The sequence below is a fragment of the Oryctolagus cuniculus genome, chromosome 19, assembly GCF_051225735.1.
Source record: "Oryctolagus cuniculus isolate XC-2025 breed Fujian yellow rabbit chromosome 19, ASM5122573v1, whole genome shotgun sequence".
Taxonomy (NCBI): Eukaryota; Metazoa; Chordata; class Mammalia; order Lagomorpha; family Leporidae; genus Oryctolagus; species Oryctolagus cuniculus.
In genome coordinates, this window is record NC_142885.1 from 40,188,447 (window position 1) to 40,260,535 (window position 72,089).

The window sequence follows — 72,089 nt, forward strand, 5'->3', positions numbered from 1 at the left end:
TAGGGCAACCTCTCAGCCACAGCATCATTGGGCCCCAGCACAGTCACCAGCCACTGCTGCCTGGTAACTCGGCACTCCTGCTGCCACCGCCTCATCTGGCACACCAAGGGTTCACCAGCAGCCGCCACCGTGTCATTGCCCTCCCCCACCACACGTCGCGCCGCCGCCACCGCCACTGCCGCCACCACCACTGCCACCGCCGTTTTCTCCTTCCGCAGGCACCTGGCTGCTGCCGCGTCTTTGGGCCCTAGCAAGGCCCAGAGCAGGCACCGCCTCCTCCTTTGGGCACACAGGAAGCTGACTTCTCTTTGGCTCCCCTTCGCGGCCCACAGCAGCCAAGGCATCCTTCCTCTGGCCCCCACGCCACCGCCGCGTTTTTGGGGCGAACCCCGCCCAAGGCTGCTGTCTCTGAGTCTTTGGGCCCCCCGCGCGTTCCCCAGCAGCCAACGCCTCCTTCCTCTGGCACCCCACTGCCGCCGCATTATTGGGCCCCTGCAAAGGCCTCAGCCGCCGCTGCCTTGTTCCTCAGGCACCCCCGTGGCCACCGCATCTCTGGGCCCGCTGTGCAGCCCAGAGCAGCCCTTTCCCTCTTCCTCAGGCACACCCGAAGTCGCGGCATCTTTGGCTCCCAAGCGGCCCACAGCAGCCGCCGGTCCTCCTTTGTGCACCTTCGTGGCACAAGTCTATGAGATCCCCTGTGCGGCCCACAGCAGCTGCGTCATTGCCCCCCCCCCCCCAACTCCATGCCCAGCCGCTGCCTCCTTCTCCTCCCTTGGGCCCCCCGCTGCTTCCGCATCTTTGGGCCCCAGTGTCCGACACAGCAGCTGCGGCCTCCTTCATAGGGCACCCCTGCTCTCGCAGCTTCTTTGGGGCCCCTGCGCTGCCCACAGCAGCAGCTGCCACCTCCTAATTCGGGCACCTCTGTGGACACCACAGAGACACCACGTCTTTGGGCCAGCCGCAAGGCCCCATCAGCCACCATGTCCTTGGGCCCCTGTGCAGCCCACAGCAGCTGCTGTCTCACTCCCTCCTCAGGCACCTCCACTGTCACTGCGCCTTTGGGCACACTGCGCGGCCCACAGCCGCCACTTCCTTACTTGGGCACACCCGTTGGCACCGCGTTATTGTGCCCCCGACCCCAGCCTCTGCCACCTCCTTCCTTGGGTACTCTCGCTGCTACCATCTTTGGGCCCCTTCGCGGCCCACAGCAGCAGCCACCGCCCTCCTCGGGCACCGCTGCTGCCACCAAGTCTTTGGGCCTCCCACATGGTCCTTCATCGGCCACCACCGCTGAGGCCACATCATTGGGCATCCCAAGCAGGGCCCAGCAGCCGCCTTGTCATTGCTGCCACCGGTGGCGGCTGCTTTTTTCTCCTTTCTGGGGCGCCCATGCTGACACCGAGTCTTTGGGTCCCTCGTGCTGTCCCCAGCACCACCACCTCCTTCCTTGGACACACCCATAGCCTCCGTGTCTTGGGCTCCCCTGCGCAGCCCAAGCAGCCGCTGATTCCTTCCTCCGGGATCTGTACTCTTGCTGCATCTCTGGGCGCCCTGCGGGGGTCCACAACCACAGCCGCTGCCTCCTTATGCAGGGCCCCAGCTGCCCTTCACATCGTCGGGACATCGCGTGGCCCCCAGCAGCCGCTGCCTCTTTCCTCGGGCACCTCTGCTGCCGCCACGTCTGTGGGACACCGCGAGGCCCACAACAGCAGCACATCCTTCCTTGGGCACCGCCGCTGCCACCGAATCTTCGGGGCCCCTTCGTGTCTCGAAAAGCCGCTCCGTGGCCACCTCTGTGTCCCTGTGGGGCCCACAGCAGCCGCCGGGTCCTTCATCAGCCACCCCCATTGGCGCCGCGTCATTGGGCACTCGGGCGCAGGCCCCAGAAGTCTCCAGTCATTGCTCCCACCCCTGGCCGCTTCCACCTTCCCGGGGAACCCACGCTGCCACCCCGTCTTTCGGCCTCTCCTGCTGTCCCCACCCGCGCCACCTCCTTCCTCGGGAACCCCAGTAGCCGCACGTCATTGGGCCCCCGCATAGTCCCCAGCAGCAGTCGACCCCTTCTCTGGCACCCCTGCTGCCTCTGCATTATTGGTCCCCTGAGCAGCGCACAGTAGCCACCGCTCTTTGGGTCCCCTGCGCAGCCCCCAGCCGCTGCCGCCTCTTTCCTGGGGCACCCCCGCTTCCGACGTGTCATTGCCCCCGCCCCCCCGCTGACCCCTTCTCCTTCCTCGGGCATCCCCTCTGCTGCCCCCTCTTCCGGTCACCTGCGCGGTCCCCAGCAGCCGCCAGCCACTTTCTCGGGCACGCCCGCTGCCCTGCATCATTGGGCGTCCCACAGGGTCCCCAGCCGCTGTAGCATCATTGCCGCCCCACCCCATGAGGTCGCCGCTGCCGCCTTGTATTCTTCCCGCACCCCCGCTGTGGCTCCGGTTTTGGGCCCCCACGCAGACCCCAGCATTCCCCGCCTCCTTCCTAGGGCTCCGCCGCGTGGCTCCCAGCAGCCGCTTTCTCCTTACCGCCTCCCGTCCCCGCTGCCGCCGCGTCATTGGACCCTGCATGGCCCCCAGCAGCCGCAGCTTCATTGCGTCCGCCCCGCCGCCTCCTCCTCAGGCACCTCCACTGCCCCGCGGCCTCCCACAGCTGCAGCGTTTTTGGGCCTGCCACCTCCTTCCTCTGGCGCCCCCCTGCTGCCGCTTCGTTGGGACCCCTTCCTGACCCCCAGCAGCCGCGGCTTCATTGCCCGCCGCCGCCGTCACCTCCTTCTTACTCGGGCACTCTCGCTGCCACCGCGTTTTTGGGCCCCCGCGCAACCCCCAGCCGCCGCCGCCTCCTTCCACGGGCACCTCCGCGGCCGCAGCGTCCTTGGTCCCCCGCGCGGGCCCCCTCAGTTGCCGCATCTTTGGGTCCCCTGCCTGGCCCACAGCAGCGGCCGCTTCCTTCCTTGGGCGCCCTAGCAGCCGCCGTGTCTTTGGGCAGTTTTCACACTTTTCAGTGTTCCTGTGATTTTCCACACCATGTCTCACTATGTATTGTCAGTTTTCAATGAATTCTGACTGCAATATTTTGGGATACGTCCTTCTGTGACCGTCATACATCTTGCACAAGATCAGATACTTGCATCCTACATCTTAAAGCGACTGATGCCCCTCTTTCCATTTAACTCAAAACTTATCACAAGCAAATTATTGTACTCATTGCTTCCGTGTCTGACCATCATCCTTTGCACAGAAACGTTTCTCCGAACGTGCTGTATGAACTTTGTCAATGAACAAGAATGAATTTGCATAAAAGTTAAGCTGCTTCTGACTTTCCATCCAAAGCAGAATTTTTCAATCTTCTGAACCCTGGCAGCAGCAGCATCTTCTATTAAGCAAAATCTCTTTGGAAAATTTGAAGACTCACAAATAAATATATCAGGATTATAATCCAATTGTAGATAAAATCCTTCAACTGTTGCTCTACCCCATCCCTTACAATTAATTGAATAATTAATTACATTAAAAGAATTCCAATCAGACACAGAAGCTTGGACCTCAATTTTTGGTGAACACTAATTTTTGATCTTATTAGAAAGCATTTAAACGGAACTAATATAAAAATGAAAAAAAATTTAAAGATTTTATTTATTTATTTAACAGGTAGAGTTACAGAAAGTGAGAGAGAGATAGAGAGAGATCTTGCTTCTGTTGGTTCACTCCCCAAATGGCCGCTACAGCCGGCACTGCACTGATCCGAAGCCAGGAGCCAGGTGCCTCTCCCTGGTCTCCCACGCGGGTGCAGGCACCCAAGCACTTGGGCCATCCTCCACTGGAGGGCCACAGCAGAGAGCTGGGCTGGAAGAGGAGCAACCGGGACTAGAACCCGGTGCCTATATGGGATGCCAGCGCCGCAACCGGAGGATTAACCAAGTGAGCCATAGCGTCGGCCCTGAAATATTCTTATTGTACAAAAAAGAAATTTATTACAGGTCAATTGTTGGTTCATTTTCCCCTTCATATTCTCATAAATTGTGGTTGCAAGATTAGCTCCATTTGCTATTGGAAAGGATTTTAAAATAAATTCACTTATTTGTCCAGATCATGTACAAAAGCTTATCTAAAACCCAGAAAAAAATGGTGACCATTTTGATGATGTCAAATGTCCATGAACAAGCTGTAAACCATAATTCTACTAATTTTTATTTGAATTCAATAGCAATGATTACATTACTCTTTTCACAAAAGTGAGTTTAGATTGCACACTAGAAGTTCTTCAGGCTGGATATTGTTTTAATTTCAGACTTAGCACAGGTTGTTATTTGTCAAATTATATAGCTTCTCTAAAATCATGCCTATCTTATCACAATAGACAATTTATAGGTACATGAAATTTGATTTCTGCTTTTAAAAATTGTTTTCCCCAATTTGGCACAGAAATTGTTCAAACTAAATTCAGATAGGATCAAATTTTCAGCTTTGAAAGTATTTTTAAATAACCAATAAAATCATAATTCTGCTGTTGAGTAAATGCTGTTGAGTGGAATAAAAATAATCAGAATTACTTTGTTAGCTATCCAATGGTAAAGCATTTTTCAATCTTTTTATTTTTATTTTTTGACAAGAAGAGTGGACAGTGAGAGAGAGAGAGAGAGAGACAGAGAGAAAGGTCTTCCTTTTGCCATTGGTTCACCCTCCAATGGCCGCCGCGGCCGGTGCGCCACGCTGATCCGATGGTAGGAGCCAGGTACTTATCCTGGTCTCCCATGGGGTGCAGGGCCCAAGTACTTTGGGTCATCCTCCACTGTACTCCCTGGCTACAGCAGAGAGCTGGCCTGGAAGAGGGGCAACGGGACAGAATTCGGCATGCCCGGACCGGGACTAGAACCCTGTGTCGGCGCTGCAAGACGGAGGATTAGCCTAGTAAGCCGCGGCGCCAACCAGCATTTTTCAATTTTTAACATCGTTTGTAGTTTTATTAAGCTTCTTCCATACCACTGCTTTGTTTTTCATAGCTATCAAAATGAATGTGATACCCTTGTCACAAAAAGAAGTTACTATTAAAAAAACTAATTCTCATTATCATGAAGAATTTATCCCAGCAACACAGATTGATTAAATATGATATATATTCACAGAGTTCATTTAAATATATGCTAGAAGAAAAATGCATAGTCATATTCATTAATGCTGAAAGGCACTTAACAAATTAATGTCCACTATTTTCTATAATATAGATACATGATTTATTATATCATATTAAATTGATGAATATTTCCAGCCTCATGAAATTGTTCAACTCAGTCAACCAAAAATTGGCCCCATGTTTAAAGGAGAAATAAGAAGCATAATTCTAAAATATAAGAGAATTTCATAAAAAGTGTTCTACCACAATTGCTATTATTATTATTATCATTTGATATTGTTCTGGCATTACCAACAAATGCAAAATAGGCAAGAAATTAGAGGTGTACTCATTGGGGTAGGCTAAGAAAAGCGTTATAGATAGTGCTTGCATCCTGGAAAACACAGAAATAAACATAAACAGTAAAAATGTGAAATGATGGCTGCGTACAAATTAGACAGCAGGAGAGTTAATAGATAAATGACAAGGTAGAAAACATAACGGGCTGCAGTTCCCTGGCCAGGGAGAAGGAGCGCGGCTGGGGGCCCGTGGGGACAGAGTCGGTGGCACCTGGAGCCAGATTTCCCCGCCTCGCCCCTCTGCCCCGCTCTGGGACCTATCCCCGGATCCCCCAGTGGCCTGGGCCTAAGGCAGCAGGGGCCCCGCCCAGCCCCCAGTACTCCCCGCCCTGCGCCACCACGGAGTCTGCAGCTCCGCGCCAGCGCCTTGCTCACCTGGCAGCGCCGCCCCCCCCCCCCCCCCCCCCCCGCCGCCCTGGCCACCGCCACAGTGACTGCGACAGGGGCGGGAAGGTGCTGAATGGAAAAGAGACAGCCTGGCCACCGGACCTACTACTCACCTTGTTGATTCTCTGTTTTTATAAGAGTTTACAACTTTTCCAAGAACTTTTGTACACTAAGAAACATTTTTAAAACAAGACACCTTCAATTTATATTTAATCGAAAGCAACAGCATCTCGGGCAATTCCGGGGTTTTGGATTTGTCTTTGTTTCTAAGGCCCCCCCTTCCCTGCCTTTGCGGTTCGGGTAGCCTCACTGCTTCGGGCTCCCGGGTACTGTCTGGGCCCCCACGTTACTGAGGCAGCCACCCAGGCGCCCGGCAGGCCTGACGTAGCTGTCAGCGATGCACTGCTCCGCTCCTTCTCCACGTTCGCGTCTGGCCCGGCAGGAAGGGAGGAGACACTGCGGCCAGCAAGTGTCCCGAATAACCGCTGGCGGCAGAAGGTCTCTCACATGAAGGGACTTCCTCTAGTGCTTCCAGGCCGCCCCTACGACCTGCCGGCGGCGACTGTGGCCACAGACCTGGAGAGCAGCAGAGCCATTGTGGCTTGTGGCAGCCTGGCGCTCTTACCGCGGAGGGAGACCGAGTAGTTCAGCGACCTCCTGGATCTAGACTTTATTTTGTCCACCTCGCTGTCCCATCAGGAGTCGGTGCCCACCACCATCGCTTCGTCCTCGTCCTCCCGTCTAGCACCGGGCCCGCCAGCGCGCCCTCCACCTGCAGTTTCAGCTACTGGATCCGCGCCGGGGACGACCCGGGCATGGTGCCGGTCGGCATGGGCGATGGCCTGCTCTGTGGCCAGGAGTCTGCATCCCCTCCCACGGCTCCTTTCAACCTGGCGGACATCAACCACCTGAGGCCCTCAGGTGGTTTCCTGGCGGAGCTCCTGCAGCCCGAATTGGACCCCGTGCACATCCTGCCCCAGCCGCCAGGTGGCGGGCTGATGAACAAGTTTGTGTTGAAGGCTCCCAGAGCATGCCTGGCTAGTAATGCAGCCTGTTGGCTATCAGTGTTAGCAAAGGCACCCATGACAGCAGCCACCCAGTGGTGGTTGTGCCCTACAGCAGTGGGCCATGGAGCCTGTGCCCCAAGATTAAACAGGAGGCCTCTCCTTGTGCACCCTAGGATGGTCCCTGGAGGCCAGTTGGCTACTGGACCCTTCCTCTCAGCAAAGGCCACCTGCCTACTGCAGACGACTTCCTCTTGGGGCAGCAGCTCCCCAGCAGGACTACCTGGGCCCTAGGTGCTAAGGAAGTGCAGAGCTGCTGGGACTGTCACCCTGCCCTGTCACTCCCCAGGGGCCTCCATCCTGTCCTACTGGACCAGATGCAGCCATCGGTGCTGCCTCTCCAATACCAAGAGCTCACACCACCTGGTTCCTGCTTGCCAGAAGAGCCCAAGCCAAACGCGGAGAAGGTGGTAGCCCTGAAATAGGACAGCCACCTACACTTGGCGATTACTTGGACTGTGGCAAAACCTACACAAAGAGTTCTCATCCCAAGGCACACCTGGGAACCCACACAGGTGAGAAGCCCTGTCACTGAGAATGGGATGGCTGTGGGTGGAAGTCTGCCCGCTCTGAGGAACTGACTAGGCACTACCGCAAACACACCAGGCACCGCCCATTCTAATGCAAGAAGTGCAACCAGGCATTCCCCAGGTCAGACCACCTCGCCTTACACATGAAGAGGCACTTTTAAACGCCTGACAGTGGACAGGACCCACACTGCCAGAAGAGGGTTCAGTATTTTTTGCTTTCACGCTGTCTTCCTAAGGAGGGGGTAGCGTAAGCAGAAAGCCCTACAATCATGATCAAGTTCCCAATGAGTCAACTTGTGAACGGATAATCAGGAGACAGGAGGAATCCTGAAGGCAAAAATCCAAGAGCATTTGGGGTCTGTGACTGGATCTTCTACCATTCCAATTCCAAATCCAACTTGAATATTCCTGGATTTAACAAGGGACGCCCACGGTGGTAACTGGAAGTTGTGGATATCAGGGAATCAATTAGATCCATGAGTTGGGGGTGAGACCAGAATTCCCTTGACTTATGATTTGATGCAATATAAGTGTAAAAATCATCTTGTATTCTATTTGCCTTCTAAAAGCCTAATGGCTTTAACATGTTACAAGAAGAAAGACATTCAGGTTCAGAAAATATGCATTTATAGCCTAAATGATGCGGCTTGGTGAGTGTTATTATTGTAAAGGTAACAAATGAGGAAGCCAAAGTTCTCGAACTGCCGCATACATTGACAAGGAAAATCTATTTTTGTCTTTTGATCTATATGTATGACTTAAGTCGGGTAAATAGACCTGGTTTAAGTTCCTTAACATTTTGATGTAGTCTGCTATGCACTGTGGTTTCAGATGTGCAATAATTTGTACAATGGGGTTATTCCCAAAAATGCCTTAAGCAGAACAAATGTTTTTTTATATAGTTCCTTGTCTTAAAGCGAACTTCTATTTTGTATATTTGTAAATACAAAGTAAAAAAAGAACATTTTGTGGAATTTGTACTTTGCATACTTAAGGTGAGAAAGGTTTTAAAAAAAACCTGTTTCATTTGAAAAAAAAAAACAGAATGGAAGAAAATATCCCATTAGCAAATGCAAAGAAAAATGTAATTGAAACACAGAAAGACAATAAAAAGCACCTGTTTATATGTAGCTTTTTAAACTGATCTTTTGTACTCTTACAATGCATCAAGGCAGCTTTCCAAATCTGTAGCAACATCCAAGGGTCCAGGGAGTTGGGAAAAAATATGTTTTACATATGTATTGAAATCTGAAATCTTAAGTTTGAATTTCAGCAGTGTTTTCAAGTGCACTGCCATTAGCTCCCTGTTTTGGTTGCAATTTTCAATATGGCTTCCAATCCAGTGACTAGGAGGCTCTGTAAGAACAGTAGGAGAAGGTAGATCACTACATTTCACACCAGCATAATTTTCCTTTTGTCCCACTTCAGTTAGAAATGCTGATTTCTTCAAATGCATAATTTTACTGTCCTTTGTATTTTAAAAGGCCTTTTATTTCCTGCTTCTGAATTCTATAAAGATGAAACATACTCTTGCCAAAAGTTACCTTCGTTTCTTTTTGTAGGAGTGATCTTGGTTACTGGAACTTATATTTGCTTTTCTGTCTTTATTTTTCGTTGTTCACGCAAGTGTATACCATTAACAAGCTGACTGGTGGAAAGGGTAACTTTCTCTGATTTTCCTATCTTTGATTTTAAAACCTCTTTTCTGAGCGGGTGTGGTCCAGGTGCTGGGAGTTGCAGTTGGCTTGTGGTTCCAGGAGCTGGGCCCTAGAAGGTGGCCTGGCCTGGGACCTCCTGAGCCCTGCTCTGGCCTGCCACCGGTCTCCAGTCACCCTCCAGACTCGTCCAGTGTGGCTGATGCTAGTGGAAGCAGTTGGGCAGCTGATCCACCAGACTGGCTCATACCTTCTTTCTCCACTTCTTCGGCGCTGCCCTATGGGTGCCTCCAGCCATCCAGAGGCTGCAATTGGGCAGAGCTGCTGGAGCTCGAGGCTGGGGGATCACGCAGGAGCCTTTCCCCCCTAGAAATGAGGAAGGAAAAGGGTGGGGGCAGCGCCTGGGGATCTGGGGTCCGAGGTAAAGGTGGTAGAGCTGCAGTCACCATCAGGAGTAGCACGAAGTAAATCTGAGCAGAAGAGCCAAGCGGCACAACCTGGACGCCCAGTATGAATGGCTCCTGCTGCAGGACCGAGATAATGGTTATAGCTCTAGGGAGCAAGTGGCTCAGCAAAAAGAGGAGGAGGAAGTGAAGCCAGTGACCGCTGGGCAGTGGAGGCAACTAGATTTGCAGAAGAAAATTTTTCAAATAAACAATCTAATAAAGCATCTCAAAATCCTGAAAAAGTATAACACCACAAAACAAAAGTTAGTAAAAGACTAGAAATATCACTGATAGAAAAATAACGAATGAAATAGAGTCTAAAAATACAAATATTCAATGAAATGAAGAATTGTTTTCTTGAAAGTATCAGAAACTCAACAAACTTGTGGCTGGACTGATCAAGATAAAAAGAGAAGAATGCAAATTAATAATAATAAAGATACAAAGGAATCTTGCAAAACTGATACCAGAGAAATATGAAGGATTATTAGAGACTATCATAAACAACTATATACCAAGAATGTGGAAAACCTAAGATAAATGAATACATTTCTTCACACATATAATATATCAAAATTGTACCATGAACAAATGGAAAACTTGAGTGCACCAATGACTAATAATGAAGTTGAATCAGTTAATGAAATTCCCCAATGAATAAAAACCTAGGACTTGATGGTTTTGCTGCTGAATTCCACTAAAATTTTAGGGAATAATCTTTTCAAGCTTTTCCAGAAAGCAGGAATCCCTCTAAATCCATCTGAAGAGGTAACTTTCCCTGATACCAAAACCAGATAGGAACATAACAACCAAAAAAGAAACTGTAAACATGCAGAAATTCTGAACAAGATATTAGAATAATAGATATTAGAATAATAGAATACAACAGCACATTAAATTATCATTCACCATGAACATGGGAAATTTTTCCAAGGATTATTCAACATATAAAAATCAGTACATGTAATGCATCACAAAAGAATGAAAGATTCAAATCTTTTACAGTCATCTCAATGGATGCAGCAAAAAGCATATGATGGTATTCTACTTCCAAAATCTCAAAGAAATTAAGTATGATAGTTTCATAGATCAATATAATAAATGCTAAATAAGTATTGACATACCAGAGTAGATATGTTAAATTGGGAAACACTGAAGATTTTTCTTTTACTATCTAGCACAAAAAAAGAATATCTACTCTTATTTCTCTCATAAATGTAGCATAAATCTTAGCCAAAGGAATAAGGAAAAAAATAAAAAAGAATTAAAAGATCATATAAGTAGGAAAGAAAGAAATCAAAATTTCCCTGTTTGCAAATTATATGTTTCTGTATATAGAAACACCTACAGATTCTACCAAGAGACTATAAGACTTGATAAAGAAATACAGTAAAGTTACAGGACACAAATTCCACACACAAAAAATAGTAGCAGTTTTATATGTCAATAACAAACTCATTGATAAAGAAATCACAGAAGTAGTATCTTACATGATAGCTACTACAAAACAAAATATCTAGTAGTCAATTTATTTTTTTAAGATTTAATTATTTATTTGAAAGTCATAGTTACACACAGAGAGAGGGAGAGACAGAAAGAGAGATGTCTTGCATCTGCTGGTTCACACCCCAATTGGCCACAATAGCCAGAGCTGCGCTGATCTGAAGCCAGAAACTTCTTCCGGGTCTCCCAAGTGAGTGTAGGGGCCCAAGATCTTGGGCCATCTTCTACTGCTTTCCCAGGCCATAGCAGAGAGCTGGATAGGAAGTGGAGCAGCTGGGACTGGCCAGTGCCCATGTGGGATCTTGGCACTGCAGGTGGAAGTTTTACCTGCTATGCCACAGCACAAACCCCTAGTAGTCAACTTAACCAAGGTTATGAATGACCTCTACAGGGAAAATTTCAAAATGTTGATGAAAAATTAAAGAAAAAAAGAAATGCCTTTAATGTTCAAGAACTGGAGAGTTTATATTATTAAAAGTTAACATGGCCGGCGCCACAGCTCACTTGGCTAACCCTCCGCCTGCGACGCCTGCACTCTGGGTTCTGGTCCCGGTTGGGGCACCAGATTCTGTCCCAATTGCTCCTCTTCCATTCCAACTGTCTGCTGTGGCCCAGGAAGTCAGTGGAGAATGGCCCAAGTGCTTGGGCCCTGCACCCACATGGGAGACCAGGAGGAGGCACCTGGCTCCTGGCTTCAGATTGGCGCAGCGCGCTGGCTGCAGCGCACCAGCTGTAGCGGCCATTCGGGGGATGAACCAACTGAAGGAAGACCTCTCTCTCTCTCTCTCTCTCTCACTGTCTAACTCTGCCTGTCAAAAAAAAATAAAAAAGTGAACACTACCCATAACTGATTTACATATTCAATCCCATCTCTTTCAAAATAACAATAGAATTTTTTACATAGTTATAAAAAGAATTCCTAAAATTCATACATAAACACACAGGACCCTGAATAGACAAAGCAATCTTGAGCAAAAAGAAAAAATCTTGCTGCATTCCTAATTTCCTAATGGCTAATTTCAAAAAATACACAAAACACTTGCATATGATCCTGCTGAACTATGTTTTTTTTTTTTACATGTAATCATTATTTAGTGGAACATTAAGCCTTTGATTATTGTGTAAATTTAAAATGTTAACTCAAAAATGCACATAGCTATTATGACCAAAACAGTATGTTTCTGGCATAAAAAGCAAACACATATAACAATGGAATGGCATAGAGATTTCATAAATAAATATTCACATCTATAGCCAAGGAATTCTTGACAAATTTGCCAAAACACATATTGGAAAATGAACAGCCTTTTCAATACGTGGTGATCCAGAAGAGTGATTCTTGAAGCCTACTTCTCACCACATGCAAAAACTGAGTCAAATGAATTAGAAGCCTGACTTATTAGATCTGAAACTAGGAAACAACTAGAAGAAAACCTAGAGAAAATATTTCAAGATAAACTATGAAACTTTCCCATAGCAAAAGAAATAACAGATTGAAGAGACAATCTACAAAATGTATAGATATTTTGAACATCATTCATCTAACAAAAGATTAATACCTAGTACATATAAATAACTAAAAGAACTGAATACTGTTTTCCTAGATGCTAGGACACCCATGCCCCTTGTCAGGGTGCCTGGATTCCATTCCAGCTCTGGCTCCTGATTCAACTTTCCAACAATGCAGATCTTGGGAGGCAGTAATTGAGGGATGGCTCAAGTAATTTAGTTGCTGCCTCCAACATGGCAGACTGGTCATTTTCCTAACACCTGGCTCATGCCAGAGGCCAGCCCTGGCTGTTGTGGGCATTTGAGAGTAAAAAAAAGAGTGGACAGACTTTCTCTCTTTCTCTCTCTCTCTCTCTCTCTCTCTCGCTTTCCCTCTCTCTCTCTGCCTCTATATGTGTGTGTGTTTGTGTCTGTGTGTCTGTTTATATATATCTGTCTTCCTCTCTTTCTCAGACTTTGACATAAATAGTATATATTTTTAAATGACAGAATAAACAAAAAGACTACACAATTAAAATTAGAAAATAATGTAAACAGATATTTCTGTAAACAAAAATTCAAATGGCTAACAATTGCATAAAAAATGCTTGATATCATTAGCCAATTTGGAAATGAAAATAAAAATGACAATAAGATGTTATCTCACCTTAGTTATATTGGTAATTATCAAAATAGAAGAAAAGTAACAAATTCCAGTGAGAATATGGAGAAATTCGAACTTATACACTGTTGGTGGGAATGATGCCTACCCATGGATGAATAGATAAGGATAATGTGGAACAGACACTCAAAGCAATGGTATTCTTTTATGGAAAAGAGTGAAATTCTGTCATTAACAGCATAAAGGATTGATCTAGGGGACATTTTGTTAAGTGAAGTAAATTAGACCCAGGAAGAGAAACCCCATATATTCCCTCATATGCGGAATAAAAAAAGTAAGTCTATATGAATATAGGAAGCAATAGGTTAAGACTGGGAAGGGGGTGGAAGGAGGTAAGAGAGGCAGAGCAAAGTTGGATAATGGGTACCAAAACAAAAATAATAAGCAATATATTCTAAATTAGCATAACACAGTGGGGTGTGTATTTATTTGTATGATGATGTTCTCAAGAAATATTTGAAATTTAAACATCTTTTTTCTCAATTTAATTCAAGCAATATACTCTTAAAAAGTGAGAAAAATGTCAATATCTCAAATGGAGATGTGTGTGATATCACAATTAATAGAAAAATAAAGAAAAACTAAACTATAGAGATAGAACCAAACACCCTCATGCAGTTGGAATTTTCTTTTTGTTCAATATGTGAAATGACTTCCACTGAGCATCATTAATATGCATTTATGGCATCATTGCTAAAAGCTTCTATCTATTCCCTCTAGAAATTATTGAGCCTTCTGCATCATTGCTGGTTTGATGATCTGCAAATAAAGCAGGATTAAGGCACTTACCTGCTTGTACTGCAACAGTTCCTGATGATGCAAGCTGAGAGATGCTTGAAGTAAAGTTTTCTGAAATATCTCCAGTATTGACCCTGGAAAAAAAGGGGGGCCATGAAAGTATGTGAAATTCACCCAAGGAGGTGAGATAGGGTTACATTGATTCCATTTTTCCTCTTCTGCATCAGTAAGAATGAAGGACTCCGTAGTGAGTTATGAATGTAGATTCCTGTCCTCTACTCTGCTGTCACCATCCTGGATGCCTTCCCATTACCATGTGTCTATAACAGCAGTGAAAGCTCATGCCCCTACTAGGACTACGCTCCACCCTCAGGAATGCAGTCCACAGCACCACTGCCCCTAGAGGCTCAGCTGAAATTGCACACAGGTGCTTGGAGGACTTCTGTTGCATCCCACTTGCAGACACTGAATCTGCAGCTGTTCTACCATCTTAGGCTTCTGGACCACTGCATTTTGATGACATTCACCAAAAGACACATAGGAATAGATTTCAGCCCAGCCCAAACTAAGCCAACATCATGGCACAAACCAGTAGTGTACCAACATTATACCGCCCACTATTCATGTGTCTTGACAGCGGCTTCTCCCTGTTTTGCCATTTCCTCTTACATCTGCACATAGTGTGCCGAAGGTCATTTCTCAGGTGTTTGACTGTAGGATGCAAGTGTCCATTGGACTATTACCAGGTCCCTGAACCTAAATACTGGGAGAGAAAAATGCAAAATCAGAACTAAGATCAGTTTTGCCACTTGGATATAATGGAAAATATTTTCTCCTCATTGCTTTTTTAGAGCATTTAATTGAAAATTTTTTATATGAAAGTTATTTCTCTGCTTGTGTAAGTACTTTCTAATGGAATGTAAGCCTTTTTATAAACTTTTATTTAATGAATATAAATTTTCAAAGCACAGCTTATGGATTACAATGGTCCCCACTCCCATAACTTCCCTCCCACCCTCAACCCTCCCCTTTCCCGCTCCCTCTCCCCTTCCATTCACATCAAGATTCATTTTCAATTCTCTTTATATACAGAAGATCAGTTTAGCATATATTAAGTAAATATTTCAACAGTTTGCACCCACATAGAAACACAGAGTGAAAAATACTGTTTGAGTACTAGTTACAGCATTAAATCACAATGTGATAGTGAAGAGAAATCATAATTAAATGAAGAATTCAGTAGATCAAATGACAAACACATTAGAAAGCCTTAAAAACAGAATAGGTGAAGCAGCAGAAAGAATATCGGACTTAGAAGACAGAGCACAGGAAAATATACAATCAAACCAAAGAAGAGAAGAGGAAATTAGAAATCTAAAAAATATTGTCAGGAATCTTCAGGATACTATTAAAAAAACCAACATTCGGGTTCTAGGAGTTCCTGAAGGCATGGAGAGAGAGAAAGGATTAGAAGGCCTTTTTAGTGAGATACTAGCAGAGAACTTTCCAGATTTGGAGAAGGACAGAGACACCCTAGTACAGGAATTCATAGAACCCCCAATAAACATGACCAAAAGAGATCCTCACCACGACACGTGGTAATTAAACTTACCACAGTGAAACAGAAAGAAAAGATCCTAAAATGTGCAAGAGAGAAATGTCAGATTACTCTCAGAGGATCTCCAATCAGACTCACAGCTGACTTCTCATCAGAAACCCTACAAGCTAGGAGGGAATGGTGAGATATAGCCCAGGTACTAAGACAGAAAAACTGCCACCCCAGAATATTATATCCTGCCAAGCTCTCATTTGTGAATGAAGGTGAAATAAAGACCTTTCATAGCAAACAGAAATTGAAAGACTTTGTGGCCACTCGTCCAGCCCTGCAAAAGATGCTTAAAGATGTGTTACACAGAAACACAGAAACATGGCCATCAATATGAAAGAAGGTAAACAAAGGAAACCTCACAGCAAAAGATAACAGGGAATTCAAATCATATATTAGAAAATATCTTTGGCAAATGGCAGGGCAAAGTTACTACTTATCAATAGTCACATTGAACGTTAATGGCCTGAACTGTCCAGTTAAAGACACAGATTGGCTGATTGGGTTAAGGAACAAAGCCCATCTATTTGCTGCTTACAAGAAACACATCTTTCCAACAAAGATCCATACAGACTGAAAGTGAAAGGCTGGAAAAAGATATACCATACCAACAGAAATGAAAAAAGAGCGGGCGTAGCCATTTTAACATCAGACAACATAAACTTTACCACAAAAACTGTTAGGAGAGACAAAGAGGGGCACTATATAATGATTAAGGGATCATTTCAACAGGAAGATATAACGATTATGAAAGTATATGCACCTAATTACAGGGTATCGGTTTATTTAAAAGATTTGTTAAGGGACTTAAAGGGAGACTTAGACCCCAATACAATAGTACTGGGGGACTTCAATACCACAATTTCAGAAATAGACAGATCAACAGGACAGAAGATCAACAAGGAGACAGTAGATTTAAATGACACTATAGCCCAGATGGATCTAACAGATATCTACAGAACTTTTCATCCTACATATAAAGAAATTACATTCTTCTCAGCAGTACATGGAACCTTCTCTGGGATTGACCACATACTAGGCCATAAAGCAAGTCTCAGCAAATTCAAAAGAATTAGAATCATACGATACAGCTTCTCAGACCATAAAGGAATGAAGTTGGAAATTAGCAACTCAGGAATCCCTAGAGCATATGCAAACACATGGAGATTGAACAACATAATCCTGAATGAACAATGGGTCATAGAAGAAATCAAAAGAGAAATTAAAAAATTTTCTGGAAGTAAATGAGGATAACAGCACAACATACCAAAACTTATGGGATATAGCAAAAGCAGTGTTAAGAGGAAAGTTTATATCAATAGGTGCCTACATCAAGAAATTGGAAAGGTACCAAATAGATGAGCTTTCACTGAATCTCAAGGATCTATAAAATCTGCAGCAAACCAGACCCAAATCTAGTAGAAGAGAAATAATTAAAATCAGAGAAGAAATCAACAGGATTGAATCCAAAAAAATTACAAAAAATCAGCCAAACAAGGAGCTGGTTTTTTGAAAAAATAAACAAAATTGATACCCCATTGGCCCAACTAACTAAAAAAAGAAGAGAAAAGACCCAAATCAATAAAATCAGAGATGAAAAAGGAAACGTAACAACAGACACCACAGCAATAAAAAGAATCATCAGAAATTACTACAAGGACTTGTATGCCAGCAAACAGAAAAACCTATCAGAAATGGATAGATTCCTGGACACTTGCAACCTGCCTAAATTGAACGAGTGAGACATAGAAGCCTAAACAGACCCATAACTGAGACAGAAATGGAAACAGTAATAAAGGCCCTCCCAACAAAGAAAAGCCCAGGACCAGATGGATTCACTGCTGAATTCTACCAGACATTTAAAGAAGAACTAACTCCAATTCTTCTCAAACTATTCAGAACAATCGAAAAAGAGGGAATCCTCCCAAATTCTTTTTATGAAGCCAGCATCCTGAATTCCTAAGCCAGAAAAAGATGCAGCATTGAAAGAGAATTACAGACCAATATCCCTGATGAACATAGATGCAAAAATCCTCAATAAAATTCTCGCCAATAGAATACAACAACACATCAGAAAGATCATCCACCCAGACCAAGTGGGATTCATCCCTGGTATGCAGGGATGGTTCAACATTCGCAAATCAATCAACGTGATACACCACATTAACAGACTGCAAAAGAAAAACCATATGATTATCTCAATTGATGCAGAGAAAGCATTCGATAAAATTCAACACCCTTTCATGATGAAAACTAAGCAAACTGGGTATGGAAGGAACATTCCTCAATACAATCAAAGCAATTTATGAAAAACCCATGGCCAACATCCTATTGAATGGGGAAAAGCTGGAAGCATTTCTACTGAGATCTGGCACCAGACAGGGATGCCCACTCTCACCACTGCTATTCAATATATTTCTGGAAGTTCTAGCCAGAGCTATTAGGCATGAAATAGAAATTAAAGGGATACAAATTGGGAAGGAAGAACTCAAACTATCCCTCTTTGCAGATGACATGATTCTTTATTTAGGGGACCTAAATAACTCTACTAAGAGACTATTGAAACTCATAGAAGAGTTTGGCAAAGTGGCAGGATATAAAATCAATGCACAAAAATCAACAGCCTTTGTATACACAGGCAATACCACAGCTGAGGAAGAACTTCTAAGATCAATCCCATTCACAATAGCTACAAAAACAATCAAATACCTTGGAATAAACTTAACCAAGGACGTTAAAGGTCTCTATGATGAAAATTACAAAATCTTAAAGAAAGAAATAGAAGAGGATACCAAAAAATGGAAAAATCTTCCATGCTCATGGATTAGAAGAATCAATATCATCAAAATGTCCATTCTCCCAAAAGCAATTTATAGATTCAATGCAATCCCAATCAAAATACCAAAGACCTTCTTCTCAGATCTGGAAAAAATGATGCTGAAATTCATGTGGATACAGAGGAGACTTCGAATAGCTAAAGCAATCTTGTACAACAAAAGTATCACAATACCAGATTTCAGGACATACTACAGGGCAGTGGTAATCAAAACAGCATGGTACTGGTACAGAAACAGATGGATAGACCAATGGAACAGAATTGAAACACCAGAAATCAACCCAAACATCTACAGCCAAGTTATATTTGATCAAGGATCTAAAACCAATTCCTGGAGCAAGGACAGTCTATTCAATAAATGGTGCTGGGAAAACTGGATTTCCACGTGCAGAATCATGAAGCAAGACCCCTACCTTTCACCTAGCACAAAAATCCACTCAACATGGATTAAAGACTTAAATCAATGACTGACACCATCAAATTATTAGAGAACATTGGAGAAACCCTGCAAGATATAAGTCCTAGCAAAAACTTCTTGGAAAAGACCCCAGAAGCACAAGCAGTCAAAGTCAAAATTAACATTTGGGATTGCATCAAATTGAGAATTTTCTGTACTTCAAAAGATACAGTCGGGGGGTGGAGCCAAGATGTTGGAATAGTGAGGGCACACACCGATAGTCCGGGAAAATTTAGTTTAATAAAAGGGAAGTTACGGTAGCCTCAGAAAAAGGACTAGGAAAATATTGCAGAGGAAACTCTTCTGGATCTAGTGGCTGTGAATCGGAGGACCTACTCGGAGAACAAGTTCGCCCACCGCGCAGAAGCCGAGCCGCGGGAGCTGCAGGGTCCGCACGCCAGTGCAGGAAGGGGAGTGCATGTCACACAGACACCAGCGGGGAGAGTTGGGATGCCCAGGGCTCCGAGTCCACACATTGGCGCTGGAAGGGGAGGTGAGCTCAATAACCTGAGACATTGGTGGGGAAACGAGGGTCAGAATCTAGAGGGGAGCCGGAAAGTGCACCAGAGAAGGAAAAAAAAAAAGGTGAGGGGTTTCTCTCTCCAACAACCTTGCAAAGGTTGCAGGGCTGCAAGGCTTACAAGAGTTTCCAAGAATTTGCAAGAGACAAAGAGCAGGCCCCCTCTCTGGATTTACATAACAACAGGGGAGAGCTAAGGAACTGAGTCACTGCATTCAGTAGCCTAGGCAACCCAGTGGGAGTCCAGAGGAGAAACAGAGCCTGCACAGACTCTTTGGGTAGAAGCCAGAGATCTGAAGCTAAATACCATCAATTCTTCACAGCCGTGCCGTGCGGTATTACTTACCCCCTGAATAAATAAAATAAATAAATAAATAAAAAGAGAGATTTACCACGCATAGCCTGAGGGTGTCACCTTTGCACACCTGTAACCCAGAAGAACCAAGCAGAGCTCTCAGGCCACACCCATCTCAAGCCTCCAAGGCTCCTCCAACAGCAGGCAGTCCACTTAACACAGACATAGTATAAAATAAAAAAAATAAAAAAAAGCACAGTGACGAAAGAAGAATTAACTATGCCAAGCAACAAACACAGAAATCGAGGGAACAAGATCAACGATGACACTATGATGCCTCCAAATAATCAAAACACCCCAAGCCAAGATTATGAAGATGATGAGATAGAAGAAATGCAAGATACGGATTTCAAAAAATTTATGATAAGATCATTTAGAAGTTTTCAAAAGCAAATCCTTGAACTACAGAAATCCTTATTGGACAGGATTGAAAATCTCTCTTGTGAAAATGAAATTTTAAGGAAGAATCAAAATGAAACGCAGAAACTAGTAGAACAGGAAAGTGTGATAGTGAAGAGAAATCAAAATGAAATGAAGAGCTCAATAGATCAAATGACAAACACATTAGAAAGCCTTAAAAACAGAATGGGTGAAGCAGAAGAGAGAATATCGGACTTAGAAGATAGAGCACAGGAAAACATACAAACCAAAGAAAAGAAGAGGAAATTAGAAATCTAAAAAATATTGTTGGGAATCTACAGGGTACTATTAAAAAAACCAACATTCGAGCTCTAGGAGTTCCTGAAGGCATGGAGAGAGAGAAAGGATTAGAAGGCCTTTTTAGTGAGATACTAGCAGAGAACTTTCCAGATTTGGAGAAGGACAGAGACACCCTAGTACAGGAATTCATAGAACCCCCAATAAACATGACCAAAAGAGATCCTCACCACGACACGTGGTAATTAAACTTACCACAGTGAAACAGAAAGAAAAGATCCTAAAATGTGCAAGAGAGAAACGTCAGATTACTCTCAGAGGATCTCCAATCAGACTCACAGCAGACTTCTCATCAGAAACACTACAGGCTAGGAGGGAATGTCGAGAGATAGCACAGGTGCTAAGAGAGAAAAATTGCCAGCCCAGAATATTATATCCTGCCAAGCTCTCATTTGTGAATGAAGGTGAAATAAAGACCTTTCATAGCAAACAGAAATTGAAAGACTTTGTGGCCACTCGTCTGGCCCTGCAAAAGAGACTTAAAGATGTGCTACACCGAGAAGCACAGATACACGGCCATCAATATGAAAGAAGGTAAAGGGAGAACACCTACCAGTAAAAGAGCATGGGAAGCTCAAAGCATATATTAGAAAATATCTCCGGGAAAATGGCAGGGCAAAGTCACTACCTATCAATAGTCACATTAAACATTAATGGTCTTAACTCTTCAGTTAAAAGACACCGACTGGCTGATTGGCTCACAGAACACAACCCAACTATTTGTTGCCTACAAGAAACACATCTCTCTAACAAAGAGGCATGCAGACTGAAAGTGAAAGGTTGGATAAAGATATTCCATGCCAACAGAAACCAAAAAAAAGCAGGTGTAGCCATATTAATATCAGACAAAATAAACTTTAATACAAAAACTGTTAGGAGAGACAAAGAGGGACACTATATAATGATTAAGGGTTCAATTCAACAGGAAGATGTAACTACTATAAATGTATATGCACCTAATTACAGGGCACCGGTCTATTTAAAAGATATGTTAAGGGACTTAAAGGGAGACTTAGATTCCAATACAATAGTACTGGGGGACTTGAAAACTCCACTCTCAGAAATAGACAGATCATCCGGACAGAAGATCAACAAGGAAACAGCAGATTTAATCGACACTATTGCCCAAATGGATCTAACAGATATCTACAGAACTTTCAATCCTACATCTAAAGACTTCATATTCTTCTCAGCAGTGCATGGAACCTTCTCTGGGATTGACCACATACTAGGCTGTAAAGCAAGTCTCAGCAAATTTAAAAGAATTAGAATCATACCATGCAGCTTCTCAGACCACAGCGAAATGAAGCTGGAAATTAGCAACTCAGGAAACCCCAGAAAGTATGCAAACACATGGAGACTGAACAACATGCTCCTGAATGAACACTGGATCATTCAAGAAATCAAAAGGGAAATCAAAAACTTTCTGGAATTAAATGAAGATAACAACACAACATATCAAAACTTATGGAATACAGCAAAAGCAGTATTGAGAGGCAAATTTATAGCAATAGGTGCCTATATCAAGAAATTGGAAAGGTACCAAATAAATGAGCTTTCAGCGTATCTCAAGGACCTAGAAAATCTGCAGCAAACCAAACCCAAATCTAGTAGGAGAAGAGAAATAATTAAAACCAGAGAAGAAGGCTGGCGCCGCGGCTCACTAGGCTAATCCTCCACCTTGCGGCGCTGGCACACTGGGTTCTATCCCGGTCGGGGTGCCGGATTCTGTCCCGGTTGCCCCTCTTCCAGGCCAGCTCTCTGCTGTGGCCAGGGAGTGCAGTGGAGGATGGCCCAAGTGCTTGGGCCCTGCACCCCATGGGAGACCAGGAGAAGCACCTGGCTCCTGCCATCGGATCAGCGCGGTGCGCCGGACGTGGCGGCCATTGGAGGATGAACCAATGGCAAAAAGGAAGACCTTTCTCTCTGTCTCTTTCTCACTGTCCACTCTGCCTGTCAAAAAAAAAAAAAAAAACCAGAGAAGAAATTAACAGGATTGAATCCAAAAAAATTACAAAAAATCAGCCAAACGAGGAGCTGGTTTTTTGAAAAAATAAACAAAATTGATACCCCATTGGCCCAACTAACTAAAAAAAGAAGAGAAAAGACCCAAATCAATAAAATCAGAGATGAAAAAGGAAACGTAACAACAGACACCACAGCAATAAAAAGAATCATCAGAAATTACTACAAGGACCTGTATGCCAGCAAACAGGAAAACCTATCAGAAATGGATAGATTCCTGGACACATGCAATCTACCAAAATTGAACCAGGAAGACATAGAAAATCTAAATAGACCCATAACTGAAACAGAAATGGAAACAGTAATAAAGGCCCTCCCAACAAAGAAAAGCCCAGGACCAGATGGATTCACTGCTGAATTCTACCAGACATTTAAAGAAGAACTAACTCCAATTCTTCTCAAACTATTCAGAACAATCGAAAAAGAGAGAATCCTCCCAAATTCTTTCTATGAAGCCAGCATCACCTTAATCCCTAAGCCAGAGAAAGATGCAGCACTGAAAGAAAATTATAGACCAATATCCCTGATGAACATAGACGCAAAAATCCTCAATAAAATTCTCGCCAATAGAATACAACAACACATCAGGAAAATCATCCACCCAGATCAAGTGGGACTCATCCTTGCTATGCAGGGATGGTTCAACATTCACAAATCAATCAACGTGATACACCACATTAACAGACTGCAAAAGAAAAACCATATGATTATCTCAATTGATGCAGAGAAAGCATTCGATAAAATTCAACACCCTTTCATGATGAAAACTCTAAGCAAATTGGGTATAGAAGGAACATTCCTCAATATAATCGAAGCAATTTATGAAAAACCCACGGCCAGCATCCTATTGAATGGGGGAAAAGCTGGAAGCATTTCCACTGAGATCTGGCACCAGGCAGGGATGCCCACTCTCACCACTGCTATTCCATATAGTTCTGGCAGTTTTAGCCAGAGCCATCAGACAAGAAAAAGAAATTAAAGGAATACAAATCGAGAAGGATGAAGTCAAATTATCCCTCTTTGCAGACGATATGATTCTGTACTTAGAGGATCCAAAGAACTCTACTAAGAGACTATTGGAACTCATAGAGGAGTTTGGCAAAGTGGCAGGGTGTAAAATCAATGCACAAAAATCAACAGCCTTTGTATACACAAGCAATGCCATGACTGAGAAAGAACTGCTAAGATCAATCCCATTCACAATAGCTACAAAAACAATCAAATACCTTGGAATAAACTTAACCAAGGACGTTAAAGATATCTACGATGAAAATTACAAAACCTTAAAGAAAGAAATAGAAGAGGATACCAAAAAATGGAAAAATCTTCCATGCTCATGGATTGGAAGAATCAACATCATCAAAATGTCCATTCTCCCAAAAGCAATTTATAGATTCAATGCAATTCCAACCAGGATACCAAAGACATTCTTCGCAGATCTAGAAAAAATGATGCTGAAATTCATATGGAGGCAAAAGAAACCTCGAATAGCTAAAGCAATCTTGTACAACAAAAAGAAAGCCGGAGGCATCACAATACCAGATTTCAGGACATACTACAGGGCAGTGGTAATCAAAACAGCATGGTACTGGTACAGAAACAGATGGATAGACCAATGGAACAGAATTGAAACACCAGAAATCAACCCAAACATCTACAGCCAAGTTATATTTGATCAAGGATCTAAAACCAATTCCTGGAGCAAGGACAGTCTATTCAATAAATGGTGCTGGGAAAACTGGATTTCCACGTGCAGAATCATGAAGCAAGACCCCTACCTTTCACCTTACACAAAAATCCACTCAACATGGATTAAAAACCTAAATCTACGACTGACACCATCAAGTTATTAGAGAACATTGGAGAAACCCTTCAAGATATTGGCACAGGCAAAGAGTATCTGGAAAAGACCTGGGAGACACAGGCAGTCAAAGCCAAAATCAACTATTGGGATTGCATCAAATTGAGAAGTTTCTGTACTGCAAAAGAAACAGTCAGGAGAGTGAAGAGGCTACCGACAGAATGGGAAAAAATATTTGCAAACTATGCAACAGATAAAGGGTTAATAACCAGAATCTACAAAGAGATCAAGAAACTCCACAAAAACAAAACCAACAACCCACTTAAGAGATGGGCCAAGGACCTCAATAGACATTTTTCAAAAGATGAAATCCAAATGGCCAACAGGCACATGAAAAAATCTTCAAGGTCGCTAGCAATCAGGGAAATGCAAATCAAAACCACAATGAGGTTTCACCTCACCCCGGTTAGAATGGCTCACATACAGAAATCTTCCAACAACAGATGTTGGCGAGGATGTGGGGAAAAAGGGACACGAACCCACTCTTGGTGGGAATGCAAACTGGTGAAGCCATTATGGAAGTCAGTCTGGAGATTCCTCAGAAACCTGAAGATAACCCTACCATTCGACCCAGTCATCCTACTCGTTGGAATTTACCCAAAGGAAATGAAATTGACAAGCAAAAAAGCGGTCTGCACCCTAATGTTTATCGCAGCACAATTCACAATAGCCAAGACCTGGAACCAACCTAAATGCCCATCAATGGTAGACTGGATAAAGAAATTATGGGATATGTACTCTTTAGAATACTATAGCGCATTAAGAAACAACGAAATCCAGTTATTTGCAACAAAATGGAGGAATCTGGAACACATCATGCTGAGTGAAGTAAGCCAGTCCCAAAGGGACAAATACCATATGTTCTCCCTGATCGGTGACAACTGACTGAACACCAAAAAGGAAACCTCCTGAAGTGAAATGGACACCATTTGAAATGGTGACTTGATCAGCATAGCCCTGACTGTTAATGAACAACTTAATACATTATCCCTCTTAGTAGTTTTTTTGTCTGTTCTACTTAATATGACTGGTTTAATTCTGTAATTAATACACAGTTATTCTTAAGTGTTGAAAATTAACTGAAATGTGATCCCTGTTAAACATAAGAGTGGGGATAAGAGAGGGAAGAGATGTACAATTTGGGACATGCTCAAGCTGACTTGCCCCAAATGGTAGAGTTAGAAACATACCAGGGGATTCCAATTCAATCCCATAAAGGTGGCATGTACCAATGCCATCTCACTAGTACAAGTGATCAATTTCAGTTCACAATTGATCATAATGAAAGGACTAAGAGTCAAAGGGAGCACATAAACAAATCTAATACCTGCTAACACTAACCGATAGAATAAATAAAGGGGAGAGTGATCCAACATGGGAAGCCAGATACTCAGCAGACCCATAGAATGGCAGATGTCCTAAATAGCACTCTCGCCTCAGAATCAGCCCTAAAGGCATTCGGATCTGGCTGAAAAGCCCATGAGAGTATTTTAGGCATGGAAAGCCTAAGCACTCTGGAAAAAAAAAGACCTAAATGAAAGATCTCTGTGAGTGAGATCCCAGTGGAAAGAACAGGTCTTCAAAGAAGGAGGTACCTTTCTCTGAAAGGAGGAGAGAACCTCCACTTTGACTATGACCTTGTCCAAACAAGATAAGAGTCGGAGAACTCAAGGGGCTTCCATAGCCTTGGAAACTCATGAATGGAGCATAGGGAGATTACTGATGCCATAGACAGGAGTGTCAATTTGTAAAGTCAACAACAGGAGTCACTGTGCACTTACTCCTCATGTAGGATCTCTGTGCTTAATGTGCTGTACATTGAGATTTAATGCTATAACGAGTGCTCAAACAGTATATTTCACTTTGTGTTTCTATGTGGGTATAAACTGTTGAAATCTTTACTTAATGTATACTAAACTGATCCTCTGTATAAAAAAAAAAGAAAAGAAACTATCAACTCCCAACTTGACTCTCACTGGGATTAAACATGACAATAGGTCTGATCTGATTGTATCATCATTTAAAAAATCATCTATTATTTTTCACTTTATGTTTCTGTGTGTGAGTAAACTGTTGAAATCTTTACTTAATGTATACTAAGCTGATCTTCTGTATATTAAGATAATCGAAAATGAATCTTGATGTGAATGGAAGGGGAGAGGGTTTGGGAAATGGGAAGGTTGCGGGTGGGACGGACGGTATGGGGGGGAAGCCATTGTAATCCATAAGTCGTACTTTGGAAATTTATATTCATTAAATAAAAGTTAAAAAAAAGATACAGTCAGGAAAGTGAAGAGGCTACCGACAGAATGGAAAAAAATATTTGCAAACTATGCAACAGATAAAGGGTTGATAACCGGAATCTACAAAGAGATCAAGAAACTCTACAACATCAAAATAAACAACCCACTGAAGAGATGTGCCAAGGACCTCAATAGACATTTTTCAAAAGATGAAATCCAAATGTCCAACAGACTCATGAAAAAAAGGTCAAGATCACTAGTAATCAGGGAAATGCAAATCAAAACCTCAATGAGGTTTCACCCCGGTGAGAATGGCTCACATTCAGAAATCTACCAACAACAGATGCTGGCGAGGATGTGGGGAAAAAGGGACACGAACCCACTGTTGGTGGGAATGCAAACTGGTGAAGCCATTATGGAAGTCAGTCTGGAGATTCCTCAGAAACCTGAATATAACCCTACCATATAACACAGCCATCCCACTCCTTGGAATTTACCCAAAGGAATTTAAATTGGCAAATAAAATAAAAAGCTTTCTGCACATTAATGTTTATTGCACCTCAATTGACAATAGCTAAGACCTGGAACCATCCCAAATGCCCATCAACAGTAGACTGGTTAAAGAAATTATGTGACATGTACTCTATCGAATACTATACAGCAGTGAAAAACAATGAAACCCAGTCATTTGTAACAAGATAGAGCAATCTGGAAAACATCATGCCTAGTGAACTAAGCCAGTCCCAAAGGGACAAATATCATCTGTTCTCCCTGATCGGCGACAACTGAGTACCAAAGGGGAAACCCGTTGAAGTGAAATGGACACTATGAGAAACAGTGACTTGATCAGCTCTTGTGCTGACTGTTGATGTACAATGTACTACTTTATCCACTTTAGTATTTTTCTGTTCTAGTACTATTGGTTGAACTCTGTAATTAACACACAATTATTCTTAGGTGTTTAAATTTTAACTGAAAAGTGATCCCTGTTAGGAATCTGGAAAACATTATGCTGAATGAAATAAGCCAGTCCCAAATGGAGAAATACCATATGTTCCCCCTGATCAGTGACAACTAACTGCGCACTAAAAAGGATACCTGTTAAAGTGTAATGAACACTATGAGAAACGGTGACTTGATCAGCCCTTGCCCTGACTGTTGATGAACAACTTAATATGTTATCCCTCTTAGTATTTGTTTTGTTTGTTCTACTTAATACTTTTGGTTGAATTCTGTAATCAATACACAAGTGTTGAAACTTAACTGAAAAGTGATCGCTGTTAAATATAAGAGTGGGAATAAGAGAGGGAAGAGATGTACAATTTGGGACATGCTCAAGCTGACTTGCCCCAAACGATAGAGTTAGAAACATACCAGGGGATTCCAATTCAATCCCATCAAGGTGGCATGTACCAATGCCATCTCACTAGTCCCAGTGATCAATTTCTGTTCACAATTGATCATAATGATAGGACTAAGAGTCAAAGGGATCACATAAACAAGACTAGTGTCTGCAAATACTAACTGATAGGATAAAAAGGGAGAGAACGATCTAACATGGGAAGCGAGATACACAGCAGACCCATAGAATGGCAGATGTCCTAAACAGCACTCTGGCCACAGAATCAGCCCTAAAGGCATGCAGATCTGGCTGAAAAGCCCATGAGAGTATTTTAGGCATGGAAAGTCAAGACACTCTGTGAAAAAAAAAATGACCTAAATGAAAGATCTCCGCGAGTGAGATCCCAGTGGAAAGAACAGGTCATCAAAGAAGGAGGTACCTTTCTCTGAAGGGAGGAGAGACCTTCCACTTTGACTACGACCTTGTCTAAATATGATCAGAGTCAGTGAACTCAAAAGGCTTCCACAGCCTTGGCAACTCATGAGAAGAGCCTCTAGGGTGATTACTGATGCCATAAACAAGAGTGTCAATTTGTTAAGTCAACAACAGGAGTCACTGTGCACTTACTCCTCATGTAGAATCTCTGTCCTTAATGTGCTGAACATTGTGATTTAATGCTATAACTAGTACTCAAACAGTATTTTTCACTTTATGTTTCTATGAGGGTGCAAACTGTTGAAACCTTTACTTAATATATGATAAACTGATCTTCTGTATATAAAGAGAATTGAAAATGAATCTTGATGTGAATGGAAGGAGAGAGGGAGTGGGAAAGGGAGGGTTGCAGGTGGGAGGGAAGTTATCGGGGGGGGGGAACAATTGTAATCCATAAGCTGTACTTTGCAAATTTACATTCATTAAATAAAAGTTAAAAAAAAAAAAGAAACTGGCAAACATTAAAATGAGGAAAATTTGTGCTAATGATGTCATTCCCAAGAAGTGAAAGAATAAAACTATTAAACCATAGATAAAGACATAGGAGAATTGGAAATAAAAGATGAGTCAAGTGCACAGATGAGACAATGATAGCAGTGGCCTAATTGTCTTCACTTGAGTTGCAATAGAGCTTCAAGTTATACTCATTGGTTATGGTAAGTAATTGGATACAAGAATTTGCTATTTCATTCTCTTATGAAAATCCTATTTGTAGTTTCACAAATGGCATTTCTTCTATTTCAATGTGAAGGTGGGTTTTCATTTACATTAAGTTGCTAAAATGGAAATGATTTGTAAAAACATTTTAATTGGAGTTGTAGGGAGCAATATAAGGTAAAAATATTTTAATTTTTTTCTCAAGTTATTTAGCATTGGTTGATCTCACATTTTGGGGAATGAACAATGAGCTATTTCTTGAAGATTCCTCTGGATATTGAGTTATGACAGCAAAAATGTCTTTCAGTGGTAACGTCATATTAATTCTGCCCTTAAATCTATATTCTTGCTTTATAAAAGAGGGCAAAGGTGTGGTATGGAATTGATGTATACTGATGGGCTGCATGTTATTATCCATTGTCTTGTGATCCAGAGTGATATGGTAAAATAATAGAAACCCTTGAGTGGCCAGCACTGTGGCCTAAGGTTGGGGCTACCACCTGTGGTGCTGGTTCACATCCAAGCTGCTCTGCTTTGATCCAGCTCTCTTCTATGTCTTGGGGGGGCAGTGGAGGATGGCCCAAGTCTTTGGGTCTCTGCACGCACATGAAACGGCATGCACGCCAGAAAGGGCTCCTGGCTCCTGGCTTTGGATTGGTGCAGCTCCGGATGTTGTGGCCAGTTGGGAAGTGGACCAGTGGATAGAATACCTCTCCCTCCCTCTGCATGTCCTTCTCTGTGTGTAACTCTGACTTTCAAATAAATAAATAAATCTTTTAAAAAAAACTGTTGATCTCCCAGACTTAACCTGAGGTCCTTTATCCCCTTTGTTGAAAGAGACTAGATTATTTCTTTTTGATGGTATAATTTTTTATTTCTCTTTATGAAAAGTGATAGGTTTTATTTGTGGAGACAGAACTACAGATTAGATCACCAATGATTTTAATTGTGTTTTTCTTCCAAGAGATAGGTAAACTTGATATATAACTCAGTGTTTCAAATATCATGAAAAATAATTGTTGTATAATTTTACGCCATTACAGAACTTGTTACATGCAAGCATCCTTTAGTCTGTATTTGAGTACTTTAAGAGAAAACAATGTTGTGTGTGGTTAACTCAGTATCAACTATGTTGCTTTGAATTTATTTAAAATAACGTTTTTACTTGTGAGTTAAAATAAAATTTATTTTCATAATTTAAAAAAAATAAAGAGAACCAACAAAGAACTGTGTTTCAAGATGGTGATTTGAGGTTTTTACTGGGAGCCCATGGACATCATGTGGAATACATGGGTGTAAGGGAGCCTGAACTGAGCTTGATTCTCTGGCTCAGTGATAAAAATATTGAGTCTAGGAGGAGGAACAGGGAACTTATTAGAGAAGCCAATTCATGGGGCCCACTTTAAACCTTCAGAAACTTGCTGTCTTAGAGCATGGAACCAAATCCCAAATGATTTATGTGCACATTGAAGCATTATAGGAAATGCTAAGCTAAGCATTTCTCAGCATAGGCTTCCAGTGATGGTTATGTGGTCAGTTTTAAGAAATAACATTTGTAACTTGCTCTCAAAGATTTATTTCATTTCAGTGTGTTAAGTGGAAGATATGGACAGCCCTTGTCTCAACTGTTGAAGAACAATTTTTATGTGTGTGTGAAAATTGTTGAATCCTTTGCTTAGTATAGAGTTAGTCTTCTTTGTATAAGTGAATTGAAAATGAATCTTAGTGGAGAATGGGGCTGGGAATGAGAGAGGGTGGAGGAAGAGTGGGAGTGTGGGTGGGAGGGCAGATGTGGTAGGAATAATTATATTCCTAAAGTTGTACTTATGAACTGCATTAAGTTTGTATTCCTTAAATAAAAGGTTTCTTTGGGGAAAGAAAGAAATACCATCACATATGCCCTCTCTCACAGCCTCTAAATGAGTACAAAATAAATCATTTTAAAAAATAATTGAGAGACTGGCACTGTGGTGTAGTGTGTAAAGCAGCCGCCTGCAGTGCTGACATTCCATATGGGCACCAGTTTGAGTCCCGGCTGCTCTATTTCTAATCCAGCTCTTTTCTGTGGCCTGGGAAAGCAATAGAAGATGGCCCAAGTCCTTGGGTCCTGGCATCCACGTGGGAGATCCAGAAGAAGCTCCAGACACGCACTTGGCTTCAGATCAGCTCAGCTCTGGCTGTTCCAGCCACCTGTGGAATAAACCAGTGGAAGGATGACCTCTCTCTCTCTCTCTCTCTCTCTCTCTCTCTCTGCTTCTGTCTCTCTACAACTCTGCCTTTCAAATAAATAAATAAATTTTTAAAAATTGATGCATATATTTTATGCTTTTATCATGTACTACATAATGTTCCATACTTACATTGTGAAATGGTTAAATATATCCTACCATTGAATGCTAGGGTTTTTCAATAGGTTTAAATTTAGTTATACAAAAATTAAATTATAGAAATCTGCAGCACATAGTACCTACCTATGGTTAAACATGTAGTATTCACTTAAATATCTTCAAGAAAAGTTTTCATGGTAAATTTTTCCATTAACAAAAAGGAAAAACACAGTATACCTAATTATAGGATTTAGAAGTAGAAAGCTATTAAATTAAATATAAGGGTATATCTGCATGACCACACATTGGACAGTGAAGTTGCAAGCATGAGACAAAATTACACAAAACAAGGTAAAACGTATATAAATGAGAGACAAGCATTATTCATGTGACCAAGGTATCAAAGAAATCTGAGAGTCTAGGAGTATGAAAACCCACAAAGTCCAAATCAACATAATGTTCTAAAGAAGGATAAAGTGTATCAAACCTCACAATGCTGCTAGAAATTGGAATTTTCTTTCTCCTATAAAGGCACTAATTATACTAGATATGACTTTTTGAGAGCTGGATGATAGATGAGAAAGTTACTAGAGTCTTCTGAATAAGCCAGAAAACATTGGCAAGTTTGTAGTGGCACTGACTCATTTTGAAGTTGGAGCTATTGCAAGACTCCTGTGTTGCTGAGAAGGGTGGAGACCATACAGTTCTCACAGGCAGATGTGTTCACATGTGAGAAAGGTGAGGCTCAGCTGTTTGTGCCCTGTGGTTTTCCACTTTCCCCTCTAGTGTCTCCTGTATGTGAAAATCTCAAGTCCAGGGCTTGTTCTATTTTACAGGTGACATGAAAATTGTTGGCCTGATGTGAGATGAGCTCATTGCATCTCTTCTTATAACCACATGGGTGTAGATTCATCTCACCTTTATGGGCTCCCTGCAGAGACTCAGCTGGGTGAGTGTGTGTTTCTCAGCTTTGTCAGTAGCCACTAGTGCCCCAAAGGCAAGAGGGTTGTTAGATGTTGCAGGATGATATTAATGATGAGGAGGAGAACTTTGTTCTCAGAATTTCAGCCTTACAACATAGAGAATCACAAGTGAAATCAGAAGATGTTGCAGATGTAAAACTCAATTTCATTTGTCTTATGAGGCTATAATTCACAGATTGAAGACACAATATTTATAGTCATAGGATATTGCATTGAAATTACAATTGTATCTGACTATTTTTTTAAATAATTTTATCACTTTCACTTACTATATACATAATGTGAAATTTTGTTTTGAAAAACATCAAGACTGTTCTAATTAAGAATGCTTTATTTATTTTTTTTGACAGGCAGAGTGGACAGTGAGAGAGAGAGACAGAGAGAAAGGTCTTCCTTTGCTGTTGGTTCACCCTCCAATGGCCACCACAGCCAGCGCGCTGCGGCCTGCGCACCGCGCTGATCCGATGGCAGGAGCCAGATGCTTCTCCTGGTCTCCCATGGGGTGCAGGGCCCAAGCACTTGGGCCATCCTCCACTGCACTCCCTGGCCACAGCAGAGAGCTGGCCTGGAAGAGGGGCAACCGGGACAGAATCCGGAGCCCTGACTGGGACTAGAACCCGGTGTGCCGGCGCCGCAGGTGGAGGATTAGCCTAGTGAGCCACGGCGCCGGCCAGAATGCTTTATTTTTACTTTGAGTTAATTCAAATTTATGAGTAAGTTGTTTTAAATATCTTGAAAATTTTAAAATTTTCATAACAAAAATTTACATTTATAATCTTGAAATAATGTAATATCAGCATGTCAATAAAAATATATTTTGTGATTACAGAAAAAAGTTCAAATTTCAAGAACTTAGATCTTTTAAGAATGAAATCCTCTAATTTTCATACTATTTCTGTTTACTTTAAAAGTTTTAATCCTTTTATTTCATATTTAAAATATATTTTAAATGATCAGTTGGTTTGAATGACTAATGAGTCATCATTAGTTTCATCAGAATGCAGAATTCAGCAGGCCATCCGCCTATTTGCCTTTAAAGGCCAAATGGCAAAGTGTACAGAGTGTAAGTTTAAAACAGAAACACACCCCAGTGATCTGCTTTACAACATAATGACTCTTATGATTAATGTACTGTTTATTTCAAAATTCTCACAGAGATTTTAAATGTTCTTATCACAAAGACATAACAACTGTACAGGCTAATGCACAACTGAATTAATGACTGAATCATTACTTGAAGTATATGTATATCTTATCATCTCATTGTAACACAAATAAATATGCTTATGATTTGCTAAAGCAATATGAAATAACATACATAAAGATAGAATCAATAAATTTTATTCTGGATGTAAGTGAAAAAATGAAGCAAAGTAATGATGAGAATTAGCCGTGCCTTGCTGATGAGAATCAAATGCCTCAAGAAACAATCTGTAGAACTCACTATTTTCTTTTCTTTTTTTTTTTTTTGACAGGCAGAGTTAGACAGAGAGAGAGAAACAGAGAAAAAGGTCTTCCTTCCATTGGTTCACTCCCCAAATGGCCACCACGGCCGGTGCACTGTGCCAATCCGAAGCCAGGAGCCAGGTACTTCCTCCTGGTCTCCCATGCGGGTATAGACACCCAAGCACTTGGGCCATCCTCCAATGCCTTCCTGGGCCACAGCAGAGAGCTGGACTGGAAAAGGAGCAACTAGGACAGAATCTGGCGCCCCAACTGGACTAGAACCCAGGGTGCCGGCGCCGCAGGCAGAGGTTTAGCCTAGTGAGCCACGGCACCGGCCCCCGTTATGTATTTCTTGTGTTTGGGCATGGGCACTCCGAGATAAAGAGCCTCCCCTGCAACAGAGGGAACAGGTTTTCAATTTCCTTCCAAATTCCCTTAGACTGTTGTTGTGACTCTCAACCTCTCATGTTTATGATGTATAGGCACATGATGATGATATATGCAAGCCAATCATATCTGTTAGATTTCCAAAAATTTCTGTGTGCAGGTTTTACAATGGTATACAAAATACAGTCAATTAATGAGAAAAACATTTTTGATTTGTGTAATTCAATAATGAAGTAAAAGATACTATTTTGTAGTATAGGTTATATAGCTACATCTGAGCTAGGCAGAGTAAAAAAATCTATGTATAAATAATATCAGCCGGCGCCGCGGCTCAGTAGGCTAATCCTCCGCCTAGCGGCGCCGGCACACCAGGTTCTAGTCCCGGTCGGGGCGCCGGATTCTGTCCCAGTTGCCCCTCTTCCAGGCCAGCTCTCTGCTGTGGCCAGGGAGTGCAGTGGAGGATGGCCCAAGTGCTTGGGCCCTGCACCCGCATGGGAGACCAGGAGAAGCACCTGGCTCCTGGCTCCTGCTATCGGATCAGCGTGGTGCGCCGGCCGCAGCGTGCTGGCCGCGGCGGCCATTGGAGGGTGAACCAACGGCAAAGGAAGACCTTTCTCTCTCTCTCTCTCTCTCTCTCACTGTCCACTCTGCCTGTCAAAAAAATATTTTTTAAATCAATATTTCTCTGTATTTCAACATAAAGATGAAAATCTTACAGTTATTTTTATCCAAAATGACATATCATTGTGTATAAAATGGCTCCTGTGTTCTTGTAAAAGGCTTCTTCCTTTCATTGCACTTCTCTTTGCTTCTGATATAAGTCCATATTTTTTTTGACAGGCAGAGTGGACAGTGAGAGAGAGAGACAGAGAGAAAGGTCTTCCTTTGCTGTTGGTTCACCCTCCAATGGCCGCCGTGCCCGGTGTGCTTTGGCTGGCGCACCGCGCTGATCCGATGGCAGGAGCCAGGTGCTTTTCCTGGTCTCCCATGGGGTGTAGGGCCCAAGCACTTGGGCCATCCTCCACTGCACTCCCTGGCCACAGCAGAGAGCTGGCCTGGAAGAGGGGCAACTGGGACAGAATCCGGCACCCTGACCGCAACTAGAACCCGGTGTGCCAGCGCCGCAAGGTGGAGGATTAGCCTAGTGAGCTGTGGCACTGGCCATAAGTCCATATATTTTACAGTAATTCATTTGTTCTTAGTATGTTAAATGGTGCTATTTGTCTCACCATAATTCACAATTACATATATATTTTGGAGCTTACAATATTGACAGTAAAATAAAAATAAGAAAAATGATCATGAAATACATCTTCATTATTTGTCTTCTGATTTCATAAGGTTCACCCTTGGCCCCAGCAGAAAATGGTAATTGAGTCTCTTTCTTTCATGGCAAATTCTAAGGTAAGTTTTCACATTTGTATATTTTTTAAATAAATCATTTGGAATCCACTTTCCTTTACACTATGATCAACTTGTATCTGACATGTATGGATTTGATCTCTATGCATACCTTCTATTTTCTTTTTCCTATTGTCTGCACTGTGTTATTCAAAACCCTTTAATTGTTTCCATGTCATGGCTTGCAAATTCAGCAAATTCAAATACAGGGTCCCTAAGTTTAAATTACAGGGAATTAATGGCCTTTAGTAAAAATATGTAATATGTGTCTATTAGCTTGCAATAGCTAAATCCTTTGCCTAAAATATCTTTAATGCAGTTCCTGTTTTTATCTACTAAATTCTCTTCTTTGGAACCATAGTTCTCTAGAGTCCAGCATCAGCACCAAGGTCCTCAGAACCTTTCTGATATAGTGTGTTGTCCTCCTGCAGATGAACACTTGCAGATGGTGATAGGACTGCATCCAAAAGAGTGAGGTAGATATAACTTTGGGTCAGAGAAGAAATACTAAAATTATTTTCTGCAATATTTTATCTGACCATCTCCTTGTTTTATGGCTCAAAATGCATTGCATTAATAAAATGATCTAGGTGTATTCAAGAAAAATAAGTATTCATTGGTATCTGTTCCCTATTTATTTTCACTATACTTAAGAGGAACTCTTAAAATCTGGGAATGATTATGATTGTGCCTTTAAGTCAATATGATTTTGCTACTTCTCCTGGTCTAACCTGAGAGCAAAACCATGTTTGTTGAGAATCATCAATTTATTCGTAGTAGCAACAGGTTGTCTGGCAGTTCACATACACAAATATTTTAGTAAGTGAAGCTTTTGGTAAAAGGGTATCAAATGTATAAGACTCCATGATTTCCCTATTATAAACACAAGCATTTCAATTGGAATTATACTTTTTTTCCTAATTCAACTATGAATTTCTAAATATGAACCAAGAACAAAACTTCCCAACATACTTGAATACTTACATTGTTGGGCCTACAGTGATACAGGTGGCTTTGAAAACAATCACATTCATTGGCCTTGGGAATGTGATAATTTTCAGTTTTCTTAGCATCATATAAATAAGTATTTTATCAGATCACTGTGGGTTAAATGTCCCCTCTGAAACTTATGTTGAAATTTAATTGCCAGTTAAGTAGTATTAAGAGGTGAGGTTATTCAGAGGTGATCAGGCCATGAAGGCTGCACCTTCACGGTATAGGCTGTGCCATTTTAAAAGGGCATGTGTACTCTCTTGCTTTATTGCTCTTTAACCTTTTGCTATGGGAAAACACAGCAAGAAAAACAAGCATCAAATTATGTACCCGAGATCATGGAATTTCCAACCTCCAGAACTGTGAGAAAATACATTTATGTTATTTAATCTTTTTGTTATAGCAGCAAGACATGGAAAGAAAACCCCAGATTAAATTAATTAGATAACATTATTTTGCTTATGTTTCATGTAATAGCATGGTAACGTAATAGTGAAATTTTAACATTGTAGCTATGTTTAATAAGGCTTGAAAAGAATGATCTTAATTATTGCAGATCTAAGAGTTTTTTAAAGCATGGGAGACTATTCCACAATTTTGTTAGCAATAAAATATCACCATGTGCTGATGCTGATCAAAATTCATTCAAATTATAGTGTTTATGATTTGTTCTTTTGCTATTTGAAAGCAGAATTTCACATACCCTATTGAATTGAAGACTTCACATAAGGAATATCTGGTATGGAAACTGAAAATAGCAGAAATTTAAGAACATTCTGAAGATGGGAAGCTAACACACAATTTGGTTTTCTGGTATGCAGAGTAATACTTGCTGATGATGTGAGATCTACTGTATTTGCTTTTCAAGAATGCATGTGTATCCTCCCCATTAATAAGATGAGCACATTTTCTGCTCATGTAGCTATTAATAAATATATTCTCTGCCAAGCTGGCATTGGAATCTTATGCAACAATTTCCTCCTCCTGCACATCTTCACATTCTTGCAGTGTCACAAGCCAAAGCTCACTGATCTGATCACCTGTCATCTGGCCCTTGTACACACAGTGATGCTTCTCATTGTGCTATTTTTGAGGTCTCTAGACCTGTTTGAGTCCCTGAATTTTTTCAATGACTTCAAGTGTAAGACTTTGTTCTACATAATTAGGGTGATGAGGGGCCTCTCCATCTGCACCACCTGCCTCCTGAGCATCTTCCAGGCCATCACCATTTGTCCCAGCACTTCCTGGTTGGCAAAGTTTAAATATAAATCCATACATTTTATCTTCTACTTACTCTTATCATTGTGGATTCTCTGTTTGTGTTTTAGTACTAGCACGATCTTCCACACTGTGGCGTCTTCCAATGTGACCCAAACCAATCTGATGGTTCTCACTAAATATTGTTCATTTTCCCCCATAAGCCCTAGCATCAGGAGTTTAATGTTCACACTGACAACATCCAGGGACATCTTCCTTGTAGCAATCATGCTGCTCTCAAGTGTCTACATGGTGATCCTCTTGTCCAGGCATCAGAGGAGGTCCCAGTACCTTCAGAGCACCGTCCTCTCCCCAAGATCCTCCCCAGAGAAAAGGGCCACCCAGACCATTCTACTGCTGGTGAGTTTCTTTGTGGTCGTGTACTGGGTGGACTTCATCATCTCATTCTCCTCAATGATATTATGGTCATATGACTCACTTATCTTGGGTGTACAGGGTGTTGTGGTCATTGGCTATGCCACTGTCAGTCCATTGGTGCTAATCAGTTCAAATAAAAAAAGAATTAATATTTTGCAAATTATACCATGGAAAAGCTTTGTATTTTAACAAATTGAGTAAAAAAAGTGTGGTCTTTGGGTGACCATGTAGCACAGAGGATGCTGCTTCAGATGCACACATCCCGTATCACAGTCCTGTGTTTGAATACCACCTGTGCTTCTGGTTCTGCTTTGTGTAAATGCATATCCTGGAAGGCAGCAGATGTTGGCTTAAGTATGTAGGCTCCTGCCACCCATATAGGAGAAACATATGAAAATCTAGAATCCTGAGTTTGGCATTCCATACCCTGCTGTTGCCGGCCTTTGAGAGAAAATCAGATGAATGATCAATCTCTCTCGCGCGCGTGTGCTCTCTCTCTTTCTTTCGCTCTCTTTCTCTCTCTCTCTCTCTCTCTCCTTTTTCTCTTATTCTATGCCTTTCAAATAGAGTAACAATTAGTAAATTGTCTTAAAATAGATATTTCACACATGATGGAAAATATTCTAATGGAATATGTTTCTATGGGATTCAACAAATCACTATGGAATTACACCTTTATATCTAAATACTTTGAAATCTATATTGCTGAGTAATACATTTCTTTCAGTTAATATGCACCATGAATTGATATTCCATATGTTTCCCCATTACTTGTTTTTTCATTTTTATTTCATATTTTCACACAGGAAATCTTTTACATCTTTTTAATCACTGTAGAGGTACTTGCTGAAAATCAAACATTTCATTATTCTTATTTTGGAAAAAATCACTGTTATAAAATAAAAATAGATCATCATTTAGTCCTAGTGGACATTATTGTAAGAAATGGTATTTTTTCTCCCTCTTTTGTGTGTTTTTGTAATAAAGGCTGTGGAAATATTGCTTTCATTGCTTTTAAGTTGAAAGTCTTCTCCTCCATGCATTCTAAAGTCATATCTCTACTCAGTTTCACTAAATTTTATTTTGATTTCTCTTTGAGCAATTTTCCTTTTTAATATTTTTATTATAATGCATAGAGGATCATATGTCTGATAAACTATGTTAGGCATTTATAAATTGGTTTTATTAGATTACATATTTCATAGTTTTATAAATTCTCTAATCATATGATCCAAATAAATGTGTTTTATTTCTTATCATTCTTGTTGTCATTTGATTACATTTGGATTCTCTATTACATGGTAATTCTTTAAAGCAATTTGGAAGCTCTGGTTTCAGTTCATTAACACTCTAATCACCTGAGTTTAATTTAATGTTTAACTTGTACATTATATAGCTTATTTGTTACATTTGCAAGTATTTGTTTTATTTTGTTATGTTCCAATTATAGCTAATGGCAGAAAAGGAAGAAGAAGGTCCAGGGTTGAGTCCCTTGTTGATGAGATGATCTCAGAAGCAGTAGGTCTGCCATTGCCCCTGGAGTCCTCATTTATGAGGTCTCTAACCAGACTGGGTCAGGGAAACACACACACATGCAGCTCTGCTCCTCCTTTTGTTAGTCTCCTCTGTGCTTCCCAATACACTGCCCTGGAGATGTTGATTCGTTAGCTTATGGTGTACCTGAGTGTTTGTGTGACAACTTCTGCAAATGTGCCAGCCCATTGTCTCTTGTGAATGCATTTAAACTGCTCCAATCTTCAATGTGTTCAGAAGAAATACAGTCATCACAGATTTGTGAGAAGAAATGATCACAGTGATATTATTTTAGCATCTCAAATGAGTGTAGAACTCATACTTCCTTTGTAGTCTATTTTCCCTCTCCTGCTTATGTTGTTCTTTTAAAAGTTTTCTGTCCCTTCAGAAAGCTCAAGGAAAATGTGCATAATCTTTGAATGTCCCATTCCACAAACTTTTCTGATGCCCTCTGCGTAGATTTAGAATCACACCAGAGAGCACTGTGATGATTGCTTCCATCATCAAATCTAATTTAGAAAACTCAAGAAATGCTGCTATTTTTACCCCTATCTTTGCTTACAGAATTCTTTATTCCTCCCTGATAGTCTAAGAGCCTTTCTTTTAATATTCCCTTTATTTGGGACTTCATATAGCCACTCTTCTAGAGTAGTTCTGTTAGTAATCCATTATCTTAGAATTCTTTCATCCGAGAATATTTTGATTATCCTCCATTCTTTTCTTTAAGATTTATTTATTTGAAAGGTAGAGTTACACAGAGAGAGATTTCTTCCATTCACTGGTTCATTCCCTAAATGACCATATGGCTGGGACTGGGCTGATCTGAAGCCAGGGGCCAAGAGCTTCTTCTGAGTCTCCTACATGGGTAGCCCAAGCACTTGGGCAACCTTCCCCTGCTTTCCCAGACCATTAGTAGGGAGCTGGATTGGAAGTGGAGCAGCTGGGACTGGAACTGACATCCATGTGGGGGTGCTGTTGTAGCAGGTGGAGGCTTTACCCTCTACACTACAATGTTGGCCCAATTCCCCTTCATTCTTGAAAGATATTTCCATTGGAGATAGCATTCTGGGCTGACAGTTCTTATCTCTTAGTGTTTGAAAAGTTTAGTGACTCTTCCATTTGTAAAGTCAACAACAGGAGTCACTGTGCACTTACTCCTCATGTAGGATCTCTGTCCTTAATGTGCTGTACATTGAGACTTAATGCTATAACGAGTACTCAAACAGTATATTTCACTTTGTGTTTCTATGGGGGTACAAACTGTTGAAATCTTTACTTAATGTATACTAAACTGATCTTCTGTAAAAAAAAAAAAAAAGAGAAGAAATTATCAATTCCCAACTTGACTCTCACTGGGATTAAAAATGACAATAGGTCTGATCTGATTTCATCATCATTTAAAAATCATCTATTATTTTTCACTTTATGTTTGTGTGGGAGCAAACTGTTGAAATCTTTACTTAATGTATGCTAAACTGATCTTCTGTATATAAAGAGAATCGAAAATGAATCCTCATGTGAATGGAAGGGGAGATGGAGTGGGAAGGGGGAGGGATGCGGGTGGGAGAAACGATATGGGGTGGAAGCCATTGTAATCCATAAGCTGTACTTTGGAAATTTATATTCATTAAATAAAAGTAAAAAAAAAAGTTTAGTGACTCTTCCTTTTGGCTTCCATAATTTCTAATGAGAAATCTGCTGTCATTAGAATTGTTTCTTGCTTTAGGTAATGTACTGTTTCTCCTTCACTTCTTTCAAGAATTTTTCATTGTTTTCACAAGTTTGACACTGGTGTCTCTTTTTAAAAAAATTATTTATTTATTTGAAAGTCAGAGTTACAGAAAGAGAAGGAAAGGCAGAGAGACAGAGAGAGAGAGAGAGAGGTCATCCATCCACTGGTTCACTCCCCAATTGGCCACAAAGGCTGGAGCTGTGCCAATCTGAAGCCTGGAACTTCCTCCAGGTCTTTTCACATGGATGCAGGGGCCCAAGGCCTTGGGCCATCTTCTACTGCTTTCCCAGACCACAGCAGAGAGCTGGATTGGAAGTGAAGCAGCTGGGACTCAAACCGGCGCCCACATGGGATGCTGGCACTGCAGGTGGCAGCCCCACCCACCACACCAAAGCTCCGGACTCTGGTGTCTCTTGATGTGGATTTCTTGGAATTAAGGTGTTTTGGACTCTCTCAAATTCTCAAATCTGTAGATTTCTGTCTTTTGGCAAGTAGGGGAAGTTTTTGGCTAAAAGACAATGCAAAATTTCTACCCTTTAATGCAGCAATATTTCTTTTAGAAGTTTCTTTTTTTAAACAAAGATTTATTTATTTGAAAGGCAAGATTATTGGGAGGGTGGGAGGGAGAGAAGAAGGAAGGGAGGGAGGAAGGGAGGGAGAGAGAGAGAGACAGAGACACACAGAGAGAATATGAGAGAATGAGAGAGAATAAGGATATCTTCCATCTTCTGGTTCACTCCCCATATGGCCGCAACGGCCTGAGCTGGTCAGATCTAAAGCCAAGAGCCAGGAGCCAGGAGCTTCATCTGTGTCTCCCATGTGTGTGCAGAGGCCCAAGGATTTGGTCTGTCTTTTGCTGCTTTCCCAGGCACATTAGCAGGGAGCTGAATTCAAAGTGGAGCAGCTGGGACTTGAACCAGAACCCATATGGCATGCTAGTACAGCAGACAGCGGTGTTACTGGCTAAGCCATAGTGCCAGCCCCTTAGCAGTTTCTTAAAAGTAATGCACCACTGATATGTTAAAATTTATTTGTAAACACTTACCATTATTTTTATACTCCTAGGAAACTGGGAAATCACAAATGGTCCAAAATAATTGATTGGATAAATGAACCATTGCTCAATAAACTTCTACCATATAATCATTAACTGGGATGTGGAAGAGTAATGGAATTAAAATGATCAAAATATGCTGCTAAATTTAAAAAGCAGATGAAAATTATGTTTAAATGATTCTATTAAATATATGTAGAAATGATACATATTGCAATTTTAGCATTGCTGGTATATAGCTTTATAAACATTAGCCAGTTGCTTACATTATTGGTACTTAGGTTTCTTGTTTATAAGATGGAGATAATGATTGAGGATTCTTCAGAAGATTCTTCTGTAATATTTTGATGTATATTAAGTGATTATACATGAAGAAATTAGAAAAGTACCTGGCATAGAGTAAATGACTCATACAGGTCAATTATGACTTATTATTGGAAGGAACTGTTGTATATCAAAATGGTGACAGCATTTAGAATTATCTAGATGTAGAATTTCAACTGCATTTCTTTTTGTGCTTATTTTTAGTTCTGCATGTAAGTGTAAGTGCATGAATGAGAATACTTCAAAAACTTCATGGAAGATGAAAGTGAAAGACAAGTTTATTAGGTGCGAAAATTTGTTTTGAAACCTGTTTTGTTTTTCCATAACTCATTTTCATGAGCCTTTGGAAGACCTTTGCATGAATTTCAAAAATTATTTTTGCACCAGAATATAGTTTTCTTTAATTATATTTTCAATGAGTTTTTAAAAAAGATTTTATTTATTTATTTGAAAGTCAAAGTTACACAGAGAGAAGAGAAGCATAGACAGAGAAAGAGGTCTTCCATCCGATGGTTCATTCCTCAATTGGCTGCATTGGCCAGAGCTGCGCCAATCTAAAGCCAGGAGCCAGGAGCCTCCTCTGGGTCTCACACTCAGTTGCAAGGGCCCAAGGACTTGGGCCATCTTCCACTGCTTTCCCAGGTCATAGCAGAAAGCTGGATGGGAAGTGGAGCAGCCAGGTCTCGAACCGGTGCACATATGGGATGCCGGCTCTTTAGGCCAGGATGTTAACCCACTGTGCCTCAGCACTGGCCCCTTCAATGAGTTTTTGAAGTACCCTTATAAATTAGTCAAATAAAAGAAGATGCAAGTCACTCATAAACCTCAAAGGTTGACTCATGAAAAGTGAATCCTTATAATACATTTCCAGAAAGAGAGGGAGACCAAGATCTTTGTGTATAGTTATAATCAGAGTGTTTATATATTAACACTACTTTTTGTTTTTCATGTTTGTTTACACATGTTTTAATGTTAGAACATAGACACATGATATATCACATTATAAAGTAGTAATTTATGATATGGACATATCCTATATAGCCAAAACTCAGACATATGCTTCTATTATTCTGATCTTTAGATACTTATACTCACATATTTTAACTTTTTTGTATTTTGCATTATTATGGAAGTAAAAAATGAACTAACTGTAAGACTCTTAAAAAAGTAGCTGCAAAATTTATTGCTACATTTCTTTCTAGAAGTCTCTATCAGTTTCTACTTTCTCTGGAAAAAGTAGAACAGTGCTGATTTTACCACAATCTCTGAGTGTTCAGCATAAAAAATGTAAATTTTTGTTAATTGTTGGCAAAGCTGGCAATATGTTAATACATTATTTTGTTTCTTGTGAGGCTAAACTTTTCCTCAACATGTTAGTTTACAGATTGTATTTCTCTTTTGCAAATTTCTACTGATACCCATTTATCTGAATGTTTTCCTAGCTATTGGCATATTCTCCTTGTTAAATAATAGCACCTAACCTTGCTTTATTTCCTGCAGACGTGATTTCAGCCTTTTTTTTTGCTTTTATATTTTATTACTTTTTAGGCTCAGAAGTTTTAAATTTTTGTAGTTAAATCCTCCAATGCATTTTAGAAAATGCTTTAAAAATACATCATTCTGTTGAAGTTTGTTCATTGATCAATTTTTTAAAAGAGAAACTATATTAACTTTAAAAAAAGATTTATTATTTGAGAGGCAGAGTTACAGACACAGAGAGAAACAGAACAGAGTTTTCCATCCGCTGGTTCACTCCCCAAATAGCTGCAAGGGCTGGAGTGGGGCCAATCTGGAGTTAGGAGCTAGGAGCTTCTTCCAGGTCTCCCACACAGGTGCAGAGGTTCAAGCACTTGGGCCATTCCCTACTGCTTTCCCAGGCCCTAAGCAAAGAGCCAGATCAGAAGAGGAGCAGCTGGGACAGGAACCCACGCCCATATGGGATGCCGGTGCCTCAGGTGGAAGCTTAGGCTTAGGCTAAAACACCACAGCGCTGGCCCCTTAACTCTGTATTTGAAGTCTATCTTGAGTTGAGACTGGATGTGAGGAAGTTGGGGAAGTCTCTCTAATTGAGAGGGAGACAGAGTACCCCCACCCACTATTTTACTCCCTAAACACCTGCATTGACTGAGACTGGGAGTCAGGCCTCCCAACTGGATGAGCCATCGCTGCTGCTTCCTAGGGTTTGCATTAGCAGGAAGCTGGAATTGGAAGCCAGAGTCAGAACACGAACCCAGGTATTCTGATGTAGAATTGGGAACCCCAATCTGTGGCTTAACCATTAGGGTAAATGCCTACCCTCGAATTTTCAAAATGAGCAAAAAAGAATACAAGTTTAATGAGATCCTGATATCAACTTTATTTCTTTAAGATTTATTTATTTGAAAGGCAGAGTTACACAGAGAGGAGAGGCAGAGAGAGAGTGAATGAGAGAGGGAGAGATGTCTCCCATCCGCTAGTCCACTCCCCAGTTGGCTGCAACAGCCAAAGCTGCACTGTTCTGAAGCCAGGAGTTTCCTCTGGGTCTCCCAGGTGGGTGCAGGGGCCTAAGGACTTGGGCCATCTTTTATTGCTTTTTCAGACTGTAGCAGAGCGCTGGATTGGAAGTGGAACAGCTGGGACTTAAACCAGCACCCATATGGGATGCCAGCACTTTAGATGGAGGCTTTACCTGCTACACCACAGCGCTTGCCTCAAAATGACAATTTCTAGTCTGGATCAAGGATGCTTTCCTGAAATTCTGAATTGTTTCAGGGGATAATGCCTCTTTTATCATACGGGACATTTTCAGGCAATGGCTGGGATAGGGTTGAAGTTTCCTGTGAATGGCTGGACCATATGTTTTTCATGATCCCTCTACGCTATCATTCTGCAAGGCTGTTTTTGTCTGGGTCTTGTGCCACAGTTTGTGGAAGACTTGTTTCTTCCTGCCTCTGAATTCCCCTGGCATGTTAGTTCAGGGATAGAAATGAAATTGAGGCTTAGTCAACCAGTGCAGAGTATTGAATGCTAATTAGCTTGTCAACAGTGCAGATGTTTTGAAGAGAGGAAGCTATGATGTAACCTGTACTTTGGGAGGAAGATGCAGAGTGATTTACCTGGGAGATGGATTGAAGACAGATACAGAGGAAGCTTTTCCATTGCTACAGATGAGAAGCCCTGGAAACTCCTGGGGTGATGAGATGATGGGAGGTAGGACAGAACAGGTGGCTTGGGTCAAGTCCAAGACACAAGGAAGAGGAGAGCTGGCTATATTTGACCACATTTACTTTGTGTGTGGTGTGTCTGTATGTCTGTGTGTGTACATGTGTGTTGCCAATGAGAGCAAAGCTGGACATTAGTTAGAAGTGTTGAAAGCAGTTTTATTCAGTAACAACTAACTGTAAGGGGAGGAGAGCTCTCTTCCCATTTGTGCAAGGTGACTGGGACTTGTGCAGGGGTGATTGGGCATATTAAACGGACAATGAAGGAGTAGGGAGGAGTGAGCAGGGGCTTAGTAGAGTTAAGGAGGTAAAAAATTACATAAAGGATAAGACGTTTAGTTGGTGTAATTGTGATTAGGCAGGTGTGTTAGGTGGCAATTATCAAAGCTAGGATTCTATCCTCTCTCAGAGACCTGGAGACCAAGGGCTTGTCTTCCTGATGACTGCATTTCAAAGGAATGTCTTTTAGGTCTGTAAGACATACTTGTGTTGTAGGAGATAGATTCATACATGAGTGCATCTCAAAGGATTTATAACTATAAACTTTAAAAAATGATCCAAGAAAGGTAATGGGGGATCAGTGGTCAGGTGTTGGCTAAAGTACATGGTAAATTTATTTGTAAAGATTTATTTATTTATTTGCAAGGCAGAGTTACACGGAGAGAGGCAGAGAGAGAGATCTTTTATCCACTGGTTCACTCCCCAAATGGTCACAATAGCTGGGGCTGGGCCAGGCGAAAGCCAGGAGCCTGGAATTTTTCCTGGTCCCTTATGTGGGTGCCAGGGCCCAGTTACTCGGGCCACCTTCTTTCGCTTTCCCAGGGGCATTCCCAGGAGCTAGGTGGGAAGTAGAACAGCCATGACTTGAACCGGTGCACATATGGGATGCTGACATTGCAGCAGGCCTGCTGTGCCACAACACCAGGCCTCAAATGGTAGATTCTTTTGACAATCTTGAGCTCCTTCAGATAGGAACTCAAAGGTGGAACTTGTTGGATGCAGGTGTGAGGACGTCGGCTGGCAGAGTCAGCACTGACTAAGTCTCTCAATGCAGGGATGTGGGAAGAGTTGAATTGTAGGGTTCTACAATTTGTGAATGGAAAAAAACAATGCTCATGTTGTGATCATTGAATGGGATAACATATGTGAAGCAATGTGGAGTATGGAAATAATTGTTATTAATATTGAAAATCATCATCAAAGAACTTGGCTTTCCCTCACGCTATGAATTTATGCATCTGCATAAATGGCCAAGTCCATTAAGTTGGGGGGGGAGAGTCCCCGAAGGCCAGACTGCTGGACCTTTTTATTTCCCCATGAAAAGGTGATTATTCAAAACTGACTGAATCACACCTTTTCTTTTTCTTTTTGGACTTGCTTTCTCTGCTACGGCATTGCAGCCTGGCATCAATTGCTAATATGGGAATGTGCTTTGGAAAGAAAGCTAAAGCTGAGTATGCTCCTAGTGTGACCAAGATTAGTTTTTAAGTTATAATTTCAAAAGCTGTTTTATTATTTTCGTATCATGCTAAAATATAGTTTGATATTTTTTACATTTCTGTCCTTTATCTATGAGATGTTACTTGAAAATATTGATTCCTTTGACAAAGGCTATAACTTGATTTTGCACTTTAAAAGATTGATGAAATATTCAAATGATGTACTAGTTCTTCAACTTCAAAGCTTAATTAACGGAAAACACCTTTCGAATTTGACTGGAAACAATTTTCTTTTATTTGACAGGCAGAGTTAGTGAGAGAAAGACAGAGAAGAAGGTCTTCCTTCTGTTGGTTCACCCCCCAAATGGCCGCTATGGCTGGTGCGCTGCACCTATCTGAAGCCAGGAGCCAGGTGCTTTCTCCTGGTCTCCCATGTGGGTGCAGGGGCCCAAGCACTTGGGCCATACTCCACTGCCTTCCCGGGCCATAGCAGAGAGCTGGACTGGAAGAGGGGCAACTGGGACTAGAGTCCGGGGCCCATAGGGGATGCCAGCACCACAGGTGGAGGATTAACCGAGTGAGCCAAGGCTCTGGCCCTTGGAATTTTGTTTTTATTTTGTACTTGGTCTTCTTTCCATGGGGGCTGGTTGCTAAAGTGTTTTGAGGAGAATGCTAAGGAATAATATCCTCTGTTTTTATAATGCTTTTATCTTTTCCTTTGTTCCTCACAACACATTGGAGAACCAGTTAGAGCAAGGGTTAGTATGCTAAGTGTACATAGGGGGAAACTAATGCCCTGGGATGACATGTGAAGCAGAGGCAGAGCTCAGGACAGAGGCTGGGACCCTTGCCCATTAACTGGAGGGGACCACAGAGGACCAGGCAACAGCTGGCAGTCCTTGAATAGATGACATTGTTGAGCATCCAAAATCTAATAGAAATTCATAGGGAAGATAGGAGTCCACTGGAATCCTTGTTTTGGGGTAAAGTTGAGATTGTTACTCACCACATTCTTTAATATCCCATATAGGAAGGCCTGAAACTAGGAATTTCTTCTGATGCCGGAAGTTTTTTTTTTTTCTTTTTTTTTATGTTCACATTAGCTTTACTGAAATGTAATTCACATCCTGTATGATTTGGACAATTAAAGTATAAAATTCAGTGGTTTGAAAATATATTCTCATATATATACAACTTTTATAACAGTACATCCTAGGCTATTTTCATCATCTCATAAAGAACTCTGTACCCATTAGCGATCATCCTCTTCTGCATTGACCCCTAACCTTGTGCTACAAGCACCCCTACTTTGTATTGCTATATACTTTTCTATACAGTAGCCCTCCATTATTTACAGGGGATATGTTCCAGGATCACCTAGTAGATGCCTGAAACCAGGGATAGCACTGAACTCTATATATGATATATTTTTTCTCTATAGCTATGATAAAGTTTAAATTGATAAATAGGAATGGTGAGAATTTAAAAACAACAATAAAATAGAACAATTATAGCAATGCTGTAATAATTGGTATTTAAACCTCATGAATTATTTACTTTTAGATTTTTTTCATTTAATATTTTCAAACTGTGAATCTGAAACCTCAGAAAGCAAAACCAAGGATAAAGGGGTGGGTTCTGGATTTTCATGTGAAAGGAGTTGTGTAGTATGTATACTTTTGTAACTGGTTTCTTTTACTGAGCATTCTGGTTTTTTTTTTTCAGATTTATTTATTTATTTGAAAGAGAGTTATAGAGAAGTAGAGGCATAGAGAAAGAGTCTTCCATCCACTGGTTTACCCCTCAAATGTCCATAATGGCTGTAGTTGTGGCAATCTGAAGCTAGGAGCTTCCTCTGGGTCTCCCATACGGGTGCAAGGACCCAAAGACTTGGGCCATTGTCTACTGTTTTCTCAGGCCATAGCAGAGAGCTGGGTCAGAACTGGAGCAGCCAGGACTCGAACCAGTGCCAATATGGGATGAAGGTACTGCAGGCAGCGGCTTTACCCACTAAGCCACAGCAGCGACTTTACCCACTAAGTCACAGCACCAGCCCCAAGCATACTTTTTTTTTTTTTTTTTTGACCAAGCATACTGTTTTAAAGGTTCATCTAAGCTGTGGTGTGTATCAGTGTTTCATTCCTTTTTATGGTGAATAATATTCTATTGAATGGATGTCTCACATTTTGTCTATCCATCTTTCAGTTGGTGGACACTTGGGTTTTTTCTACCTTTTGGCTACTATGAATAATGTGAGTACTGCTCTACATATTCATATACATATGTGCACATATATTATACTTTCTCTTGCTTAAATACTTAGGAGTAGAATTACTGGCTAACAAGATAACAACTCTGTGTTTGAGGAGCTGCTAGACAGCTTTTTTCAAGTGTGCTTACCCTTTTACATTTCCTCTAGCATGGTTCCCATTTCTTGTCATCTTTGCAAATATTTTCTGTTATACAATGTTTTTATTTAGCCATTCTGATGACTGTGAATTGATATCTCCCTGTGTTTTTGATTTGCATTTCTTCAATGACTGATGATGACCTGAGAATATTTTGAGGTGCTTATTGACCATGTGTATAACTTCCTTGAAATTTTTTTGTTATTTATTAATTGGTTTGTTTGCCTTTATTATAGAATTGTGAACATTTTTATGCATGCTAGATATATCTCATTAGATATATGATTTATAAATATTTTCTTCATTTCTGTGAGTTATGCTTTCACCTCTTGATGGTATCCTTTGAAGCATGTAAGTTTTCGATTTTGTTGTAGTTTATCTATTTCATATCTTTCATATTTTTGGATGTCATATATATGAATCTATTGACAAGTTCAAGGTCATGAAGAATTTTGATTTACCCCTGCGTTTTCTCCTAAGAGTTTTACAGTTTCAGCTCTTACATTTAGGTCTTTGATCAATTTTGGATTAATTTTTGTATATGGGTTGAAGCAAGAGGACAAATTCATTTTTTTACTTAATTGTTTTGCATATGGATATCCAGCTGTCCCAGCACTATTTGGTAAATAGTCTGTTCTTTCCCATTGCATGGTCTTGGCATCCTTGTTGAAATCAGTTGACTACAGAAGCATAGTTTATTTCTGGACCCTCAATTCTATTTCTTTGATTTATATGTCTATATTTGTGTCAGCACCACAATGTCTTGATTACCACTCTTTTGAAGAAATTTTGAAACTAAGAAATATCCCTCTTACATTTCTTTTAGGATGTTTTCTACCCCAAGTATCATTTATTTATTTATTTATTTATTTGAAAGGCAGAGTTAGAGAGATTGAGAGAGATATCTATCTTCCATTTACTGGTTCACTCTCCAAATGCAATGTAACAACCATGGCTGGGCCAGGCCAAAGCCAGGATTCTGAATCTCTATCTAGTTCTGCCATGTGGGTTGCAGGGGCCCAAGCAGTTGGACCATCTTCTGCTTTCCCATGTGCATTGTCTAGGAGCTAGTTTGGAAGGGGGAGCATCTGGGACTCCAACTTGTACTCATAGTGGCTGCTCTTGTCACAAGCGGCATCTTGACTCACTGTACATAATGCTGGACCCCTATTCCATATATCTTAAATTCCATATGAATTTGTTAGTCAGCTAGTCAGTTTCTACAAAGAAGTCAGCAAATATTCTGATAGGGATTACATTGAATGTAATTAATGAATTAAGGGTGAAAAATCTTTTGATGCATAAATATGTGATGGTTCCCTAATTTTTTAGATTTTTCTTATTGTCAGTGATATTTATTAGTCTTCAGAGTCTAAGTTTGGAAATTCTTAGATTTATTCCCAAGAATTTTATTCTTTTGTTTATGCCTTTGTGCATGGATTTTTTCTTAATTTTCACATTTCTCATTTGCAAATACACAAAAATACAGTTGTTTTTGTTTGCTCCCAGTATTCTGCAACCTTGATGTATTACCTTGGAAACTTGATAATTAATTTATTAGTTCTAATAGTTTTTTTGTGGATTTCTTTTAATATTATACCAGCAGATAATGTCATCCGTGAATACAGATTATTTAGGTATTTTCCAATCTAGGTGATTTTTATTTCCTCTTCTTGTTTAATTGCTCTGGCTAGAATCTCTAGTACATTGATGAATGCAAGTGGTAAGGGCAGATATCCTGTCTTGTTCCTTATCTTAGGGGAAAACATACAGTTTTTCACCGTTAAGTATGATGTAAGTTTTTCATAAATTCCCTCAAGTTGAGGAAATTGACCTCTCTTCCAGTCTGTTGAGTGTTTTTATTATGAGAGGGCATTGAATATTGTTGGATGGTTTTATGTATCCATTGAGATGATTATGAAATGTTAAATTTTATCTATTATACAAACCTTATTTTTATTTTATTTGAAAGGAAGAGAAACAGACACACACACATACACACACAGATATCTTCCATCCAGTGGTTCATCTGCCAGTTTCCTAAAACAGCCATGGCTGGGACAGGCCAAAGCCAGGACCCCGGACTCAATCCACGCCTTCTGCATTGAATTCAGGGACCCAGATACTTGAGCCATCACCTGCTTCCTTCCAAGATGGACATTTGTAGGAAGATGGAATTGGAAATGGAGCTGCAACTCAAACTAGGCACTCTGATAAGATGCAGGAATCCTAACCTCTGTGGCAAATGTTTACTATGAAGTTTTTTAAAAGATTTATTTATTTGTTTCAAAGTCAGAGTTACATAGAAGAGAGGCAGAGGGAGGGAGGGAGAGAGGGAGAGAGGGAGAGAGGGCGAGAGAGAGAGAGAGAGAGAGAGAGAAAGAGGTACTTTCCATCTGATGGTTCACTTCCCAATTGGCCGCAATGTCGGAGCTGTACCGATCTGAAGTCTGGAGCCAGGAGTTTCTTCCGGGTCTCTCACGCAGTTGCAGGGCCCAAGGCCTTGGACCATCTTCTACTGCTTTCCCAGGCCATAATAGAGAGCTGGATTGGAAGTGGAGCAGGCAGGTCTCAAACTGGCACCCAGATGGGATGCTGGCGCTCCAGGCCAAGGCATTAAACCACTACACCACAGTGTCGGCCCCTACTCTGTAGTTTTAAATTTTTACTATATTGACATAATACAAAAATAATTCAAAAATTTCATGAAAAATGGAATGAAAAAATTACTTTGGTGCAAATACATGCACTTTAAAAAAATGACATACATATTCCATGAACTTTTTGAATAATCCTTAAGTAGTAATTGATTTTTCAGATGTTGAACTATCCTTGCATTCCTAGAATAAATCCTATATATTCATGGAATATATTGCCTTTAATATACTTCTGGATGTGATTTCTTATTATTCTGTTGAGGTATTTTATACCTCTATTCATAAGAAATATTGGTCTACAGTTTTACTTTGATTTTTCCCCTATTTTTGGTATGAAGCTTATACAGGTCTCATAAGCTGAGTTGAAGTATGTTCTATTTTGTGGAATAATTTGTGAAAAATTAGTGTTAATGCTTTGAATGTTTGGCAGAATTCACTAGTAAAGCCATCTGGGCTTGGACTTTTCTTTGTTGGTAGTTTTTTGATTCTCATTCAGTCTGTTCACTTGACATATTATTTCTTTCTTCCTGGGTCAGTTTCAGTAATTTGTAACTTTTTAAGTGTTTGTCCATCTCATCTGGTTTGTCTGACTTGTTGGTGTACAATTGTTTATAATATGTATTCCTTCATAGCTTATTTTATTTATGTAAAGTCATTAGCAATGTGCCCTCTTTTATTTCATCTTCATTAATTTGAATTGTCTCTCTTTTTTTTCTCAATGTATCTTACACTTGCCAATTTTGTTAATTTTTTTTCAGAGAATAAGTTTTTTTTGGTAATTCTCTTTACTGGTTTTCAATTCTCTGTGCTATTAACTTCTGTTTCCATCTTTGTTATTTCCTTCAATCTGTTTGCTTATGGCTTGGTTTGCTCTTCTCCCAGTGTCCTAAGGTAGAAAGTTAGGTTATTGATTTGGATCTTTGCTTTTAATCTTAGTTTAGCCACAGACTTAACTTTTTTTAAACAAAATTTCCTTACATATATATTTCTTGATTTGCTGATTGCTATTAGGATCATTTTGAGAAGCTTTAAGTGTGTGTGTGTGTGTGTGTGTGTGTGTGTGTAAATTTTGCAGTAGCTTCAGTGGAGAGATTAGCTGAGTTCCTCATGTGGTCATATAGCAAATTGATCTCATGCTTCAGAGGATATATAGCATTGACTCCATCAGTACTATCCTGGGTGGGACAGGATCAAAGGAGAGATTACTGGAAAGGAAAGGAAGCAGTAGGTATGAAGTGCTGGGATACTGGATATGAAGAATGGGTAAATATTTTCAGTGTAAATCTGAATTTGGAGTAATAGCTGTAGGTTTAAGGCAAAGATGAAGACAAAATTTTGGGGCTGGTGCTGCGGGATAGTGGGCAAGTCCCCATCCTGCAGTACCAGCATCTCATGTGGGAGCCAGTTCAAGTCCCAGTTACTCCACTTCTGATCCAGTTCTCTGCTATGGCCTGGGAAGGTAGTGGAGGAGTGGAGGATGGCCCAAGTCCTGGGGCCTCTGTACCTGTATGGGAGACCTGGAAGATACTCATGGCTTCAGATCCGCACAGCTCTGGCTTTTGCGGCCAGCTGGGAAATAAACCAGCAGATAGAGGACTTCTCTCTCTGTGTCTCTCTTTCTTTCTCTGCGACTCTGCCTCTGCCTCCCTGTAACTCTGCCATTCAAGTAAAATAAATAAATCATAAAAAAGACAAAATTACAACAGTTTTAATTCTGGTGATGCGTGAAGCTATCTCCTCTGTTTTGGGCATTTTCATACTCTCAGACATCATCCAGATTTTTCAGGGCATTCTGGAAAACATTCCCTCACCAGTGTGGAAGGAATGTTATATGATGTAGCTTCTTGTTCCCTTCTCAGCAAAACTTCAGAGACCATTGCATGGCTTTGCCTGGGGGCTGCCTGGGGTACAAGGTCTCACAGCTGGCTTTGGGGGCAAGAGTTTGCAATCAGCAAAAATCATAGCATCCTATGTTTTATGATAAGGAGAGGTCAAATAAATTTTAATAAGTATAAAATATGTTCTTCATGTAAAATTTATTTTTGCTATTTTTATTTTCAAGTAAAGCGATCAAGATATCCTTCAAAAGTAATTAGCCATAGGCCGGCGCCGTGGCTCAATAGGCTAATCCTCCACCTAGCGGCGCCAGCACACCGGGTTCTAGTCCCAGTCGGGGCGCCGGATTCTTTCCCAGTTGCCCCTCTTCCAGGCCAGCTCTCTGCTGTGGCCCGGGAAGGCAGTGGAGGATGGCCCAAGTGCTTGGGCCCTGCACCCACATGGGAGACCAGGAGAAGCACCTGGCTCCTGCCTTCGGATCAGTGCAGTGCGCCGGCCGCAGCGCGCCAGCCGTGGCGGCCATTGGAGGGTGAACCAACGGCAAAAGGAAGACCTTTCTCTCTGTCTCTCTCTCTCAATATCCACTCTGCCTGTCAAAAAAAAAGTAATTAGCCAGAGTTGAAAAACTAAGATACCTTTATATATATATATATATGTGTGTGTGTGTGTGTGTGTGTGTGTATTATATTTTTCTTTTGAAAGAGGGACTATAGGAGCTTTCAAAATTCAAATGTTCCCAGGTATATTTGTTTGCTAGGGATACCCTAACAGAAGACCACAGCAGACTGGATGGCTGAAAAATCAGAAATTCAGTCCTCACAGTTCTCGTGGCTAAGGTCCAAGATCATGGTCTAGTATGTGTGGTTTCTTCTGAGGCCTCTCTCCTTGGAGTGTGATGGTTTCCTTCTCAGCATGTCCTCATACTGTTGCCTCTGTGTGTTGTATGTCTCCTTGTCTCTGTTCTTACAAGGACACCGGTCATACTGGATGAGGGACCATCATAAGACCTCATTTTCCCTTAATTAGTTCTGTAAAGACACTCTAGATACAGCCACATTCTGAGATCCTGGGGAATTAGGACTTCAGCACACCAATTTTGAGGGGGAAGACACAATTCAGCCTACAACTCTAGGTCTGCCTTTCTCCTGCCAAAGCTGTTTCTGATCAGTTTTTCTTCAGTAATAGCAATCTAGAGGCTGAAGAAAACTTGGGATTTAGAGGAATTCATGCTGTAATGACTGCTCACCTTGGGTTATCACAGATGTCACCTTGGATTGCCAGTTTGTTGGTGTCAGTACCATCTTTTTTTTAACTTTTATTTAATGATATAAATTTCCAAAGTACGACTTATGGATTACAATGGCTCCCCCCCCATACCGTCCCTCCCACCCACAACCCTCCCCTTTCCCACTCCCTCTCCCCTTCCATTCACATCAAGTCATTTTCGATTATCTTAATATACAGAAGATCAGCTTAGTATACATTAAGTAAGGATTTCAGCAGTTTGCTCCCACACAGAAACATAAAGTGAAAAATAATAAATGATTTTTTAAATGATGATGAAATCAGATCAGACCTATTGTCATGTTTAATCCCAGTGGGGAATTGATAATTTCTTTTTTTTTTTTTACAGAGGATCAGTTTAGTATACATTAAGTAAAGATTTCAACAGTTTGCACCCCCATAGAAACACAAAGTGAAATATACTGTTTGAGTACTCGTTATAGCATTAAATCTCAATGCACAGCACATTAAGGACAGAGATCCTACATGAGGAGTAAGTGCACACAGTGACTCCTGTTGTTGACTTTACAAATTGACACTCCTGTTTATGGCATCAGTAATCTCCCTATGCTCCAGTCATGAGTTTCCAAGGCTATGGAAGTCCCTTGAGTTCTCCGATTCTTATCTTGTTTAGACAAGGTCATAGTCAAAGTGGAGGTTCTCTCCTCCCTTCAGAGAAAGGTACCTCCTTCTTTGAAGACCTGTTCCTTCCACTGGGATCTCACTCACAGAGATCTTTTTGCCAGAGTGTCTTGGCTTTCCATGCCTGAAATATTCCCATGGGCTTTTCAGCCAGATCCGAATGCCTTTAGGGCTGATTCTGAGGCCAGAGTGCTCTTTAGGACATCTGCCATTCTATGAGTCTGCTGAGTATCTCACTTCCCATGTTGGATCACTCTCCCCTTTATTTATTCTATCGGTTAGTGTTAGCAGGTACTAGACTTGTTTATGTGCTCCCTTTGACTCTTAGTCCTTTCATTATGATCAATTGTGAACTGAAATTGATCATTTGAAATAGTGAGATGGCATTGGTGCATGCCACCTTGATGGGATTGAATTGGAATCCCCTGGTATGTTTCTAACTCTACCATTTGGGGCAAGTCAGCTTGAACATGTCCCAAATTATACATCTCTTCCCTCTCTTATCCCCACTCTTATGTTTAACAGGGATCACATTTCAGTTAAATTTCAACACTTGAGAATAACTGTGTGATAATTACAGAATTAAACCAGTCATATTAAGTAGAATAGACAAAAAATACTAAGAGGGATAATGTATTAAGTTGTTCATTAACAGTCAGGGCTATGCTGATCAAGTCACCATTTCTCATAGTGTCCATTTCACTTCAGGAGGTTTCCTTTTTGGTGTTCAGTCAGTTGTCACCAATCAGGGAGAACATATTGTATTTGTCCCTTTGGGACTGGCTTACTTCAGTCAGCATGATGTGTTCCAGATTCCTCCATTTTGTTGCAAATGACTGGATTTCGTTGTTTCTTACTGCGCTATAGTATTCTAAAGAGTACATATCCCATAATTTCTTTATCCAGTCTACCGTTGATGGGCATTTAGGTTGGTTCCAGGTCTTGGCTATTGTGAATTGAGCTGCAATAAACATTAGGGTGCAGACCGCTTTTTTGTTTGTCAATTTAAACTCCTTTGGGTAAATTCCAAGGAGTGGGATTGCTGGGTCGAACGGTAGGGTTATCTTCAGGTTTCTGAGGAATCTCCAGACTGACTTCCATAGTGGCTTGACCAGTTTGCATTCCCACCAACAGTGGGTTAGTGTCCCTTTTTCCCCACATCCTCGCCAACATCTGTTGTTGGAAGATTTCTGTATGTGAGCCATGCTAACCGGGGTGAGGTGAAACCTCATTGTGGTTTTGATTTGCATTTCCCTGATTGATAGTGATCTTGAACATTTTTTCATGTGCCTGTTGGCCATTTGGATTTCCTCTTTTGAAAAATGTCTATTGAGGTCCTTGGCCCATCTCTTAAGTGGGTTGTTGGTTTTGTTTTTGTGGAGTTTCTTGATCTCTTTGTAGATTCTGGTTATTAACCCTTTATCTGTTGCATAGTTTGCAAATATTTTTTCCCATTCTGTCGGTAGCCTCTTCACTCTCCTGACTGTTTCTTTTGCAGTACAGAAACTTCTCAATTTGATGCAATCCCAATAGTTAATTTTGGCTTTGACTGCCTGTGCCTCCCGGGTCTTTTCCAGAAACTCTTTGCCTGTGCCAATATCTTGAAGGGTTTCTCCAATGTTCTCTAGTAACTTGATGGTGTCAGGTCATAGATTTAGGTCTTTAATCCATGTTGAGTGGATTTTTGTGTAAGGTGTAAGATAGGGGTCTTGCTTCATGCTTCTGCATGTGGAAATCCAATTTTCCCAGCACCATTTATTGAATAGACTGTCCTTGCTCCAGGAATTGGTTTTAGATCCTTGATCAAATATAAGTTGGCTGTAGATGTTTGGGTTGATTTCTGGTGTTTCAATTCTGTTCCATTGGTCTATCCATCTGTTTCTGTACCAGTACCATGCTGTTTTGATTACCACTGCCCTGTAGTATGTCCTGAAATCTGGTATTGTGATGCCTCCGGCTTTGTTTTTGTTGTACAAGATTGCTTTAGCTATTCGAGGTCTCTTGTGCCTCCATATGAATTTCAGCATCATTTTTTCTAGATCTGAGAAGAATGTCTTTGGTATCTTGATTGGGATTGCATTGAATCTATAAATTGCTTTCGGGAGAATGGGCATTTTGATGATGTTGATTCTTCCAATCCATGAGCATGGAAGATTTTTCCATTTTTTGGTATCCTCTTCTATTTCTTTCTTTAAGATTTTGTAATTCTCTACTACAAGGACTTGTATGCCAGCAAACAGGGAAACCTATCAGAAATGGATAGATTCCTGGACACATGCAACCTACCTAAATTGAACCAGGAAGACATCGAAAACCTAAACAGTCCCATAACTGAGACAGAAATTGAAACAGTAATAAAGGCCCTCCCAACAAAGAAAAGCCCAGGACCAGATGGATTCACTGCTGAATTCTACCAGACATTTAAAGAAGAACTAACTCCAATTCTTCTCAAACTATTCAGAACAATCGAAGAAGAGGGAATCCTCCCAAATTCTTTCTATGAAGCCAGCATCACCTTAATTCCTAAGCCAGAAAAAGATGCAGCACTGAAAGAGAATTACAGACCAATATCCCTGATGAACATAGATGCAAAAATCCTCAATAAAATTCTCGCCAATAGAATGCAACAACACATCAGAAAGATCATCCACCCAGACCAAGTGGGATTTATCCCTGGTATGCAGGGATGGTTTAATGTGCGCAAGACAATCAATGTGATACACCACATTAACCGACTGCAGAAGAAAAACCATATGATTATCTCAATAGATGCAGAGAAAGCATTTGATAAAATACAACACCCGTTCATGATGAAAACTCTAAGCAAACTGGGTTTGGAAGGAACATTCCTCAATACAATCAAAGCAATCTATGAAAAACCCACAGCCAACATCCTATTGAATGGGGAAAAGTTGGAAGCATTTCCACTGAGATCTGGTACCAGACAGGGATGTCCACTCTCACCACTGCTATTCAATATAGTTCTGGAGGTTCTAGCCAGAGCTATTAGGCAAGAAAAAGAAATTAAAGGGATACAAATTGGGAAGGAAGAAGTCAAACTATCCCTCTTTGCAGATGACATGATTCTTTATTTAGGGGACCCAAAGAACTCTACTAAGAGACTATTGGAACTCATAGAAGAGTTTGGCAAAGTAGCAGGGTATAAAATCAATGCACAAAAATCAACAGCCTTTGTATACACAGGCAATGCCATGGCTGAGGAAGAACTTGTAAGATCAATCCCATTCACAATAGCTACAAAAACAATCAAATACCTTGGAATAACCTTAACCAAGGACGTTAAAGATCTCTACGATGAAAATTACAAAACCTTAAAGAAAGAAATAGAAGAGGATACCAAGAAATGGAAAAATCTTCCATGCTCATGGATTGGAAGAATCAATATCATCAAAATGTCCATTCTCCCAAAAGTAATTTATAAATTCAATGCAATCCCAATCAAGATACCGAAGACCTTCTTCTCAGATCTGGAAAAATTGGTGCTGAAATTTATATGGAGGCACAAGAGACCTCGAATAGCTAAAGCAATCTTGTACAACAAAAACAAAGCCGGAGGCATCACAATACCAGATTTCAGGACATACTACAGGGCAGTTGTAATCAAAACAGCATGGTACTGGTACAGAAACAGATGGATAGACCAATGGAACAGAATTGAAATACCAGAAATCAACCCAAACATCTACAGCCATCTTATATTCGATCAAGGATCTAAAACCAATTCCTGGAGCAAGGACAGTCTATTCAATAAATGGTGCTGGGAAAACTGGATTTCCACATGCAGAATCATGAAGCAAGACCCCTATCTTACACCTTACACAAAAATCCACTCAACGTGGATTAAAGACCTAAATCTATGACCTGACACCATCAAGTTACTAGAGAACATTGGAGAAACCCTTCAAGATATTGGCACAGGCAAAGAGTTTCTGGAAAAGACCCGGGAGGCACAGGCAGTCAAAGCCAAAATTAACTATTGGGATTGCATCAAATTGAGAAGTTTCTGTACTGCAAAAGAAACAGTCAGGAGAGTGAAGAGACAACCGACAGAATGGGAAAAAATATTTGCAAACTATGCAACAGATAAAGGGTTAATAACCAGAATGTACAAGGAGATCAAGAAACTCTACAAAAACAAAACCAACAACCATTTAGGAGATGGGCCAAGACCTCAATAGACATTTTTCAAAAGAGGAAATCCAAATGGCCAACAGGCACATGAAAAAATGTTCAAGGTCATTAGCAATCAGGGAAATGCAAATCAAAACCACATTGAGGTTCCACCTCACCTCGGTTAGAATGGCTCACATTCAGAAATCCACCAACAACAGATGCTGGCGAGGATGTGCGGAAAAAGGGACACTAACCCACTGTTGGTGGGAATGCAAGCTGGTCAAGCCACTATGGAAGTCAGTCTGCAGATCCCTCAGGAACCTGAAGATAACCCTACCGTTCGACCCAGCCATCCCACTCCTTGGAATTTACCCAAAGGAATTTAAATTGACAAACAAAAAAGCGGTCTGCACCCTAATGTTTATTGCAGCTCAATTCACAATAGCCAAGACCTGGAACCAACCTAAATGCCCATCAACGGTAGACTGGATAAAGAAATTATGGGATATGTACTCTTTAGAATACTATAGCGCAGTAAGAAACAACGAAATCCAGTCATTTGCAACAAAATGGAGGAATCTGGAACACATCATGCTGACTGAAGTAAGCCAGTCCCAAAGGGACAAATACCATATGTTCTCCCTGATTGGTGACAACTGACTGAACACCAAAAAGGAAACCTCCTGAAGTGAAATGGACACTATGAGAAATGGTGACTTGATCAGCATAGCCCTGACTGTTAATGAACAACTTAATACATTATCCCTCTTAGTATTTTTTTGTCTGTTCTACTTAATATGACTGGTTTAATTCTGTAATTATCACACAGTTATTCTCAAGTGTTGAAATTTAACTGAAATGTGATCCCTGTTAAACACAAGAGTAGGAATAAGAGAGGGAAGAGATGTATAATTTGGGACATGTTCAAGCTGACTTGCCCCAAATGGTAGAGTTAGAAACATACCAGGGTACTCCAATTTAATCCCATCAAGGTGGCATGTACCAATGCCATCTCACTAGTCCAAGTGATCAATTTCAGTTCGCAATTGATCATAATGAAAGGACTAAGAGTCAAAGGGAGCACAGAAGCAAGTCTAGTACCTGGTAACACTAACCGATAGAATAAATAAAGGGGAGAGTGATCCAACATGGGAAGTGAGATACTCAGCAGACTCATAGAATGGCAGATGTCCTAAATAGCACTCTGGCCTCAGAATAAGCCCTAAAGGCATTCGGATCTGGCTGAAAAGCCCATGAGAGTATTTCAGGCATGGAAAGGCAAGACACTCTGGCAAAAGATCTCTGTGAGTGAGATCTCAGTGGAAAGAACAGGTCTTCAAAGAAGGAGGTACCTTTCTCTGAAGGGAGGAGAGAACCTCCACTTTGACTATGACCTTGTCTAAACAAGATAAGAATCGGAGAACTCAGAGGGCTTCCATAGCCTTGGAAACTCATGACTAGAGCATAGGGAGATTACTGATGCCATAGACAGGAGTTTCAATTGGTAAAGTCAACAACAGGAGTCACTGTGCACTTACTCCTCATGTAGGATCTCTGTCCTTAATGTGCTGTGCATTGAAATTTAATGCTATAACGAGTACTCAAACAGTATATTTCACTTTGTGTTTCTATGGGGGTGCAAACTGTTGAAATCTTTACTTAATGCATACTAAACTGATCCTCTGTATAAAAAAAAAAGAAAAGAAACTATCAACTCCCAACTTGACTCTCACTGTGATTAAACATGACAATAGGTCTGATCTGATTTCATCATCATTAAAAAAATCATCTATTATTTTTCACTTTATGTTTCTGTGTGGGAGCAAACTGCTGAAATCCTTACTTAATGTATACTAAGCTGATCTTCTGTATATTAAGATAATCGAAAATGACTCTTGATGTGAATGGAAGGGGAGAGGGAGTGGGAAATGGGAGGGTTGTGGGTGGGAGGGACGGTATGGGGGGAAGCCATTGTAATCCATTATTTGTACTTTGGAAACTTATATTCATTAAATAAATAAATAAATAAAAGATTTTGTAATTCTCATTGTAGAGATCTTTAACGTCCTTGGTTAAGTTTATTCCAAGGTATTTGATTGTTTTTGTAGCTATTGTGAATGGGATTGATCTTAGCAGTTCTTTCTCAGTCATGGCATTGCTTGTGTATACAAAGGCTGTTGATTTTTGTACATTGATTTTATATCCTGCCACTTTGCCAAACTCCTCTATGAGTTCCAATAGTCTCTTAGTAGAGTTCTTTGGATCCTCTAAGTACAGAATCATATCGTCTGCAAACAGGGATAGTTTGACTTCTTCCTTCTCGATTTGTATTCCTTTGATTTCTTTTTCTTGTCTTATGGCTCTGGCTAAAACTTCCAGAACTATGTTAAAGAGCAGTGGTGAGAGTGGGCATCCCTGCCTGGTGCCAGATCTCAGTGGAAATGCTTCCAACTTTTCCCCATTCAATAGGATGCTGGCTGTGGGTTTTTCATAAATTGCTTTGATTATATTGAGGAATGTTCCTTCTATACCCAATTTGCTTAGAGTTTTCATCATGAAAGGGTGTTGAATTTTATCAAATGCTTTCTCTGAATCAATTGAGATAATCATCTGGTTTTTCTTTTGCAGTCTGTTAATGTGGTGAATCACATTGATTGATTTGCGAATGTTGAACCATCCCTGCATACCAGGGATGAATCCCACTTGGTCTGGGTGGATGATTTTCCTGATGTGTTGTTGTATTCCATTGGCAAGAATTTTATTGAGGATTTTTGCGTCTATGTTCATCAGGGATATTGGTCTGTAATTTTCTTTCAGTGTTGCATCTTTCTCTGGCTTAGGGATTAAGGTGATGCTGGCTTCATAGAAAGAATTTGGGAAGATTCCCTCTTTTTCGATTGTTCTGAATAGTTTGAGAAGAAATGGAGTTAGTTCTTCTTTAAATGTCTGGTAGAATTCAGCAGTGAATCCATCTGGTCCTGGGCTTTTTTTGTTGGGAGGGCCTTTATTACTGTTTCAATTTCTGTTTCAGTTATGGGTCTATTTAGGTTTTCTATGTCTTCATGGTTCAATTTTGGTAGATTGCATGTGTCCAGGAATCTATCCATTTCTGATAGGTTTTCCTGTTTGCTGGCATACAGGTCCTTGTAGTAATTTCTGATGATTCTTTTTATTTCTGTGGTGTCTGTTGTTACGTTTCCTTTTTCATCTCTGATTTTATTGATTCGGGTCTTTTCTCTTCTTTTTTTAGTTAGTTGGGCCAAAGGGGTGTCAATTTTGTTTATTTTTTCAAAAAACCAGCTTCTCGCTTGGGTGATTTTTGTAGTGTTTTTTTTGGATTCAATCCTGTTAATTTCTTCTCTGGTTTTAATTATTTCTCTTCTCCTACTAGATTCGGGTTTGGTTTGCTGCAGTTTTTCTAGGTCCTTGAGATACGCTGAAAGTTCATTTATTTGGTACCTTTCCAATTTCTTGATGTAGGCACCTATTGCTATAAATTTGCCTCTCAATACTGCTTTTGCTGTATCCCATAAGTTTTGATATGTTGTGTTGTTGTCTTCATTTACTTCCAGAAAGTTTTTGATTTCTCTTTTGATTTCTTGAATGACCCAGTGTTCATTCAGGAGCATGTTGTTCAGTCTCCATGTGTTTGCATACTTTCTGGGGTTTCCGGAGTTGCTAATTTCCAGATTCATTCCGCTGTGGTCTGTGAAGCTGCATGGTATGATTCTAATTTTTTTAAATTTGCTGAGACTTGCTTTATGGCCTAGTATGTGATCAATCCTAGAGAAGGTTCCATGCACTGCTGAGAAGAATGTGAAGTCTGTAGATGTAGGGTTGAAAGTTCTGTAGATATCTGTTAGATACATTTGGGCAATAGTGTCAATTAAATCTGCTGTTTCCTTGTTGATCTCTGTCCGGATGATCTGTCTATTTCTGAGATTGGAGTATTTAAGTCCCCCAGTACTATTGTATTGGAATCTAAATCTCCCTTTAAGTCCCTTAACATATCTTTTAAATAGACCGGTGCCCTGTAATTAGGTGCATATACATTTATAATAGTTACATCTTCCTGTTGAATTGAACCCTTAATCATTATATAGTGTCCCTCTTTGTCTCTCTTAACAGTTTTTGTATTAAAGTTTATTTTGTCTGATATTAATATGGCTACACCTGCTTTTTTTGGTTTCTGTTGGCATGGAATATCTTTTTCCAACCTTTCACTTTCAGTCTGCATGCCTCTTTGTTAGAGAGATGTGTTTCTTGTAGGCAACAAATAGTTGGGTTGTGTTCTTTGAGCCAGTCAGCCAAACGGTGTCTTTTAACTGAAGAATTCAGACCATTAATGTTCAATGTGACTATTGATACGTAGTGACTTTGCCCTGCCATTTTCCCGGAAATATTTTCTAGTATATGCTTTGAGCTTCCCATGCTCTTTTACTGGTAGGTGTTCTTCCTTTCCCTTCGTTCATATTGATGGCCGTGTTTCTGTGTTTCTGGGTGTAGCACATCTTTAAGTATCTTTTGCAGGGCCGGACGAGTGGCCACAAAGTCTTTCAATTTCTGTTTGCTATGAAAGGTCTTTATTTCACCTTCATTCACAAATGAGAGCTTGGCAGGATATAATATTCTGGGCTGGCAATTTTTCTCTCTTAGCACCTGTGCTATGTCTCGCCATTCCCTCCTAGCCGGTAGTGTTTCTGATGAGAAGTCTGCTGTGAGTCTGATTGGAGATCCTCTGAGAGTAATCTGACGTTTCTCTCTTGCACATTTTAGGATCTTTTCTTTATGTTTCACTGTGGTAAGTTTAATTACCACGTGTCGTGGTGAGGATCTCTTTTGGTCATGTTTATTGGGGGTTCTATGAGCTTCCTGTACTAGGATGTCTCTGTCCTTCTCCAAACCTGGAAAGTTCTCTGCTAGTATCTCGCTATAAAGGCCTTCTAATCCTTTCTCTCTCTCTCCATGCCTTCAGGAACTCCTAGAACTCGAATGTTGGTTTTTTTAATAGTATCCTGTAGATTCCCAACAATATTTTTTAGATTTCTAATTTCCTCTTCTTTTCTTTGGTTTGTATGTTTTCCTGTGCTCTATCTTCTAAGTCCGATATTCTCTCTTCTGCTTCACCCATTCTGTTTTTAAGGCTTTCTAATGTGTTTGTCATTTGATCTATTGAGCTCTTCATTTCATTTTGATTTCTCTTCACTATCACACTTTCCTGTTCTACTAGTTTCTGCGTTTCATTTTGATTCTTCCTTAAAATTTCATTTTCACGAGAGAGATTTTCAATCTTGTCCAATAAGGATTTCTGTAGTTCAAGGATTTGCTTTTGAAAACTTCTAAATGTTCTTTTCATAAATTTTTTGAAATCCGTATCTTGCATTTCTTCTATCTCACCATCTTCATAATCTTGGTTTGGGGTGTTTTGTTTATTTGGAGGCATCATAGTGTCATCGTTGATCTTGTTCCCTCGATTTCTGTGTTTGTTACTTGGCATAGTTAATTCTTCTTGCGTCACTGTGCGTTTTTTTTTTTATTTTATACTATGTCCACGTTAAGTGGACTGCCTGCTGTTGGAGGAGCCTTGGAGGCTTGAGATGGGTGCGGCCTGAGAGCTCTGCTTGGTTCTTCCTGGTTAAGCGTGTGCAAAGGTGACACCCTCAGGTTATGCGTGGTAAATCTCTCTCTTTTTATTTATTTATTTATTTTATTTATTCAGGGGTTAAGTACACCGCATGGCATGGCTGTGCAGAATTGATGGTATTTAGCTTCCAGTCTCTGGCTTCTACCCACAGCGTCCGTTTAGGCTCCTCTGGACTCCCACTGGGTTGCCTAGGCTACTGAATTGTAGTGACTCAGTTCCTTAGCTCTCCCCCGTTGATATGTAAATCCAGAGAGGGGGGCCTGCTCTTTGTCTCTTGGGAATTCTTCAAGCCTTGCAGCCTTGCAACCTTTGCTTGGTTAGGGAGAAGAGAAATCCCCACGCTTTTTTTTTCCTTCTTTCTGGTAGTGAGTTTACTGGACTTTCTGGCCCCCCTCTAGATTCTGACCCCCATTTCCCCACCAATTTCTCGGGTTATTGAGCTCACCTCCCCTTCCAGCGCCGATGTGTGGACTCAGAGCCCTGGACGTCCCAAGACTCCCCGCTGTTGTCTGTGTGACATGCACTCCCCTTGGAGCACTGGCGCGCAGACCCTGCGGCTTCCGCGGCTCAGTCCCGCGGCTCAGCTTCCGCGCGGTGGGCGACCTTGTTCTCCCAGTAGGTCCTCCGATTCAGAGCCACTCAATCCAGAAGAGTTTCCTCTGCAATATTTTCCTCGTTCTTTTTTCTGAGGCTACCGTAACTCCCCTTTTATTAAACTAAATTTTCCCGGACTATCGGTGCGCGCCCTCACTATTCTGCCATCTTGGCTCCGCCCCCGTGTCAGTACCATCTTTGCCCAGCAGCTCACTGATGTCTCTGCATGCCAGTCAGCTGGAAGCTGCAAGGACATCTTGTGTCATATTTTCAACCCAGTTGTACCTAAGCAAGTTGTGACATGGTATCCTTGCAGAAACTGTAGCTTTTAAGCAGATTTTCCAGGGAGAACAATCACACCTCCACTTCTGTGCTCAAGATCAAAAAGACCTCTGATTGCTTTTATGTTTTGTTTTTCCTGTGAAGCTAATTATATTTTCATGAATCTAACTGCTTTGTTGACTCATACAGGACATATGATAACAAATTCCTAATGTAACCTACTGCAGTGCGTGACTAGCATAGATGCCTGGGATTGCATGTGTACTGCAAAATCTTCATGAAAAATGGAATTAGAAGATAAGTGAGCTGGGAATTTGGCCTAGAAGCTAAGAAAACCCATTCCTCACATCAGAGTGCCTGGGATGCACTCTGGAAGTCAGTGGTGGTAGCTCAAGTAGTTCAGTATCTGCCTCCCATCTGGGAGACTTGGACTGTATTCTTGGCTCCTAGAGTTACCCTCAGTCCAGCAGGAGTAGTTACAGAGTAGTGGGCATTTGTGGAGTGAACTAACAGATAGAATCAATCAATCACTCACTCTCTCCCCACCACCCTGCCATCTCTCTCTCTCTCTCTCTCATACTTTGTCTCTCTGCCTTTCAAGTAAATAAAATAAAAATTATAAAAAGTAAGCTTTTTGGTTCCAAAAATTTTAAATCCCATGCATATGAGAGGGCGTCAAAAATTTCATGGAAAATGTATATTATGGATAACTATGCATGGAGGGAGGGAAAGAGAACAATGACGTAATGGCAGAGGGACCCACATGGCTTAGTGTCTGGTTAGATACCAACATTGAAAGATGAGAGAAAAATTTAAAAGGGACAAGACCTAGATTTGAAGAAGAGTGGTGATGCCATTAAAAGATGTGTAGAACACAGGAATAGACTGAAATAAAAGTAAGAAGGATCAGACTAATTCATCAATTTAGTCAATGCACATTCTGCAGGGGACTGCTGGAGTATAATTCTGGACTGAAACCCCAAACCACATTCCCACAGTGCATGAAGAGCTTTGCAGATGTTTTGAATGACTACCTAACAGACAATCAATCTTCCTACTTGTTATTCCTTCTTTTTTTAACTTTTATTTAATGAATATAAATTTCCAAAGTATATGGATTACAATGGCTCCCCCCATAAATTCCCTCCCACCCGCAACCCTCCCCTTTCCCTCTCCCTCCCCCTTCCATTCACATCAAGATCCATTTTCAATTCTCTTTATATACAGAAAATCAGTTTAGCATAGAAACACAAAGTGAAAAATACTGTTTGAGTACTAGTTATAGCATTAAGTCACAATGTACAGCACATTAAGGACAGAGATTCTACATGAGGAGTAAGTGCACAGTGACTCCTGTTGTTGACTTAACAAATTGACACTCTCGTTTATGGCATCAGTAATCACCCTAGGCTCTTGTCATGAGTCGCCAAGACTATGGAAGCCTTTTGAGTTCACCAACTCTGATCATATTTAGACAAGGTTGTATTCAAAGTGGAAGTTCTCTCCTCCCTTCAGAGAAAGGTACCTCCTTCTTTGATGACCTGTTCTTTCCACTGGGATCTCACTCACGGAGATCTTTCATGTAGGGGTTTTTTTTCCCAGAGTGTTTTGGCTTTCCCTGCCTGAAATACTCTCATGGGCTTTTCAGCAAGATCCGCGTGCCTTAAGGGCTAATTCTGAGGCCAGAGTGCTGTTTAGGACATCTGCCATTCTATAGGTCTGCTGTGTATCTCACTTCCCATGTTGGATCGTTCTCTCCCTTTTTTATTCTATCAGCTAGTATTTTTTTAATTTTTATTTAATGAATATAGATTTCCAAAGTACAGCTTATGGACTACATTGGCTTGCCCCCACCCCCGATGACTTCCCTCCCACCTGCAACTCTCCCCTTTCCTACTCTCTCTCCCCTTCCATTCATATCACGATTCATTTTCAATTTTCTATATATACAGAAGATCAGTTTAGTATACATTAAGTAAAGATTTCAACAGTTTGCACCCCCATAGAAACACAAAGTGAAATATACTGTTTGAGTACTCATTATAGCATTAAATCTCAATGTACAGCACATTAAGGACAGAGATTCTACATGAGGAGGAAGTGCACACAGTGACTCCTGTTGTTGACTTTACAAATTGACACTCCTGTTCATGGCATCAGTAATCTCCCTATGCTCCAGTCATGAGTTTCCAAGGCTATGGAAGCCTTTTGAGTTCTCCGACTCTTATCTTATTTAGACAAGGTCGTAGTCAAAGTGGAAATTCTCTCCTCCCTTCAGAGAAAGGTTCCTCCTTCTTTGATGACCTGTTCTTTCCACTGGGATCTCACTCATAGAGATCTTTCATTTAGGTGTTTTTTTTTTTTTTCCAGAGTGTCTTGGCTTTCCATGCCTGAAATACTCCCATGGGCTTTTCAGCCGGATCCGAATGCCTTTAGGGCTGATTCTGAGGCCAGAGTGCTGTTTAGGACATCTGCCATTCTATGAGTTTGCTGTGTATCTCGCTTCCCATGTTGGATCACTCTCCACTTTATTCTATCGGTTAGTACTAGCAGGTACTAGACTTGTTTATGTGCTCCCTTTGACTCTTAGTCCTTTCATTATGATCAATTGTGAACTGAAATTGATCACTTGGACTAGTGAGATGGCATTGGTACATGCCACCTTGATGGGATTGAATTGGAATCCCCTGGTATGTTTCTAACTCTACCGTTTGAGGTAAGTCAGCTTGAACATATCCCAAATTATACATCTCTTCCCTGTCTTACTCCCACTCTTATATTTAAGAGGGATCACTTTTCAGTTAAGTTTCAACACTTGAGAATAACTGTGTATTGATTACAGTATTCAACCAAAAGTATTAAGTAGAACAAATAAACAAAAAACTACTAAGAGGGATAATGTATTAAGTTGTTCATCAATAGTCAGGGCAAGGGCTGATCAAGTCACCATTTCTCATAGTGTTCATTTCACTTTAACATGTTTCCTTTTTGGTGCTCAGTTAGTTGTCACCAATCAGGGAGAACATATGGTATTTGTCCCTTTGGGACTGGCTTATTTCACTCAGCATAATGCTTTCCAAATTCCTAACAGGGATCACTTTTCAGTTAAAATTTAATAACCTAAGAATAATTGTGTGTTAATTACAGAGTTCAACCAATAGTACTAGAACAAAAAAAATACTAAAATGGATAAAGTATTACATTGTACATCAACAGTCAGGACAAGAGCTTATTCCTTCTTATGTTAAAGTTATTCCTTCTTATGTTAAAGCTCTTATTATTTAAAATATAAATATGAATATACTTATCTATGATTATAATTAGAATAGATGGACTATTGCATCTGAGGGCTTTTTGTAAGGTTCTATGAGAAAGAGGATTTAAGTTATTTATACTTGGGAGAGTGAGAATCCTGTAATTGATGGGTTCTGGATGGGAAATAAGTCTTAAACTCACCAAAGCAATGTGAGGTTACGGACACATGTGGACACTCATGCAGCACTCCTTGAGGCCCTCCTTTGTACACAAAATAATGACAGGGACCATTCCTGACCAACAAGTCAAAATATCCCAGGGTCACATGTGATCCCACAATGCATGCATATCCCTTTTAGGAATTCAGTGGTGTTTTTGACATACCCTAGGACACTCATTTACAACTCCCTTACAAGAAATTCTTATAAGAACATGCAGGGGGGCCGGTGCTGTGATATTGCAGGTAATGCCACCGCCTGCAGCGCCGGCATCCCATATGGGTGCTGGCTGCTCCACTTCCAATCCAGCTCTCTACTATGGCCTGGGAAAGCAGTAGAAGATGGCACAAGTCCTTGGACCCCTGCATGCATGTGGGGGACCCAGAAGAAGCTCCTGTCTCCTGTCTTTGGATTGGCCAGTTGGGGAGTGAACCAGCAGACAAAAGACTCACTCTCTCTCTCTGCCTCTCCTTCTATCTCTGTGTAACTGTGACTTTCAAATAAACTAATAAATTAAAAAAAAAACATTTGGGGCCCAAATTCCAAGTTATTTTCCAGAAAGCAATATTGAAGTTGACTGCATCCCCAATTCCTAGGAAATTCTGATGGTTCTAATTTTCTCAGCAAAGGGAGTTAAATACGAATCCTGAGAAGCCTGTTTTTGGCTGGGAAGGTCATTCTGTGGCACTCCAAAGAGTAATAACATGGTGGCATGTAGCCATGGAGACTGGATTAAGAAGTGGCCCTCTGCATTTGCAACTCCCTCATCCCAGGTGTTAAGTCCTACCCTTGGCTCTGAGCTGGCATCCCCACAGCCTACTCCATGACCTCTTTCCATGGTCCTCTTGCCTCCCCTAGTCCTAGTGGTTGATCTACAGACTTAGATGTCAGTGACATCACTTAAAACTATCTGACTCAGCAGTAATGCATAACAAACCACTTCAAAACTTAGTGGCTGAACACAACCAGCACTTCTGACTGGTGGTCTCATCAGGGACCACTCATGCAATAGGATTCATCTGGTGGGTTGCTGGGGGCCAGGCTCATCTAGGAAAGTCCTGATGGGCCAACCTGGCTCCCCTAAACCTGCCAAAAATCCATCTATCAGGCTATCTGGGCATCTTTTCATGGCAGTTGTAGGATTCAGGAAATAAAGAGGAAAGAGGAGCTTTTTCAGGCTTCAGCCTTCATAGAATTCATTCTGATTCTCACATATATGCATTGCTCTCTGGAGATGAGTCTTTTGGCTCTCTTGGCTCTCCAGTCCAGGCTCTATAATAGTACTTATTTTTCATTTAGAAAATGAGTGTGATGATATACAGATTTTTTCATAACTTATTTTTATAATTTATCAGTATAGGATCAACCTTTTTGTACAAAATATTGCTTTATGGCACGAGTCAAATGCTACCTGCTGATAGTCTTTTTCTTTTTTTGAAAAAAAGATTTATTTATTTGTTTGAAAGGCAGAGTAACAGAGAAGGAGAGAGAGCAAAAAAGAGATCTTCCATCTGCTGAGTCACTCCCCAAATGCTTAAATAGCCAGGGTTAGGCCAGGCTGAATCCAGGAGCCAGTAACTCCATTAGGGTCTCCAACAAAGTTTGCAGAGGC

At 40.9% G+C, this 72,089-nt stretch overlaps 1 protein-coding gene and 2 pseudogenes across 1 annotated transcript; 2 read left to right on the forward strand and 1 right to left on the reverse strand.

Annotated features, from left to right (window-relative positions):
• Window positions 1–3,027: 3,027 nt before the first annotated feature.
• Window positions 3,028–7,604, forward strand: LOC100344374 (Krueppel-like factor 4 pseudogene; annotated as a pseudogene).
• Window positions 7,605–8,599: 995 nt separating this feature from the next.
• Window positions 8,600–14,634, reverse strand: LOC100344627 (proline-rich nuclear receptor coactivator 1 pseudogene; annotated as a pseudogene).
• Window positions 14,635–37,503: 22,869 nt separating this feature from the next.
• Window positions 37,504–38,430, forward strand: ORYCUNV1R1555 (vomeronasal 1 receptor oryCunV1R1555). Its single transcript, NM_001167242.1, has one exon. It carries the CDS (start codon window positions 37,504–37,506, stop codon window positions 38,428–38,430), a length of 927 nt encoding a protein of 308 aa, NP_001160714.1.
• The last annotated feature ends 33,659 nt before the right edge of the window (window positions 38,431–72,089 follow it).

Coding starts and splice junctions, on each gene's coding strand:
- ORYCUNV1R1555 (NM_001167242.1), top strand. CDS start 37,504: ATGAGCACATTTTCTGCTCATGTAGCTATTAATAAATATATTCTCTGC.